This window comes from Pteronotus mesoamericanus, unplaced genomic scaffold, assembly GCF_021234165.1.
Source record: "Pteronotus mesoamericanus isolate MK-2021 breed Mesoamerican mustached bat unplaced genomic scaffold, CSHL_Meso_final contig_221, whole genome shotgun sequence".
NCBI classification, from domain to species: Eukaryota; Metazoa; Chordata; class Mammalia; order Chiroptera; family Mormoopidae; genus Pteronotus; species Pteronotus mesoamericanus.
Window position 1 is genome coordinate 6,641,283 of NW_026555092.1, and position 58,452 is coordinate 6,699,734.

At 42.4% G+C, this 58,452-nt stretch overlaps 2 protein-coding genes across 2 annotated transcripts; one reads left to right on the forward strand and one right to left on the reverse strand.

The window, feature by feature from the left end:
* Nucleotides 1-14,920: 14,920 nt before the first annotated feature.
* Nucleotides 14,921-39,228, reverse strand: DNAJC8 (DnaJ heat shock protein family (Hsp40) member C8). The gene is made up of 9 exons (XM_054571836.1): nt 39,122-39,228; nt 36,815-36,916; nt 25,790-25,846; nt 22,273-22,339; nt 21,658-21,752; nt 19,962-20,033; nt 17,451-17,542; nt 16,497-16,572; nt 14,921-15,404 (listed from the first exon to the last, which is right to left on the reverse strand). The coding sequence occupies exons 1-9, from the start codon at nt 39,197-39,199 to the stop codon at nt 15,282-15,284; spliced, it is 762 nt and encodes a 253-aa protein (XP_054427811.1). The 5' UTR covers nt 39,200-39,228; the 3' UTR covers nt 14,921-15,281.
* Nucleotides 39,229-41,800: 2,572 nt separating this feature from the next.
* ATP5IF1 (ATP synthase inhibitory factor subunit 1) lies at nt 41,801-43,842 on the forward strand. Its single transcript, XM_054571511.1, has 3 exons — nt 41,801-41,970; nt 42,062-42,150; nt 43,573-43,842. Exons 1-3 carry the CDS (start codon nt 41,884-41,886, stop codon nt 43,718-43,720), a joined length of 324 nt encoding a protein of 107 aa, XP_054427486.1. The 5' UTR covers nt 41,801-41,883; the 3' UTR covers nt 43,721-43,842.
* The last annotated feature ends 14,610 nt before the right edge of the window (nt 43,843-58,452 follow it).

A 58,452-nucleotide genomic window follows, 5' to 3' on the forward strand; every position in this document is an offset into this window, starting at 1 on the left:
AGCAAGAAACAAGCGAGCGTGCTCTCAAGAGAGAGAGAAAGAGAAACTGAGCATCAGAGTGAGGAAGAGGATGGGACAGCAGTAGCTGAGTGACCAAGAAAACGTAGTGAGAGAGGGAGTCAGGATGACATGAAAGATGGAGGGAGAAAGACAGAAAAATGTAAACTCACAGAGGGCACATGAGAGGGATGAGGACATATAAGGACAGAAATCAAGGGAGTTCAAAGACGAAAAGATGAGACAGTGAGAGCGCATTTGTCTGTCTGTGCATGGGTGTGAGAGAAAATAAGGAAAGATGGGGAGAGAAGGCGGAAAGGGAGAGACGGCTGGAATATAAAAGGGATGGGAAGGGAGGCGCTTGGCAGAGCTGCTGTGTCAGAACATGACTGACTGGGCTGGGCATCCCTGGTGACCAGAAGCAGGGAGCCCAAAGAACTCCAGCTGACAGAGCGCTAGGGCCGCGGGGAGGGGAGAGGAAGTGTCATCATAACCTGCGTCTCTAGAAGTTAGTGGGAGTGGAGTGAGGGTGAACAGACGTGGGCAACCGAAGGGAGTCTGGGAGTGCGTGTGCGTGCGCATGTGTGTGAGTGGAAGAGTCAGCTGGGTGTGTACAGGATGGGCCAGAGCTTCCTGCCTCGGTTTTTAGTTTATCCACTATTCCACTTATTTATTCAATTAGCATTTATTGAACATCCCCAGGCACTGAGCACTGTAGTGGACACTGTCTAAGGAAGCAAGTCACTCAGGCAACCCAGTGCCCTCCTACGCAGAGAGAGAAACAGGTCTTGACAAGACCAGGGTCCACGGAGAGGCAGGCGCAAAGCAGAACGCGGAGAACAGGCTGCTGACCCCCGTGCAGGGCCGAGCCTCGGCTCCGCCCCGGGAGTCTGGGCGAGCCTCCTCTGGCTAACTGGGAACGCACTGCGTTCCCTTATCAAAGCCAAAAACAAATCTCAAAGGAAAAAACACCGTCATATGTGCCTCAGTCTTAAGCACTGGAGCCAAAAACCTGTTCCCCTCTCCCCCAGCTCTGCCCCCATTATCCGCAGGCGGACACGTTCAAACCGCTTGTGCCTGCAATCCTTGCACCCTCACGTACTCGCAGTACATAGTATCACGCAAAGACGCTCTCTTATTATTACCTCCCTCCCACCACACGCACACTCAGGGGCCCTCGTCTATCACACCCTCACACCTGTCCAGAGTCACCTCCTTCCTCGGTTCATTCACCTGCAATTGCTCTGCGCTCTCCCACCCCCCACACTCTCCTCAAATCTTCTGAGGCTTCCTGTTAGGGACTTTGCAAAGACCCAGTTTGGTCATCTCCTCCTCTCCCTTAGAGGCCTTTTGAGCCTCGAGTGCCCTGAGACACAAAAGGACATGATCTGGTCATGGAATTGAACCTTTGTGCAAAATGTCCACCTGAAATCCAAGACCCTCACTCTGCTCCCCAAGCCAGAGCTCCTTTCCCAAAACTGGCCTCACCTTCTCAGCCATCCTCCAGCCACCACACTCCAGGAGGGACATCAAACCAAGGAGGGACCTCCAGGACCAACCAGCCCCCAGGTGGCCACAACCTCAAAGACACCTGACTCAGGTCCAGGACTATTGAGCTCAGCCTGTATTGCCACAGTCTCTCACATATGTTCGTGTAGCAGCTGCATAGAACTCCCTCTTCGGAGATGATCAATAAGCAGGCTAGGTAGGCAGAGATAATTATCGCTATCAACAAATGAGCAAACCGATGTTGACTCCTCCTCTCTCATACCCACGTCTATTCTGTTAGCAAACTCTGTCAGTTCTACTTTAAAATACATTCAGCTCTGTAGCTAATCAAGCCTTTAGATCTAAGCTTCAGTCTGTAGGAAACACTGGGGACAGAGGGACAAATTAAAGAACCTCGCCAAGGAGGCAATCAGTTAAACCCAGAATGTAGGAAAAGGACATTCTGCAGGACACCCAATCCAGTTCCTTCGACAGGTCAGCCACCTGGGGGAAATGGGAAGGAGATTACTCTAAATTGAAAGAGACTAAGAGACATAAAAATCAAATATAACCTGTGTATCTTGTTTGGAACCTGGGCCAAACAAATCAACTATGCCAAAATCAAGTCAAATCAAGTCAAATCTGTCAAAAAAAAAAAAAAAGACATATGTACCAGTGGGCATCCTGGAAAGAGATGGCACACTCTGATTTGGCATTTCCGGCCTCCACAACTGCCAGAGAATAAATGTGTGATGTTTTGAGCCACCAAATTTGCGGTAATTTTTACAGCAGCCATAGGAAACTAATATAGGCATAGAGGGACTTATTATACTCTCCCCTCTCTTTGTGTGTATGTTTGAAAACTTTTCTAATAAAGTTGTGTTTGTGCATGCCCAGTTCACAACACTGCCCATGAAATAACACTGCCTATGAAACAGTCCTGCCAAGGAAAGAAAAACAAAATCTGCAAGTTCAACCGCTGCTTTACAGAAATATAAAAGAGGAACAAACAAACCATAGGGTACACTCAGCAAATTCAGTAGATAGTGTATACACAGAAAAACAAGTAAATGATAAGGGAGAAAAAAGATGGCCCAAGAACCTATAGATCAAATGAGAAGCAAGAGACATAGCAACAAATTGCTACATGTGAGCCTTTTTTGGATCCTGATTCAAACAAACAAGAAGGAAGAAGGGAATGCAGGGAGGAAAGGAAGGAGAAAGGGAGAAACTTCTGAGCTAATTAGAAATTTGAACACATTGGATATTGAATCATATTAAGAAATTAATGTTAATTGTTAATGGTTTCACAGTTATGTTAAAAAGAATTTTTATCTTTTTGAAATACAAAATATTTACAGATAAAATTATATATTTGGAATTCACATCATAATATGGGCATGCCTCAATTTAAAACAATGGGCTGATAATTGTTGAAACTGGCTGCTGGCACATGGGGATCCATTATACAATTAAGTGCACTCTGGTATGTGTTTTCAATTTTTTATAATAAGAAAAGAGTTTTTTTTGTTGTTGTTTGGTTTTTAAAGTAATTCAGCTCTTGTTGTGATTTTAGAGCTCAGGATGACAATGAAAAAGGAAACTGTCCTGATGTTCTATAATGGATAATTCTGTCTTCAGGTGTCATTTTCCTGTAACAGCCATTTATTATGTAACAACATGTATGATGTTTGGTGGTGTATCATACAATGGACAAGGAAGTAAACACGATATAACCTGGAAAACTGCTAAATGACAAAAAAGAGTGATAACAATGAAGATGCTGATGTCAACAATGCACATAAAGGATTGGAGTAAATTGTGTTCATGAAATTTGAGAGTGGAAAAATGCATTATACATAAAATAATAAATTACTGTCCCAAATATTTAAGGATGTGAATGACTAAAGGAATAAATGAAATATTACAAGTAAACATTTGACTATATCAGTGGTTTTCAACAGGGGCTATTTTGCCTTCCAGGGACATTTGTCAATGTCTCAAGGCACTTTTGGTTGGCACAGCTGGCATGGGGCAGCTGGCGTCTGGTGGGGAGGGACCAGCAATGCTGCTAAACATCCTACAGTGCCCTATACAGTCCCTGCAACACAAATGTATTTGGCTCAAAATGTTAGTGCTGCTGAGGTTGAGAAACTTTGAGAGTTTTTATATAGTCAAGTTGACCTAAAAGCCTTTTTGGGATCTTATCATTAGAAAAATAGAAGATTTCTACTTAAGGAGTTGCCTTATGTTTAGATTTATAAGATATTTTAAAGAGTCCCTCACCAAAAGAACTTTTTTATTTTATTTCTTTTTATTCCTCACCCAAGGATATATTTTTTTAATTGGTTTTAGAGAGAAAGGAAGAGAGAGAAACATCAATGTGAGAGAGAAACTTCAGTTGCCTCTCATACGAGCCCCAACCAGGGATCGAACCCATAACCTAGGTATTATGTGCCCTGAGAGGGCATCGAAACTGCAACCGTTTTGGTGGACAGGATGATGCTCCAACCAACTGAGCAACCCAGCCATGGCCTTATTTTTAATTTTAAACTTTAATATGTAACTTGACTTTCAACTCCAAATGATGAAAGAGAGAGACAGTCGGACACTTGCACAATCTCCACCGCTGAGGCCCGGCTCAAGCCGCCATCATCTCTCACCCGGAGTGCGGCCCTCACTGGTCTCCTTGCTCCCACCCTTGCACCCTCTCTCAGTCTGTTCTCAGATGAGCAGTGAGTTGAGCTTCTTACACATCAAATCACATCGTTCTTCCACGCAAAACTCTCTAGTGGCTTCCATCTCACTTAGCAAAAAATCCCAAGCCCTTCGGAATTCCCTCCAAACCTGATCTCATCTCCTGCCTAGAGCTCCCCGCACTCTAGTCACACTGGCTTCTTGTTTTCTTCGACATCCCAGGTGCGCTCCTGCCTCAGGCTTTTCCCAGGTCTTGACTCAAAAGTCACCCTCTCAGTGAGGACTTTCTTAATAACTCCTTCTCCAGCATGCCCTGGGCCCCTACGCCGCTTCACTTTTCTCCGCAGCACTTACCACATCTAACATACCACATATTTTGCTGCTTTTCTTTGTTCATTATCTGTCTTCCCAACTAAACCGTTAAGTTCTTTGAGAGCAGGGATTGTTCATTTGGTTATTACTGTATCCCATTATCTCTTCTAGAACACCGCCTGGCGCATTGCAGGTGCTCCTCCAGAGAAGTTATTGAGTGAATGAATGAAGTTAGAGGAGAGGCGATGAGTCATCCAAGGTAACACAGCTGGGGTTTAGGTAATACCCTCTTATACAACCGTTGTCAAGGCTTTGTTAGCTTCTTTATGCCCCTTCAACCTATCCTTCGCTCAGAGTGATGTGGGCACTTCATTTCTGTGAGCAATCCTTTCCCCGCCTTCAGTTGAAGGATAATGTGGGAGAAAGAAAACCATAAGGAAAAGAGCATGGGTTTTAGGGTCAGAGACTTGGATTCAAATTTGGACCACCACCAACTCTCTGTGTGAACTTGGAAAAGACAATTTACTTCTTTGAGCCTCAGTTTTTTCATCTGCAAACTGGGAATAATTGTAAGTGCCTCACTCCATTGTGAAGAATATAAGAACAAAAAAAAGGTTATGAAGGTTGGAAAAGACTAACAAAACAGTCATTGTCACAGGCAATGATTGTTTACGTAGAAAACTTAAAGCAATTTCATGGACAAATTATTAGAACCAAGAAAAACTTCAACAAGATTTCTAGATATAAAATCAACATATAAAAATCAATGATGTTCCTATACATAATCAATAAACAGAAAATGTCATTTTTGAGACACAATTTAGAATAGCAAGGAAACTATCTGGGTAACTAATTTTTTGGAAGCCAAGGTCTACAATTTCCTCTTGATTCAGTAAGTTATAAAACTTGATGAAAAATAATTAAATAAGAACCACATAAATAGATAATGTAATACATTCATGCATGAGACTGTCACTATCATAAAGCTCTAAGTTCTTTCCAATTTAGTCTATGAATTCCGTGCCAGTACAATCAAAATCCTAATAGATGTTAATAAAGCTAAGGGAGCCCTGGCTGGTGCGGCTCAGTGGACTGAGTGCTGGTCTGCAAACCAAAGGGTTGCCAGTTTGATTCCCAGTCAGAGCACATGCCTGGGTTGCGGGCCAGGTCTCCAGTAGGGGGCGCTTGAGAGGCAACCACACATTGATGTTTCTCTCCCTCTCTCCCTCCCATCCCCTCTCTCTAAAAATAAATAAACAAACAAATAAATAAATAAAGTATTTAAAAAATAAATAAAGATGGGGGAATAAAAATTACATAAATAAACCACTTGAAAAAAAAAATCCCAATAGGCTCATCAAGGAAATTTAATAAGCTGATCCTAAAATTCCAAATGAAATATCAAAGATGCAAAACTAGCCAAGGCATTTTTGAAAAACAACAAGATATATGAACAGTAAGGACACATCCATCATAGGATTTTCCCTGTCATATATTGTCTTATTATAAAGTGACAGTGTAAAGACAAGGTGACATTAACAAAAGGATAACAAATAGTCCAAAGAAACTGAACCGAGATCCCAGAAATGGAGAGCACACATATGGAAACTTGATTCATATGACAGAGTTGTCATTACAGATTAATAAGAGGAGAGTAGATATTGGTGCAAATCACTGGCCACACATTAGGGAAAAAATAGTTATGAATCTAGATCCCATCCTCACACCATATTCAGAATCATATTCCAACTGGCATTGACCTAACCATGAAAAGCAAAATATAAAAAGTTTTGGAAGAAAATAGGGGAGAATATACTTATGATCTAAGGATAGGGAAATTTTTCTTAAGACATAGAAACTACAAACAACAAAGAGCAGCTGGGTAAATCTGACCACATAAAGTTTAAAACTGTATATTTCAAAAGATACTGCAAAAATAATAAAGAGGCAAGTCACAGACAAGGAGAAGATATCTGCAAGACATGTATTGAAGAATTTTCAGGTATAATATTATATAAATTCCTACAAATTAATAACCTAAAGACAAGCCCAATTTTTAAAAAATGAGTCAAAAAAGGAGTAGGCAATTCAAAGAAGAAAAAGCCTGAAGGCTAAGAAAGATAAAAATATAATCAATGTGTCAGGAAATCAGGAGTTCACATTAAAACCAGCAACCGCCAACCGGAACAAGTTAAAATCTGCCAATTCAAGAGCTGTAGAGCAAGCAGAGCAATGGAAACTCGTGAGACTGCTAAGAAGAGATTACAAGTGGCACCATCACTTTGGAAATTAATTTCAAAAAAAGTTGAAAATATGCACTCCCTTCCTCGATACAGTGACAATTTTAATATATATTTGTATGTTTCTACAGTGTAATTCTGTAAATACATTAAAATGAACATAGGCACATGTTCTACCCATAACATGGACAATAAACACAATGCTAAACTAGAAAAGCAAGTTGCAGAAGGACAAATATAGTATGATACTATTCTTAAAACTTTATGGCATTTTTACTGCCATGGACACAATACATATGTGTCAATATATAAAGATAAATTCAGGATGCAACTACCTCTGGGAAGGGGGAGAAGAGGCAGGGTTGATGAGGAACAAGGAGGCTTCTGTTATACCTGTACTACCTATTTAACTTGGCAGTAGGGACAGGTATTTGTTTTATGTGTGAGTTGGTGTGTACATGTGTGTGTAAACATTGAGTCTAGAATTAGCCAAAGCAGTCTGGAGAATGAGAAGTCAAAAAATATCCCACTTCATATATGAAGAGTTTATCAATTACAGTACTTAAGACAGGATGATATAACCCTGGCTGGTGTGGATCAGTGGATTGAGTGCTGGCCTGTGAACCAAAAGATCGCCAGTTCGATTCCCAATCGGGCACATGCCAGGATTGCAGGCCAGGTCCCCAGTAGGGGGGCGCACGAAAGGCAACCACACATTGATGTTTCTCTCCCTCTCTTTCTCCCTCCCTTCCCCTCTCTAAAAATAAATAAATAAAATATTTTAAAAAAATTTTTTTAAAGACAGGATGATATAAGCACAAGGGTAGACAAATAGTGCAAATGAACAGAAATCAAGAGTCACTAGAGGAGGGGGGTTACTGCAAAACCCAAGACCCCTATTTCGGATGGCCAGCCCAGCTACTTGACAGCCTTGAATCCTCTCTTTGTTCTCACTGTCATAACCTCAGTTTCTCTGATATTTTCTCTCTCTCTCTCTCTCTCCCCCCACCCTCCCTTTCTCAAATTTTGGGAGTCTGAATCCCAACTCTGCCACTTAACAACTGGACCACCAGAGCCTCATATCAGCCATCTGTTAGGTGGGGATGGCAGCCTCACCTCACAATGGGATTAGGTCTATAAAGAACAGTGTCTGGTAGCTAGTCTTTAGGCTCCTCTCTCCTTTTCCTCTTCTTCTCCCTCATCCTTTCCTTCCTCTGGCTGGGGCTGAGTCTCACCTGCTCTCTCTCTCCAGCCTGAGCATACTTTCTACAACACAGTGAGCGCTGCTCAGAGGAGAAGCCCCAGCTTTTAACAGGGGTCACGTGAAAGGAAGCCTCAAGGGTGTGGTCAAAGTCCACAAGGGGGAGATAAGGGGGAGAAGATCTGGGCCTCCAGGCCCCAGGGCTCAAGGGCAGGGGGCTCCCTGAGGACTTAGGACAGGAGAGGATTTTGGATGGAAGGAGCCCACAGAGGCCAAAGGAGCCCAAATAGAGGCAGCTGCCTGGGTACCTGGGCAGGGAGAGGGTATGGGAAAGCCCCAGGGTCCGGGCACTGTTCTTGAAACCCTTACGACTAGAACACCCTATAACAGTTGTTAAAAGAGATCTCTCACCCTGGCTGGTGTTGCTCAGTGGATTGAGCATCGGCCTACAAAACAAAAGGTTGCCAGTTCAATTCCAGGTCAGGGCATATGCCTGGGTTGAGTTGTGGGCCAGGTCCCTGGTTGGGGGCATGCAAAAGGCAACCAGTCAATGTTTCTCTCCCTCCCTTTCTCACTCCCTCCCCTCTCTCTAAAAAATTAATTAAGTAATTAAAAAACATACATATATATATATATATATTTTTTTTTTTTTTTAAACGTCTCCAGGGGGTCTCAGGTTTCCTCCAGAAAACGAAATTGGGTGGCTGGAGAACAAGGATCAGAGGGCGTCTTTTCACTGTGTTTTTCTTTAGATCTATTGAACTTTTAGTTTTGCACATTTGTTACCTCTAAAAAGTAAAAAAAAAAAAATTAATAAATACAAAAGAGGACTCTGGTGTCAGACTTATCTATGTCTAAATCCCATTGCTACTTCCTGCTATGGCATATTGGGCAGGCTTCTCAACCCCTCTGAGCCTATATGGAAACACAGCTATAAAATGAGGCTGAGTATCTACTTCATAAAGGTATTGTATAATTCAATAAGATACTACCTGCAAAAGCACTGAGCATGATGTCTGACCCACAGCAGGTGTGTGATAAGTGCTAACAAGCTTTTCATACGAACATCCTGTGCTCAGTCCCAGGGCATAGGAAGCAGCATGGAGTCCCTCCTATCTGCTCCAGGATGGGGCCAGGACCCCTGGCTGCGCTCCCGATGCCCTGCAGGGCTGGGGTGCAGAAGAGGGGTGAGAATCAGGAATGAGTGTTGCTAACGGGGCCCAGCCCTTGCTCCAGCTGAGCAGTAACACCCCAGGATATTGGGGACCTGTTTGGGGGTGAGGGGAGTTTCTGTGACATGTACAGATGGTTGCATGGATATGTATATGTGTTTGTGTCTATGTGGAGTAGGTTGGTTTGCAGTAAGTAGAGGGTCTTCCCTGGCTCGTGGTGTCTATCAGTACTGTGGCACATGTTGTGTGTCTATAACGATGTGTGTTTCATCCTGCATGTGTGTCAGTTGTGAGAGCTGGTATAGTATGTGTAGTGAGGGGTCATGGATTATATCAGTGGATGCCAGAGTCTGTTGTGCGTTGCGTGTTTGTGGAGGGCCATGAATTGTGTCTGTAGGCAATGAGGCTGCGCTTTGTGTGACGTGAGGGAATGCTGTATCTCTTGGGGTTGTGTATGCTAAATGTCTGTGAGTGATGGAAGAGTATGTCCTGTGTCCATGAGTGACAAAGGGCGACTGTGTATCCGTGAGCAGCTGCTGATGGCAGGGAAGCCAGACGTAACCCAGCTCCAGACCCCTCTGGAGAGGACTTGCCTCAAGCCTTCTGAGAAGCAGCTAGACGAAACAGCCAAACCTGACCCTCTCATCCGGGCCACCAGCCACTTACCTGAGAAATGGCAGGAACTGTGGTCTAGGAAGTGACAAAGAAGCTGAGGGGCTGTGGGGACCTCTGAGAGCAAGAGTCCAGGGAAGCTTCTCATGGAAATCAGGAAGCTGGGCAGGGAATGAGGCGGAGGCAGAAGGCAGGCCCAGACCTAGCTGTGTGACTCACTTTTCTCTCTGTTCCAATCCCAGTTCAGCAGGGGCAGGATAAAGAATTAGGGGAAGCTTGCCTGCTGGCTCTTCGAGATGACCAGGGCACAAGTCCAAGAAGCCAGCTGCTTGGGTGGAGCCCCATCCCCAGGGTCATCAGGAATATTCACACCTCCAGCCAGGGAGTCTCTCTCCCTGTATATCAGCTCAACCAACCACGCCGGACTGGCCCCCTCTAACGAGTACCCTCTAATGAGTAATGAGGAGGAGGGGCTGGGCCTGGGCCAGCAGAGGAGGGAGAAACTGGGTCCCACATCTGAGGGGGTGGTGGGCTGTGACCTAGGAAAATTCCCAGCCCTGTCCCCAGGAACCCAGGCTTTAATGGGTACAGTCCCATCTAAAGTGAGCCCCACGCTGATGGAAAAAGATCCAAAGCCGCTTTCAGAAGATACCCCTGTATGAGGGGACACACAGCCAGTCTTGCCCACAGGAGGTCATCATCCAGGAAGTGTGACATAGTGACATAACCTGCCCACTGGTGCCCCCAAGCAAGGGAAGAGAGAGCCCTACTTTCAGGGATGCCCAATCTGCTGGGAAACAGGAAATCTACCTCCTGAAGCTACCTCCACCTGTCGGGGAAACGCAGCCACCCCTGCCCTGAGCCCCCAGTCTGAAGGAGAAGACCAAGGCTAGCTCTGAAGAGGCCCATTGTCTGACCAAGCCAAAGGGCAATAATTCTGTCCAAAGCCTAGGCCTATACCCGGAGCTCCAACATCGGGTGTTCTGAGCTGAAAGATACTCCTTATCTCCACCTCCACCCCCTGCCCCGTGCCCCCCTCTCCCCACCCCAACAAACACACACCTGACTAGGCTTAGCAGGAAGCAAAGGTATTAGGCCACAGAGAAAAGCAAACCGGGCCATGGCATAGGTGGACATTCTCAAATACCAGCTCCAAGAATCCACTGGGCTGGGAGTTGGCTGTCGCCTCTAGTCTTCAGCTTGAGCCCTCCACTGAGCCTCTCTCAGCCTCAGGCTCCTGGGGCGGTAACAGCAACAAACACCTCCTCTCTACCTTATACCTAGTGTGATGCCTGGTGCATAATAGGAACTCAGTCAATGAAAAGCGCTTTATTCACCCAAGCCCCTGCCTTGCGTCCCAGAATTGGGGGATCAAATCCTTTCTCCACATCAGTTGGAGAATTTGTTAAAGATGAAGGTTTAAAAAAGGCAATTTCTCATATTGTACTTTGAGAGAGTCTGATCCAGCAGCGCTGGTGGTGGGGCCACCAGTTAAATGAATTTTTAACAAGCACCAAGGCAGGGGGCTCATAGAGCAGAGCAGGCTTGGAGGGACCCGAGGGGAAGCCAGGGACTGGGGAAGGAGAGTTCAGTTACCTAAGGGCTCTTTCTAGCTATGCTTACTTAGCCCCCCTCCCCGCGTTAAATTAGGGCTGCCCGCTGAGCCACAAGGTGTGGGGTGAGGATAGGGTGTCTCTGGCAGAACCCCGAGCACCACCCACCCCCTACCTCATGGAGGACTGGCTCTCCCTGCCTCATGGTCTGGCACTGGCTGAGTTAACCTGGGAGGTTGTTAAAGTTCCAACTGTTTCCCCACTACACACCCCCGACCCTGAACCCTGGATCTGAATCTTCAGGAACAGCAGAGAATGTCCTTTCAATGTTTCCCAGGTGTCATCAATACTCTGCTCTTTCACCCAATTCTTGGAACTGGGGCCACCACGCTGGGAGAGGGGAACAGGGAGAAGTACTCACTGTGCACCCAGCTGGTTTTCTGATCTCCTTTACACACAGGGCAAAAAAGCGAAGAGATGAGGAAGCTGAGGCTCAGAGAAGGTTCAAGACCTCAAACGCAGGCCCGTTGCCTCCATTCGCAAGGTTTATCCGCTTCAGAATCAATAGAATCTCACTAGAATTCACAGAACAGGTATCTTTATCCTCTGTCTACCACAGATGAGGAAGCTAGAGTCCAGAGAGGGGAAATGACTCGCCAGTATTGCAAGGAAAGAGAGTGGCAGAGCAGATTCTCAGTAAGGCCGTTCTGCACTCATTCCACAATACGTGGGATGTCCCCACTGGTGAGAAGTGCTTGATAACCTCCAGCAAGGGGGCAGATGAACCAGATATGTTAGGATGACTATGGGGGGTGGCGGATAGGGAGAGGAAATGGACAGAGGTAAATCCTGCTTCGCTGAGGTCCCACCCTCACTGGCACGCCCAGACTCATCTGCAGCCTCCCACGCACTTACTCCCACTTCCACTGGGGCTTCTAGGAAACAAGAGAAGCCAGAAGGTGAAGCCCCAGGCAGCTGCTGAGAGACCACAGCCAGGAGGGCGGGAGGTTGAGGGTGGAGAGGTTCAAGTGACTGGATTGCCAACAGCCATGACCGATGCTTTAGGTGGTTAATTCGCACTTTACACACAAGGAAGCAGAGGCTCAAGCATTCAAGTCTCCGGGCCAAATGCCAGGGTTCTAACCCTACCTGTCTGGCTCCTCCCACTTCACCTCCGCCTGCAGGAGTCCCACAGGAAGCAGCTGGGTGCCCAGGTGGACGAGGCGGGTTGATGTGCTGGCTATCTGCTCCATTATTCGCAAAAAAAACCACAGGAAGCGGAGTGCAGTGGCTCAACCAGCCCTTCAGTCTCTGGGCCCTGGCACTCCTCCAGCAAGCCTTTCCTGCCCGAAGAGCCCCTTAACCTATTCACATAGAAAGGAGCCAGAGAAGCTCCCACAGTGACAGTCCCACCCCAGAGGCATCTTGGCTAAGGCTCCCTCAATTCCAAGCCCAATGTGCACCTTTCTCCCTGGCTCAGTCTTCGCTGAAAATTTTGCTCTGAGCAGGATTGAAAATGGGCTGCTAATTTGAGTGGCTCTGCGGCTAAAATGTGCCAGAAAAGGAAATGGGAAGGCTTTGATTCTTCTGGGAAAATAGGATGTCATGCTGACACCCAAATTCCTGAACGTGACCTACTGATCTGCCTGGTCTCCTCTCAACCTGCTCCAGTTAAGACCAAGGACTTTCGGTTCCATGAATGGGCTGTGCCCTTACCTCTGAGTCTTTGCACATGCTGTTCCCTCTGACTGAAACATCTTTCCCTCAAGTCCTACCCTACCTGTGCCAGACACTCAAGTCTTCCCCAACAGTCAATCTCCCTGTCTTTCCTTGCCAAATAATCTTTTGTGGAAACAGTAGATGCTCAGCCACAGGGACAAGTCCGGCTCTGTGACCATTCTCCTTTGCAGTTTTCCCAAATTTACAGTTAGACATGACCATGTGACCATTTCTGGTCAGTGACATCTTTGGGGGAAAATCTGGCCTCCCAGATGAATTCTTTCCCTTTGGCAAATTGGCATGATGTGTGGCACTGCCAATGGAACTAAGCAACAGCGTGATGACCAGCCCTCCAGGGGGACGGAGGGGAGGCACAGGAAGAGCCTGCTTCCCTGGTGGTGCTGTTGAGCCTGTGAAAAATACCTGAAAGTACTTGCCACCAGACTTCTCCTGAAAGCAAATGTTCCCCTGTTTATGCTAGATATTCCTTGCAGCTGAACAACATTCGTAACTGAGGCACCAGCCCCTGGGTTCCAACTTTAAAAAGGTCACTTCTTCCAAGAAATGCTCCCGTCAGCAGTGGGCATGTTGTGCCTTTCATGATCTCTTTCTTGTTCGTGCACTGTGTACCCAGCAGGCTGTGAGGACGGCTGCAGGGGCCCCATGGTATCCACCACTTCACTCCTGAACCAGCAAGCCCGTCGGAGGAGTAAGCACACCCATAGCTGACTGCTGGCACGGCCTCCTTGAGGGGGAAGCCTGGGCCCAGCCCTCATGAGCTTGCAGGTAGTAGAACCATGCAAGCCACAAAACCTCTAAGGAAGAGGTGGTGCGTACACGTTTGCTGGAGTGAGGTGGGCACCACCTTGTCTGACCAGAAGAGATAGATGCTGCTTCTGACGTAAGACAGTCTGAGTTACTTCATGACGTGTATCACCCGACAAGACGGTTCCCTCTGCCTTGGTCCAGTTTTAACCACCCCCGCCCACCCTCACGCTCTCATTCATCAGGAGTTGGGATGCACTCAGCTGCACTCAGAAGGACCGTAAGACACCCAAGCTTCTGTCCCCTCCCATAGGGAAAGAAATCAAAGTTGCAGTATCTCTTGATACTACATGACATTGTGCCTTGTGATCATGCCTTTTTACTCATCTACAAAACATTGCAAAAAGTCTAATTTCAAGTCCCCCAGTTTCTCATATCTTCACATTTTAGGTGTCATCTCTATTTCTCACCATATGTCCCTCCCAAGGGCTGATCCTGTCTCTCAGAACCAGGAGGATGTTTGAGTATAAACGATAAGCTGTGTACTTTCACACATTATTTCATTTAACTCTCAATCAGTATCTTCATCAAACACAGAAAGAATACTGGCGACACTCACTGAGCACTATGGAGCTCCCTTATACATGCCATGGCTGCTCCTCCCTAAAATCTGCCACAGAAACCTATATTCCCATTTTGTAGATTAAAAAAACTAAGGTTTAGCAAATAAGTGGCAACTCCAAAGGATTTCAGGATCCTTTCTATGTGGGCCAAGCCAGGCAAGGGACCCACCTTGGAATAATACCTGAAGAAGACTACATCCATGGTTAGGGTATAAAAATTTATTACACGTACAGAGTATTATCACTAATGAATGCACACAGGCTAGGACACCATGGCGCTGGATGGAAGACAGCTAGCTCTTTGGAAAGAGAACGGGTATGGGTGGCTCGGAGCTTCATGCCACACGGACTGGGCAGTCAGACGGGAGAGCACATGCCGAACACCACGGGACGCCAGGACATCGAGCGACCGCTCTGTGTGCCCACTGCCTTCCCTGTCCGATCTGGGGCTCGGAAGGCTGCCACATCCAGAAGCAAAACGATGAAGCAAAGGGGCTTCCCAAGGTGGCTCAGGCTTGTCTCTGAAGTCACAGCAACACCATTTTAAGCAATGTGTTTAATTGGATGATTTCCACAAACTATACATGAAGTCTCTAACCATGACAATTCAGTGAAGTACAAAACATTAAGTTACAGGCGGAGGGCAGAGAAGGCAGCACCGAAGGTGGCACCTTCCAATCTTGGTTGGCCTAGGGGTGGGGGGGAGGTTTCTTTTTAAACCAAGCCCCTTATTTCAATGTACAAAAGAATTACTCTGATCGATATTAAATTGTATTGAAAACAAAATGGACTAAAAAGCAAATACTATTCTATGTTGGGGTGGAAATGGGAGGAAAGAACGAGTCCTTCAAAGCAGGAGGGGAGACAGGCGGGGGAGGTTCTGCAGCTGCGACCCCGGGTCGTCACTCACGCTGCTCCATTTTTACTTTCGGTGGTCTCAGGAAGGTCCGGTTTTTCTTCTCTTTCTTTCCCTTTGTATTTGCTTGGAAGTTTCGCCAGCTGTCCACACGACCATCTCGACTTTCCTAAGCACAGAAGAGGTGTGTGGGAAGGAAACTAGTTAATGAAGGGAGGGCCTGACCCTGCTCTGCCAGCCCCTGCCAGCCCCACCCCCGTCCCCATGCCCCATAGCCTAGCCCGGCCACCTGGAACAACCCAAGAATACAGCAGAGCAGAGCTCTCCCCCCACTTCCCTGGACATCAGAAAGTGTCATAGCACCTCTAGAAGGCAGGGTAAGCCTGTCACAGGTTGGAAGGGAACAAAACGAATGACACTCATCTCAGCAATGAGGCCACCACCTGCTGGGGACCTCTGAGCTAGATATTTAGTATGTGCTGTTTCTAATCCTCAGAAAAAGCCGGCTGTGGTGTGTGTGGTGCCACCGGCATTTCACAAATGACAACACTGAGGCTCAGAGAGCTTAAATCACTTTCTCAAAGCCATACGGCCAGCCAGTACCACAGCCTCTCTTTCCACTGCACCTGCCTTGCTCCCCGCCAAACTTGGAGAGAGGCTCCAAGCCAGCACCAGCTGCGCTGAGAAGGCCACTAGGATCTCTTCCTCTTCATCAAGGGACCTACCCGTTTTCTCTCTTTATTCACACATGCATGGTGCAGAAACAAAGTCAATCCCTACCCTGATACCGAAATGTTACAGAAGACCAAATGTTGCTCAATTTCGACTACTACTAGCTGAGCATCTGAAGGATGTAACTAGGGTGTCAAAGAGAAGTCAAGTCAAAAGCCCTAAGTCTCTCTACAGGCAGGACACCAGGTCTATAAGAACCTCAGTTTCTACTAAAAGACCTCTACCTAGCGCCCCACTCCATGTTTGCCCCCTAAATTCAGTGTGCGAGCCATTTTTCTTAAGCCTCCTTGGCAGCTTGTGCTTACCACAATCTCTCAAACACCATTCAGGGAACCTCACTGCCCTTGCGAAGGCTACAGAGCTTACAGGTGGCTGAGGCAGAACTAGACCCACTCTCGCGCTTCCCCACACATCCCATGCCCCGACTGTCGGCCCCAGGGCAGTCCTGGGGGTGCTCCGGGAACCGACTCTCTACACTGGGGAGTTTCCTTACTCTGAATAAGAATCCCTGGCTGCCTTGGAAATTTACCTCAAAGTTTTTCTGCCACTCCCTTTCCCGTTTGGCTTTTTCTTGAGCTTCAATCTCTTCTTCCCTTTGTCGCTTCCTAGGAGGAAAACCAGACCATAGTATTTATATGATATTTAAGAGATTGTGTTAACTATATAAATTAAGGCAACTCCCCACAGAAGCAAGCATATAAAGGAAATCAATTTCTTAGGGTTCTACAAAGATGGTTATCTGGAAAGGGCTCAAAGTAGCTTCATGAATGTCTCATTCTGAAACATGCAGATGAGTCTGTGGGGCAAGAGATAAATTCCCATTGCACAGATAGACAAGATCATCAAAGCTCAGTCAACCCTAATCGGAGGTTCTGGGTTCAGCCACTGACAAAACTATCTAGAGAACCCAGGCTACCTTACTTCAGTAGAATTACCATTACAGTAACAGAGGTTCTTACTCAAGAGGATCTCTGCACAAAAGCCCATCCCTCAATAAGGACATTTCATACAATCTCAACTAGCAAAACCTAGTTATTGCTAAACACCAATCAGTACCACAAAATACATAAACTAAAATGACTCCAAGATTTCTGATGAGTCAGAGAAACCATAAGGACAATAAACATTGTGTAAGTGACTACACTGTACATCCTCACCAAAGCTGCAGCTGCCAGTCACACAAAAGGTTCTGGGCTCAATAACAATGGCCTTTTTAACTGCCTATTTCACTCCAGGAAATCAGGAAGAAAACACCCAAAACTCTTGACTTTAAACTCCCTAAGGACATGTCTACTTTGTATTTCCCAAAATCACCAGAATTTGTTAACCTGGTGATTCAAAACTTTGACTATTTCAGGTAACTATTTTAGATAATCTCTTAAATGACAAACTACATTATTCCTTCATTAGGAAAATCCCCAAAGAGCAATGTTGGTTTATCTAGGTATTTAGATATGGTTTAAATGAACATATTAATATATACCTTTCATGCATCTCTTTGGCTTCTCTCTCCTTCCTTTTAATTTCCAGCTCAGCAAAGAGTTTCATGGTCTGCTTATACACTGCTTGTTTGAACTACAAAAAAGTTAAGAACAAAAGAAAATAAAATTAAGTATTTTACCGGCTTCTTGAATCAAGTACTTTCAGATGGAGCCCAAGACGAAAGCAGATTAGAACTCAGCAAGAAAAAAGGTTTTTTAAAGAGAACCACTTAATGGTGCACTCTCGGGAGATAAATAACACGTCTGCCTATGAGACATTTCCACCACTTTCACCATTCAGATGATACATAGGAAACTTGCTCTAGTGTAAATCAACAATAAGGAAAAAAACCCTACTTATTCACAACCATTTGAGATTTTGGAGGGCCGTTTCCTTCAAAGACCTTCCAAAAACAGCTTTCATTTTTTCCCCCACAAATATTTCGTAACGACTCTGTGTTAGGCACTGCAGTAGGTACTAGAGATAGGAAGCTGCTATCAAGCAGACCAGTTGTAGGCATCTACTGACTGTGGCAGGTCCCCCACCTCACTGTCTCTTCTCCCTCCATTTAAAATCCCTCACCTTAAGGCACATGGCCACCCCACATAAAAACCTATGCTTCCCATGCTTCCTTGTACAATAGCTAGGTGTGGTCACATAAGTTTTAGCCCATGGGTTATTAAGAAAAGTGATGTAGCAACTTCCTGGATGTTCTTAAAAAGAGTAGGCTTATGCCTTCTTGCCCCTTTCCTCTGTTCTGAACTCTGAGGATGGGAGCAACATCCTTACTGGCAGAATCAGAAGAGACAGTCCTTGGATGACACATGTCCCAGGGCTGCAATACCAACGGCCATCTTCCCAAAGACTTTTATACAGGTGAGAAAACAAATCGCTACCTTGTTCCAACCACCACCATTCCCAGTTTCAGCTGTATGCAGCTGAATTTATATTGTAATACACTGATAGAAACAGTTAACACATTAGATAGGAAACAGACCTTTATCTTTAAAACTTTTTCCCCACATACAAAGTATCTTACATATACAAAGAAATACAGAAAATAACCCCTCTTGCAGATTTCATAGGGCCTATATCCTAAAATCAAGAGACACTGGAGCTGAGTTAATACATGGGAAAAAAAAAGTAAAGGAGCCCCAAGATTTCTCACTTCTTTTAATATTGTTACCTGTCCACAGTGAATGCAGTGCTGACAAACTCCAATCCCTCATTAGGACAAACATCGAGGGATGTTTGTAATATTTTAATACCTTTAAAAGCTCTAAACTCTCCTGGATGAAGTTACTGGTGATTATCAATATTTTATGTTTTTTTCAAATTTTCTGTCATCAGCATTTTTCTATCAGTCTGTTCCTTTATCATCAGGAAAAAAGGCAACTAAAAGGAGTTACGGTTCGTAACAACTTAGAAGAACCAAGGAATATTTGTAAGAGGGTCTTCAGAAAAGACTAGAGAGGATTACTAAAGGAAAGAGAGAATAAGACTGAACAGAAAAAACTAAACTACTGGAACAGAGTAAATCCAAAACAGGTGACTAGTGGAAAATACTGCCTACTGGTTCGCAATGTTACCACATAGCAGATGGGACCAGTCACTGTTAGCAAAATCACTGAAGCAAGAGAAGTTGCAAGAACTTTTCCCTAGCAAGATAGCCTCTCCTCCGTAAATCTTTAAAAACAAGACAGGTATGTGGATAAGTTACATGTTGACCTACACTGAGGCAAGATTAAAATGGCTTTTAAATTTTTCAGGCTAGAGAGGCAAAAAGACACAAATATTTAAGGAGAATCTTTCTTTTAGCCAACCTCCATTAAATAACCCACTGGATTACCCAATGCGCTCCATGTCGCTGTAGATTATCATCTAGAGCACAAGGAGTGCTCTTGGCTAGAGGGCGCCTGTTGAAGAGTCACTTGTGATTGCTCCCAAAGATGTCTATGCCAGTTGCAATTAATACTATACTTGTGTGATTTAAATATCACAGGAAGTAATGAATATGGTTATAAAAATGTTTGTTGTTTCTTTTAAAACTAAGTATCCTGCTTTAGAAAAATTCAATAAACATGAGTCCCTAAAAATAACTGCTATTGAATGAGGTACAAGTGAGACATCTGGAAAAGACGAAAAGAAAAATGTTACATATCCAGAGTTTTGCTCTTGGTTTCTTTCACGAGTACCTAAGTTTTTAATGTACTTCAAAAGAAAGTAAAAATACTAAAAACTATGGATAATGCTTCATGTGTATGTTTCATAAAATAAATTCAACTACAAACTCCAGATAGCTAATCCACACGCAAAGAAAAAGGCCACAGCCCTATGTCAAAACAGAGGTGAATTTTTTTAAAGGGTGTATAAATGTACATTTGATATTTTAAGTTAAAAGAAAATGTTTATAGCAAGTACATATCATTCTTTAGCCTTCCCTCTCTTTAACCCACCAATCAGTGAACCCAAGTACATTGAGATAAGGTGGCTTTTCTCATATTTAACTCACCAGCTCTGGATCATCCTCCTCTACATTTGTTGGCTTTCCTTCCTTCTTTAATTGCTTTTTTCGTTCTTTCACCTAAAAAAAATTTTTTTCATCAAAAGTAAGCACTCATACTTGAATATCCATTAAAACCTGCATACATGATATACGTACTTTTCCATACATGTAAGAATGCATTGAAAAAAGATGAGCCTTCCCATTCCCCTCCAAAACAGCAATGCAATCAAGGACAAGTAGGAACCAGGGGTTCTCTCTCTAACCTCATCTAAAATCCAATCTACCTGAAAGGATGAAAGGGGACTAGCAAGGGAGCTGTCCCCAACTCATTAAATCCTAGGTCAGACTGAAAGAACCTTTGATAAATTCAACACACTACCCACTTATCTTTCACAGTTTGTTGTTATGTGTTTACAGTAAAAAAATATATATATAGTTGTCAGGTTTTAGAAGGCATTACAGAATGTTAAGTATTGTTTTTCTGGCATTTCTGCAACTGTGTTCTTAATCGTTTTCACTGTTAAACCCCTTTGAACCAATAATTTTCACATTGTGTCAATTGGTGTTTTTATCACTTTGGCAACCACTGAGATCCAAAGTAATCAAATATACTCATTCACACAAGAATGACATTATTCCATTAAACAATCATTCAGTGTTATACACCAGCAAAAAGCAACGTACTTCCCAAACTCAGAAAGGCCCTACTGCCACCTTGTGGTCAGAAAGACTGAGGATGGCTCCTTTACAAGCAAAATACAGATGAAGGGCATCTAACACAATGATTCAAGCACAAATTGTTGGGTACTTTCCTGATTTTTACCAGAATTGGGCCTACATATGCCATTTCCAATACATGACCAGCAGAACATAATTATGGTCATCCATCTCCTCTTTTTACTCATTGTCCTCGTCTAAACTTGGAGTCATTATTATTATTGGTTTTATTATTGGTTATATTATATAGAGTTTTGTTTTAGATTCCAAAGCTCTTCAAAGAAAAGATAACATGCATATTCACTCCCAATTGACATGTCTCTTATAAGTGGTCTCATGATTCTTGCTCCAGCAAGTAAAAAATTAAAGCAAAGACTTTTCTCACCCGAAAGCAAGCCACCTTAACGTTTCCCACCATTCAGATTTCAGTAATGCAAAAAAAGTAACACCGGCTCTGACTAAATTTATTTCACGTGAGTCCTTCCTTGTTAATACAGACATGTAACTCCTCCTATTTTTTAAAAAATTTATTCATATCCCCTTGCCAGCCTATCTCAAGCCCATGTTCCAACCCCCGAAAAAGGACAAGCATAAAAAATCAAGGGTCAAGTGTCGCCACAGCTGCTCCACTTTTCCACGCTCGAGATGGAGTAATGTGACATGCGAAGAGAGGACAAGAAAAGCCCTCTCTCCACAACACAGGACTGGTAAGGATAGAGGATGAATCGCTTCTCAGCCTTTTGGCTAAGATCAAGTAAAGGAAGGAGGTTGGAGCAGTGTCCTAGCCATTCCTCATCCTGAGCTCTAGGGGGTGAATTAAAGCTTTAGGCACACACTATTGATGACCACCAAGCAAAGTGGTGGAGACCACAGAAGCAGTCACAATTACGCCAGTAGGCGTTGCTATGTTAACATTAACCCTCCTACAAGGTGCCCAAGGCTTGCTAATACTTCCTGTAAACACAGCAGCACTATAAATACTTACAGTGTGTTCCACGTATTCTTTTCCTGCCTGAATTACATCCAGGGCCCTCTTCTTTTGTTCCTGATCCAGTAGCAACTTGTAAGCTTTGTCCACAGCTAATGCAAAACATTGAAATTAACTGTTTCTGCAAACACCCTCTGCAAGTCTGAACTATACTCAGGCAGTGTAAATGGACTCGTGCCATCTAAAAGCATTCCCTACTTTCTTAAATTATTTACTGTTGTTAAACTAATTAAAAAACATATAACTATAGCAATGACTTTCCTTGAGAGCCTGGGAAAAAAATTAAATATACACTCAAGGCTAAATACACCACATCTAAGTTTAACTCAGCGACAAAACACTGTCAATTATTTTTTTATGTTCACAGAAAAAAAAAATGATCCTATGCAATAACAGTCTTTGTTGGCACATAGAAATTTTAACAAAGTAAACTTAAGGTCTATTTCTTAAACAGCAATATTTTGCTTTGGAATGACAACTGTTCTACTGAAAACCAGCTTCTTCATGACCAGAAGACAAAACTATTACATTCTTTTCTTGCTCCAGGACAAGGAACAGCTTGTCCCTAACAATGACAATATATTATTCAGAAGCAGGTAAATTTACAAATACCTTCAAAAGCCTTTTGTGCTCTGTCAGCATCATCTTGATTTTTGTCAGGATGCACCAAGATGGATAGCTGTAAGAGAAAGGTTAGGTTTGTCAAAAAGGAACATTTATGCTTTGCTTGTACTCTTTAAACTAAAAGTTCTAAGGTACTATGGCAAAAGATGACTGTTAGCCAGAAGCATTTTTCAAAAAATTAGTAATTATCATATAAAAGGCCCAGAAATACTCTTTAACAAAATTGAAGCACCAAAAAGGAAATGCAGCCCTGGCTGGTGTGGCTCAGTGGACTGAGCGCTGGCCTGCGAATCAAAAGATTGCTGGTTCGATTCCCAGTCAGGGCACATGGCTGGATTGCAAGCCAGGTCCCAATAAGGGGTGCGTGAGAGGCAACCACACATTGATATTTCTCTTCCTCTCTTTCTCCCTCCCTTCCCCTCTGTCTAAAAATAAAAAATAAATAAAAAATAAAAAAAGGTAAATGCGCAACTGGGAAACATTTAGGGCTTTAATCACAATGTTGAAGAGTAATGCTACCATTATGAGGGTGTTAGGATCATTTGTGGGAGAGAGCAACACTGAAAACTATCAAGTTCCTCTTAGGTTCCTTACCCTGTGCAGGAAGAAGATAAAACAGGTATGAGACATCATCTCTTTCCTAAAAGAAGTTCTAATATGAAGCTGTGGTTCTCGGTTCTGGCTGTGCTCCAATTCTGTGAAGCTTTTAAAAAATACAGATGTCTACTTTCTACCCTCAGAACTTCTGAATCGGTCCCTGGCATTTGAACTTATTAAACCCCTAATAGACTGGTTATCAGATAATATTCAGGAACTAAGAGTTAATTTTGTTAGATGTGACAAGTAGTTATAAAAAAAAAGTACTTTTTTATTTTGGGGGGATTCATGCTGAAGTATCTACGGGTAAAGTATCATGGTGTCTATAATTTACTTGTCAACAATTCAGCCAAAAATGTATGGTTAATGAAGCAAACTGTTCCAAATACATGGTGAGTATATGGGTGCTGATTGCTCTATTCTTTCTATTTTAAAAATTTTATGTCAAAATAATAAACAAAAATCTCCACAGGTGATTCTTTTAGATAGCCATGGTTAAGAACCATTCCCCTACTGTCACTGACAGATAGAAACCAACTAGTTGGAACAGAGGGGCTGTGTTGACAGAGGACAGCAAGTGAGAATCTAATGCTAAATCCTCCATTATTGGAGAAAGAATCCTGGGGTCTAATTCCAACCGCAATCACCCATTAGCTATGAGACCTTGAGAAACTCACTTAACCTATTTGTCTCATCTTCCTCCTACATTAGGTACTTACATTTCATTGTGTTGTTTTAAGGATGAAACAAAACAATGCAAGTAAAGAACTTAGAATACCAACACTCACTGACAACCATTAGCATATAAAGAGGACATACTACATGTCAAGACCTATTCCTTTTAATTTTTATTTACTGATTTGAGAGAGAGAGACATCTACTTATTTTACTTACTTATGCATTCGCTGGTTGCTTCCTGTATGTGCCCTGACCGGGGATCAAACCCGCAACCTTGGCATATTAGGAATGCCGCTCTAACCAACTGAGCTATCCAGCCAGGGCCCAAAACCTATTCTAAGTGCTTTATACGCATTACCTCATTTAAATCCTCACAGAGGCAGGCACCATTATTATGTGCACTTCACAATTAGGGTAACAGCACAGAAAGGTTAAAAGTAATGTTCCCAAATTCAAACTGCTTTTAAGAGGTACAGCCAAGACTGAAACTCAAGTCATATAGCTCCAGGTCATATTAACTATTACAAATGACTAAATAAGCCCTGGCTGGTGTGGCTCAGTGGACTGAGTGCCACCCTATGAACTGAAAGGTCACCAGTTCCATTCCCAGTCAGGGCATATACCTGGGTTGTGGGCCAGGTCCCAGTTGGGAACGTGCGAGGGGCAACCTATCAATGTATCTCTCACACATTAATGTGTCTCTCCCTCTCTCCCTCCCTTCCCCTCCCTCTAAACACAAATAAAATCTTTAAAAAAATTAAATGACTAAATAAGAACTCTTACTGAGTTCTTTGTATAGCTGTATAAAAGTTGTTTTGACTATGGATTTGAATGCTTGCTCATTAAATTGGGAAAGACTGATACATACATTAGGACACTTGAAATTTTAGGGGAAAAAAAGCTGAATACGTATAAGTGAAGAGTATAACTAAGAAAGAAAAAAAACTATAAAGTTATATAATGGAAAATGATTGAGTAGGCAAAGATAAAAAACATCTTGGCTTAATAGATCCTAAGATGATTATGAGTCAGCAATGTGGGGGCTTTACTCTATTCAAGAAGCAAGTATAACACTGGATATTAACAAGTGTGTCATGCAGGAGCTGAGAATAATATTTGGCAGTGGTCAGGTTCTTTTAAGTACACAGTACATCATGACACATATAAACTAATTACTAAAATTCTGCAGCACACCAAAAAATGTATTTTGCCTATCTGACTGAAAAATTAGGTATAATTTTGATTCATTCACATTGCACAGCTATTGTTGTGTTGGCTGTTGTCATTTTTTTTTTAACAATTTAATGGAAAAGAGATTAGTGCCCATGGCTAAACAGTCATATATTGCATGTTTTAGAAATTCTTGCAGCAACCCTGGCTGGTGTGGCTCAGTGGACTGAGCACTGGCCTGCAAACCAAAGGATCACTGGTTCGATTCCCAGTCAGGGCACATGTGTGGATTGCAGCCCAGGCCCCCAGTAGGAGGCATGTGAGAGGCAACCACACACTGATGTTTCTCTCCCTGTCTTTCTCTCTCCCTTCCCCTGTATCTTAAAAAAAATAATAATAATTCTTGCAGCACATCTGCTGAAATATATAAATAATACAATTTGTAATGACAGGTTACAGGGAGTGCGATTATTCAACTCACAAAAAGAAAGACTGGGAGGTTAGTCTGTCAAAACTGGAAAGATCTTTAAAAAGGATACTATAAAACTTTGCAGCTTGAGTTATTAACATTAAAATGAACAAAAACCAGAGGCTGTGGATCTCCTTTGCTAGAGAATTTCCAGAAATCTCTCCTTATATTAAACCACTTATCTCCTACATAGCCATTTAAGTTTACAAAAAGAGAGAGAGAGAGAGAGGGGAATGAGGTGTTAAAAATAAAGAACTGTTACAAATCATTTAACATGTTCTCTCCTGGAAGCCAGGGGATTTAGGAAGTATGACTCCACATAAGCTCTACTATTCTACCCTGTACTTCTCCCTTTTAATTAAGGGGCTAGAGAGATTCCATTTGGATATAAAATTCATTCTAGTCAGAGGTAAGCTATTTTAAGATTTTATTTCACTATGAGTTTTTTTCTAATAGTTACATAGCCTTAAGTTTTAAAAAAAAGGTTAAATGCTGGCCCAAAAATCATAATGCAAGTCCCAAGAGAATCATCATATGCTTACATTTTCAAAGTGTTCAATTTCCATCCATTACAGGGAAATAGTACCATACCTGCCGAAACCTCTTTTTTATTTCTTCATCTGTCACCTCGGGATCTATCTGAAGAACCTGAAAGAATCAAAATCAAAACTGTAAAAGCAATTTAAAGAATTTGTAAATTCAAGAGGTGCCCAATAATTATACGTATTATAATCAATATCTAGAACAGTACTCAGCATTATAGAACTGCGGCAGGCACACAGTTCTAAAAAATGCCCAGGAAATATAAATGAGCAAATCAAAAATAGAATAACAGCTATACTGTTTCATGTTTGTGATTAATATAGTAGTTACTTTCTCTCTATCAGAAAAATAGTAATTTACCCTATACCCAGAGACATATTTCCAAACTGTGAGAAAAGGTTGCATTTCTCCTTCATTTATTAAGAAAAGTATCTTCCCCATATCCCCCACTTACCTGTGCAAATGTGGAGAAGGCACAGAACACAACAGGGGAAAAAACTGAGGCTGGCTACCTGATTTTCACCTCAGTTGAGAAATACCCACTTGGCTCCACTGTAGGTCTATAATTTACATGGCCCGATAGTTCTCAACCAAGAGTGAACATCAGTCTTCTGTGGAAAACTGAGATCAATGCCTGGGCCCTACCCCACCACCACCCCCGCCCCCCACCCAGGAAAGTCTGATTCCACATAGCAGAAACATCTGTACTTTTTTAGCAACACTGTCTTAAAAAGTAAATTTATTCATTCTTCTCCAAGCTTAGGTATCCTGGTATTGACATTTCTCATCAAGGATTCTAATCCCATCACCACGAATACATGCATTCATTCAAATATTTTATACAGTAGCTACCACATGCTGAATACACTGCTATACACTAGAAATGCAAAGATAAATAGACAAGGGAACATATTTTTTAATTACCATATAATAAGGACTTTTTTAGGAAGAACATAAGATATACAATTGAAGCAGGTAATTTCAGAGTATAGGGACACAACACAGCATCACCTATTATATTTAGTTGATGTTCAAGGCCCTGAAAGGGCAGAGGATGAGAAGAGTCTGCTAGAAATTCAGAAGAACAGGCTGCACTTCAGTAGGTCTGCATCAGAAATCAATATCTTAACAAGACCCGCTGGTGATTTGAATCACATTACAAGTTTGAGAAGCACTGGTAAGAAATGGTGATGGCCCAGACTGGTGTGGCTCAGTGGGCTGGGCACCATCCCACAAAGTAAAAGGTCTCAGGTCAGGGCGCACGCCTGGGTTGCAGGCCAGACCCCCAGTTGGGGGCATACGAGAGGCAACCAATCGATGTTTCTCTCCCTCTTTCTTCCTCCCTTTCCTTCCCTTAAAAAATAAATAAATAAAATCTAAAAAAAGAAAAGAAATGATGATGGGGGTTAGAAATAAGTGCTTTCAAAGTTAGAACTGAGGATCAGTGAATGAGGGGCAGAGGGACAAAAAGGAAAAAAGTGAAAATAAGTCTTGATATGAAAAATACATACCAGAAAGATTAAAACTGAAAAGTAATCCGCTAAGCTTAGTCAGATGCTTAAAGGGTCTTAGAAAAACCTGTCAACAAGTAATATCAAGATTTATAACAAGCTTTCGAAACATTCAAACAGCCCACCAACAGCAGTAGAGTTCTGGGTAGGCAATGAGGCAGAATCACCATAGCATTCAATACACTTTTGAAGGTTACGACAAGCGCACGCCCATTCTCAAATGGCAGGCATACAATCAGCAGTGAGGGAAAAAGAACTTTAAAACAAAGAATTTTCAAGAGTCAGTGCTCCTCTTCATAGCTTCCCAAGGGAGACAGGAATTGGTAAAAGTCACTCAAGAGGAAGAATACAGACATACAAGATTCACAGATGAAGGGAGATAACTGTGTGTACACAAATTTTCAGAGGAAAACTTTACCTTGTTTCTGGGGAAAAGGAATGTATTAGAGCAAACCAAAGTCCAACAAACCCCAAAAGGTGTCCAAAATGAATGAGAAAGGATGGTAAACATTCCATTTAAAAAGAAAAAAAAATTTTTTTTAAAGCCTCCATCTCTGACTAGTGTGTCTCAGTCGGTTGGGTTTCATCCAGCAAAACAAAAGGTCATATAATTTGATTCTTGGTCAGGCACATGCCTGGGTTGCAGGTTTGGTCCTCGGTTGGGGTGCGTACAAGAGGCAACTTGATCAATGTTTCTCCCCTTCTCTTTCTCCCTCCCTTCCCCTTTCTCTATAAATAAATAAATAAATAAGATCTTTTAAAAAAAAAAAAGCCTCCAATAAAACTAGCCAATAACTAATCATGCCAAATATAATTCATAAACCTTGACTGGTTCCTAAAGTTTAAAAAAATTTGCTGTAACTGAGATTTCTTTTTTGGGGGGTGTCAGAGCCATTTGCATGCGCTCTATGGTGGATAAGGTTATTGAATTAATGTTGTTTTTTCTAGATATGGTAATGGTTTGTGGTTATGTGGAAATGTGTCCTCCTTTTGAAAAGATGAACGCTCAAGTATTACACATAAAGCATCACAATGTCTGCAGCTTACTTTTAGATGATTTGACAAAAAGGAAAAGGGTATATATACTTAATTAGAATACACACACATAATATACCCCAAAAGGTATTTCTCCAAGAGTAAAGTCACATGTGCACTGATCACTGGCAATAAATATTCACTGAGTGCCTTCTAAGCTAATCCAACTAACTTTCCTATCTTTAAGAGCTGGAGGGAGCCACAAAACAGTGAAGACAACGGACCTACACCTACGGCCCAAACCTCTTTGAAGCCAGATTTATACATTCAATACGGACTTTTAGGGGACACAGGATTGCTAGATACTGTGCTCACAACTGTTTTCACAGAATTTAAGGTCTAGCAGTGTGGAAATCAACAACTAACAAGTAACTCTTACAAAACTGATAAATGCCGGGGAGTATTTGAGATCTTGTTCCCCAGCATGTTATCAGTCTGGCTAAATAAACTCTTATAAAAGTTCAAAAAACAACGCTAAAAATAAACGCCACATTACTAATATCGCTCTAAGGAAGTACGCAGGATGTTTAGATTCTTAGATTTTTCTAAACTGCTGTGTCTCAGGCTTTGGGACTACTGCAATGAAAGACCCAAAGTCTTGGAACACAAAGAGTGAAATTAATCATCACCTAGCAGCAAACATGCTTGACCATGGCATTTATGTAAGTTTTATTTCAAATAGTATAGTTCAAATAAACTATAATAGTCTCGTTCTTTGGGGCCTTCAACTTAAAAGAGGAATCCAGTCTTAACATCACACCTGAATTTTCTGACATGTTAATAATGTTCACGTTCCAGAGTCCTTTAAAATAAATACCTTATTTTCCAAGGTGCTGAACAAGTTAAACAGAAAATAAAGTCTATGGTATACTGCCTGCTGGGGCCTTAAATTAATACAAAAAAAGGGACACGAAAAGGGCAGGAATGAACAGGGGCACAGGTTCATCAAAGCTTACAGAGGAATGAGGGGAGGCCCTTAACCTAACAGTAACTGGAAAATGCATAAGGAAGATGATTACATAATGGCTGAAGATTAGAAATGTGTCCAAATAAACAGCTGTTGAGATGGCAGGCAGGGGGAAAAAAAATGCTCCCTGGAAAATGATTCCTGTAATAGAACCCCTCCGATTCCCAGACTAAGTTCTCCCTTTTCTACCTGCTGCTCAGTAAGGTGGTGTATAGGAAGACTATTCATATTTCAAGTGATAGCTGAGATGACAGCTATTACTGCATTACTTCTCCTTACTAGAAAAAGACCAGTAAGCTTACCTTTGTAGAAAAGTATGATTCATTTAGGTGCCTCAACAGTCATTGCATGAAAAACACACGTCACTGATTTCCTAAATCAGTAGAACACCTAACTCTAACTTAGAATCGAAAAGCAACTTTTATTTCGCCCATCCTATAGAGTGGCCAGCACATTTATATGAAATGAAAGAAGAAAACAGAAGCTCTAATGGAGTCCTGTCCACTCAAACAATCTCACACCTTCCTGAATTTGCCCAAATCTTTACGCATCCAAACACAATTCCTATAGTCAGACAGGAATTATGGGGTAGTGAGTTCCACTTGCAGAATCACGTTAACTAATAGGGCATCAATATTCTAGCCTTCATACTGGTCCCAATGATACGTCACTTCTCATCAATCAGATCTCCACAGAACCATTAATAATTTACCCTAACAAATAAAATAGCTAATTTGTATGATTGCTTGTCCCCTTTTCATTGTACTGTGCTCAATTAAAAAAAAAAAAGTAGGACTTAACAGAAAGAACATACCATCAAATTCTTTATTAGCTCTCAAACAAATTATCTCCCCCTATGCCTTCCTCACCAAAATCATATCAAAAGTACTCCTTTAAGCTTTCGGTCTTTCCCTTCCCTTTCTGAGCAATGCAATCCAAATACATTATATGGCACCAGCCAGAATACACATCTGCTCTACATGGGGAGTCAAGATGGCCCAGAACAGAATGTCAAAGCCCATCTAAAATAAAGGCGACAGTGACCACACAAGGTAGCCAGTCGCACAGTGCTAGAGCCCAAACCGAGTGAGAAGAGCATAGAGGGGCAGCCCAACATGGAATGCCAAAGCGGGCTGATGAGGGCATCCTAACACAGGGTGTTACACAGGAGGCCTGGCATAGGGTGCTAGAACCTAAGCAGGGTGAGACTGTCAATGTGTGAGGGTAACCCAGTGCAGGGCTGGAGAGACCAAGAGGAAAGAGGAAGGCATCTCCACTGAAGTAGAGCCTCGACATAGGGTGCTGGAGACCAAGCAGGGTAAGGGGAGTGTCCACAAGGAAAGGTAGCCTGGCACAGGGTAAATGAGTCCAAGCAAGGCCATCCCCAAAAGGAGTGGCCCCACATAAGGTGTGGAAGCTTGGCTTGTCCATGGTAAGGGGGGTGCCCATGCAGGCAGGCATCCAATGTAAAAGGGCAGCCCAATGCAAGATGCTGGAGCTCTAGCAAGGTGTAGAGAGATTTTATGTAAAGTATGGTTGGCACGGAGAGTTGGAACCTGAACAAAGAGAAGAAGGCCTCCATGCAGAAGAGTGTGGACTCAGGCCCAAGCTAAGTCAAAACCCAAGTAAGATGAAGACGGCAGAAAGGGTGCCTGTTTGGCGGGGAGGATGCTATAGCCCAAGAGGAATGAGAAGAGCCCTCAGGGGGTGGAGGGTGGGCACAAGGAACCAGAGCTATACCCCATGGAAGGGTGACCTGGCATGAGGGTTTTAAGCTCAGCTGTGGAAAGAAGGGATTTTGCAGTGAGGCAGCCTGGTATCAGCGTCGGAGTAAAGCAGGGTGAGGGCACTCACATGAGGGAAAGAATGACAACAGGAGATGAGCTGTATACAGGGGGGTCAATTAAGTAAATACACGTATATTAAAAAGTTCTCACTGGAAAAGGAACTATGAACGTGGAAAGGGGAAAAAAATCTAGAACAAACCCTGTGGTGTTGAATTAAAATTGGACGTAAATATGTATGTTCATATACATACATTCCTTCCCTCTCTTCCCCCCAGCCCCCAGAATCTAGGAGGAATGGCATCCCAATAATAGTGAGTACACCTAACACTCAAATCTTGATTCTAAATATGATTCCTCGCTAAAAGGAACCAGGACTCCTCCATGAAATAGCTAATTCCAGGCTGGGTCAGGAAAAGTACAAGAGTGCCTAGTATTCAAAGAATGATGACACATAAAAAATACAGGAGTTCACTTGAAAGGTAACCTACTGGCCAAATTTGGGACAATTTAAGCATCAAAATAAATTATATCTATTGTAAATATAACCCACTGAATAATATAGGAAACCATAAGTCCATAATGACAAATAAATGAATAAATTGAAACTTTGATTAGGAGAGGATATTTACAGAGTCTCGAAGTACCTCTCCATAAAATACTTATTAATTACAAAGGGAGAAAAAAGTAACTTCATGAATAAATCTAGTAGGCAACTCTTTTAAGTGATCAAGTTAATGTGATTAATAACGGGATATATCAAGATCAAGTACCACTTTATAGGTGGCAAAGGCAAGAATGCAGCATCACTTCTGTGATATTCCTGCCAACACTGCATAAACCGATTCTAACACGAAGAAACATCAGATAAACTCAAGCTGATAGATATGCTACAAAATAACTGGTCTGTAACCTTCAGAAATGATCACAAAAGTCAAGGAAAGACTGAGGAACTCTTCCAAACTAAAGACTAAAGAGACATGACAACTAAACACAATAGAAGATTTTGAACTGGATCCTTTTGTTATAAAGGTCATTATTGATACAATTAACAAATGTAAATAGGGTCTGAGGATTACATAATATACAACGTTTACATCCTGACGGTTACATTGTAGTTCAGTAGATAATCGCATTTGTAGGAAGAACACTAAGTATTTCAGGGTAATGGGGCAACATATTGACAACTTAGTTTCAAATAGTTCAAGACAGTCTTGATAGGTACCAGCAACCTTTCTGCAAATCTGAGATTTTAAAATAAAAAATTCTTGAAAAATTATTCTTCAAAAAACAGAAACAATGGGTGAAACTTGAAAATATCAAGCAAAGTGAAATAGGACAAATAGTGTACAATTCCACTTATATGAGGCACCTAGAAGAGGCAAATTCATAGACACAAGGCAAAACACAGGTTACTAGTGGCTGGGGATAGGAGGAATGGGAAGCTGTTTAATGGGTTTGGAGTGTATGTTTGAAATGATGAAAAAGTCCTGGAAATGGATGGTGATGATGGCTGCACAACACTGTTAAATGTACTTAATGCCACTGAACTCTACACCTTCCACTGGTTAAAATGGTTAATTTTATGTTATTTTACCACACTAACAAAAAGGTTTTTGCCCTGGCCAGATAGCTCAGTTGGTTAGAGCATCATCCCATATACCAAGGTTGCAGGCTTGATCCCTGGACAGGGCATACACAAGAATCAACGAATGAATGCATAAATAAGACGTTTCAGCCCTGTCCAGGTAGCTCAGTTGGTTAGAGCGTCATCCCAGTGTCCCAATACAACAAGGTTCTGTGTTCAATCCCTGGTCAGGGCACATATAAGAATAAACAAACAACTGCATAAGTAAGTGGAACAACAAATTGATGTTTCTCTCTCTCTCCCCTTTCCTCTAAAATCAATAAATAAAAAAATTTTCAAAACAGGTTTTTAATAAGTGCAATAGATGTTATTTTTATAAGATGTTAACAATATTCATTTCAAATTATTTATAATTATAAACAATTAGAAGCTAATTTTAAAATCCAACAATAAAGGAATTGTTTAAATAATAGTTACAGAGACTTTAGGTTGTATAAATGTATTTTATGTGACAACGCATTTTAAATTGCATGAAGTTGGGACTTCCAATCAAGATGATGGCATAGGCAGATATGGTAGGCCTCTTCCCACAACATCAAAGTTACAACTAAAACATAGAACAGGTATCACTCAGGACCGTCAGACATCAAGTTGAATGGAAGTCTGACAACTATGGAACTAAAGAAACCACATCCATCCAGACTGGTAGAGGGGCCCATAATGTGGGATGGGCTGGTCCCTCACCCACATGTGGTGGATAGAAATTTGGGAGAGGCATCTCAGGAGCAAGGAGTCCCAGCCCCACACCAGGGCCCCCAGCTCAGGGTTCCAGTGCTGAGAAGATAAGTTCCCACAACTTCTGGCTGCAAAAATCACTAGGGATTGAGTTGATGGAAGAAACTTCTGAAGCCCCAAGCAGTTGCTCTTAAAGAACCCACACCCGGACTCGCCTACTCAGCCTCACTCCCTCTGAGCTCCAACACTGTGGTAGCAGCTTGAAAGGCACCAGTGGCATATGGGGAAGAACTGAATTTTCTGGCATTAAAGCGAGCAGAGGACATTGTCCCTTTTCTAAACCCTCCCCCAACAGAGCCAGCAAGCTGGTGCCATAGTCCCCTGAGACTCCATCAATGTAACACTGTTTGATCCACTTTGCAGATCTCCAGAGACTCCACCCCACCCAACTTACAGGCTCACCCCAGCTGCTTTTCTACAGGAATGGCTGCTCCTGGCCCAGCTTCACAACTTCCTAAATCCTATCAAATAAGCAACAGCTGGCTCCAGTGAGCCCCAGGCCCAGCACTAGCCGCTGCCAGCCTAGATTCACAGCTTGGCTTTGCCTGGGAATCTCTAAGCCAAGCACAAGTTATCACCCATCTCAGATTGCTTTATAGTTCAGGCATGGTGCTCCGGGCAAAACACAGGTGGGGGCTGACCTTGGTCTGCACCACCCAGGAAACCCCAGGGCCAACACACCCAGTGGACAGCTGGAGAACACATCAGAGCACCACCATGCTGCCCTGGCACAGTTGATCCTCCACGGAGGGCGAAGATTGGCTGTCGGTGGTCAGTGGTCACAGCCAATCCTTGTAGCTCAGTGGCCTGGGTAAATCCCTCCCGGTGATCGGCCAACAGCAACCAAGGCTCAACTACAAGAGGAGGGTGTATTCAGTCCACACAAAGGGCACACCCTGAGTACCCAGCTTGAGTGATAGGGGAGGCTGTGCCACTGGACCCTACAGGACACCTACTACATTAGGCCACACTACCAAGACACAGAGTCAAAGCAGCTATACCTATTACATAGGAACAATCACAGGGAGACTTCCAAAATGAGAAGATGAAGAAATATGGCCCAAATGAAAGAACAGATCAAAATGCCAGAAAAAGAGCTGAACGAAATGGAGATAAGAAATCTCTCAGATGCAGAGTTCAAAACACTGGTTATAAGGATGCTCAAGGAACTTAGTGAAAACCTCAACAGCATAAAAAATATCCTGTCAGAAATGAAGGATACACTAAATTGAAATAAAGAACAATTCACAGGGAAACAAGAGTAGAATGGATGAAGCTAGACTCAAGTCAACGATATGGAACATAAGGAAGCAAAAAAAAAAACAATCAATCAGAACAAGAAGAAAAATGAATCCAAAAAACTGAGGGTAGTATAAGCAGCCTCTGGGACAACTTCCATCATAGGTGTACCAGGTCCAACATTCGCATCATAGGGGTGCAAAGAGAACAGAAAGAGCATGATATTAGAAATCTATTTGAAAAAATAATGAAAGAAAACTTCCCTAATTTGGTAAAGGAAAGAAACATGCACGCCAGGAAGAACGGAGAGTCCCAAACAAGATGGATGTCTGGAGGCCCACTCCAAGACACATCATTATTAAAATGTCAAAGGTTAAAGATAAAGAGAGAATCTTAAATGCAACAAAAGAAGTTAGTTACCTACAGGGGAGTTCCCATAAGATTGTCAGCTACTTTCTCAAAAGAAACATTGCAGGCAAGAAGGGATTGGCAAGAAATATTCAAAGTCATGAAAAACAGGGGCCTACAGCCAAGATTGCTATACCCAGCAAAGCTATCATTTAGAATCAAAGAGCAGATAAAGAGTTTCCCGGACAAGAAAAAACTAAAGGAGTTCACCATCATCAAACCATTATCATATGTAATGTTAAAGGGACTTATTTAAGAAAAAGATCAAAACAAGGAAAAATAAAATGGCAAAGAATACCAAAGCTATCAACAACTGAATCTAAAAAACAAACTAAGCACCCTGGCTTGGTGTGGCTCAGTAGACTGAGTACCAGCCTGCAAATCAAAGGGTTGCAGGTTCGATTCCCAGTCCAGGGCACATGCCTGGGTTGCAGGCCCAGTAGGGAGCATGCAGGAGGCAACCACACACTGATGTTTCTCTCCCTCTCTTTCTCCCTCCCTTCCCCTGTCTAAAAATAAAATCTTAAAAATAAAATAAATTTTAAAGAATAAATAGAAAACAAACTATGCAAACAAGAACAGAGACAGAATCATGGATACAAAGAGCATTTTGATGGTTGCCAGATGGCAGGGGGGTGTGGGGGAATGGGTAAAGGAGTAAGGGGACTAAGAAGTACAAATAGGTAGTTACAGAATAGCGATGGGGATGTAAAGTACAGTATGGGAAATGGAGTAACCAAAGAACTTATATGCATGACTCATGGACAAGAACAATGGTGGGGGGATTGCCTGAGGGAGTAGGGGTGCTGGGTGGAAGGGGGGGCAACAGGGAAAAAAAAATCAATACAACTGAAATATCAATAAAATATAATTTTAAAAAACTAAAATAAAATAGCATGAAGTAAGTGGCAGGAAAATGGAGACAACTGTACTTGAACAACAATTAAAAAAAGAAAAAAATAGCATGAAGTAAAAAAAGTAAAATAAATAGTATGAAGTATATACATGATCCTCCATAGTTTTTTGGTGTTTTTTTAAAAATTTTATTTATTTATTTTTAGAGAGAGGTTAATGAAGGGAGAGAGAGAGGAAGAGAAACACAGATCAGCTGCCTCTCGCAGGCCCCAACTGGGGATCTGACGTGCAACCCAGGCTGTGCTCTGACTGGGAATCAAACCAGCAACCTTTCGGTTCACAGGCCAGCACTCAATCCACTGAGCCACACCAGTCGGAGCACTCCATGTTTTTAAATAAAACTTAAAAGTTTTATTGTTTATTGCTTTATTGTATAAATTGTTTATTGAATATACACAATTAATAATTTCTCTTAGAATTATACTTGATTATTTTGTCTTGCTTTCTTTATATTTCCAATTTTAATAAGAAATATGACTTACTTTTATAATGAGGAAAAGTTCAAAGTAGTAACACTAACGAAACCCAAAAAGTGTATTTGCTTGTATACAATCTTGAGATTTTTTTTTTGTTTTGTTTTGGGGATTTTTCGTGTGTCTGTGTGTGTGTGTGTGGCAAAAAAGAAAACTTAAAAGATTAAGAAAATATTTGATAATGCAAAGATCATCTCATTTTCCTTAACATGCCACCTCTTGGATTCTGCTCACAATATAACTACCCAAGTTCAATTCCAACTATTCAATATAATACAGATTAGGTGTGTGTTCTGATGTAAGTCTGCCTGCAACTATGCAAACTATCGTGATGCCACAGCAACATCAGACAGCTCACCTCAAATGGGTTCAAATTGAAGTAGGAGGAGCCAGGACGGGTCAATCTTTCAATCTGATTTTTGGATGTCAGAACTGAATCTCTCTTCTCTATCTGTTTCACCTAAAATAAATGGGATAAAAACTTCATTTAGTTAAAAATAAATTCTGAATTGGCATCTTAACAAGTTACTCACTGACATGTTCAGCAAACATTTGTGTATCTACGTGTGCAAGCTATTTTGCTAACCACTTGGAGGAATAATTACAACAGCTACCATTTGCTGAATTTTAATAATGTGAAAACTTTACACATTTATTCCTCTCAGCAATCCTATATAGTAGATTCTATTACCCCCATTTCACAGAAAACTCAGACTTTAGAGATGTTAATGGACTTGTTCCCAATTACCCAACTTGTAAATAAGAATTTTAATCTTAACAGTTTTTGATTCCAGAGCAACCACTGACAGAATTCAAAGTCATATCCGCTACCCTCGAAGAGTTTCCACTCTAATGATAGACAATGTACTTGAGTGTATTCATATTTAATTTACTTTTTAAAGAAAAAATATAATTACACTGAAATATATATTAAAAGTAGCATTAAAAAAGTATGTAGGCGGGAGCAAATAATTCTGCCTGCCTAACTCTAGCGGAGTTAGAAAAATTCCTGTCCTGAAGACAATGTAAAGGAAAATAGTCACTGGGTAGTCCCGGGAAAATATCCTTGGTGCCACTACCAGAGATGGAGTGCCAGTTTGGTATGTTATTTACCACCATTACTCCTCTGGCTAAATGAGTTTGGAAAGATTTTCAATAACATAAAAAGCCATTCTACTCAGCATCTTCCCTCTTCCCTCTTTAAAATAGCATGCCACTTCCCCTACCCACCCACCCAATCTTCTTTCCCAGGCTTACTTCTCATAGCACTTAAATCACTACCTGACACTACATTGTACATCTTTTGTTTCCTGTTTAATCCTTCTCTATGAAATGAAGACAGGATTTTTCTCTCTGTTGTTCACTACCACGTCTGCAGCATATAAACTGTACACTAGTGTATGTCAGGTGCTCAATAAACATTGGTTGAATGATGACTGAAAGGTTCTCCTTTAGGTACTTTCTCTCATCTAAGTCAAACAGACCAGGATTGCTTTTCTCCCCCCTTCTTTTTAAACTAAGAGTTGGCAAATGAAACAAGTTCCATTATAATTGCTGAACACCTTCAAGTGAATGAGGCACTTCAAAAGGACAGACTACAAAGGATGTGCTAATTTCCATTTTTAAATGTAGTACTTTGGACAAACTACTATGTAACACACATTGTTAGAGATAGGAGAGGTAAAAGATAAATGTGATATTGTGCTTCACTCTGAGTGGCTCACAGCCTGGTGAGGAGCAACAGCACTCCTCAAATCCATGCAAACTTCAACAGCGCCACGTTCAGCCTTAAGTAGTACAAAGATGCTTCTCTGCTTATGAAACCCTTTCTTACGCGTTAACTCCATAAATCCTCATAAAAACTCGTTTTAATATTAGCTCATTTTACAGGCATGGAAACAAGATCTGAAAAATCAATGCCTTGAAAGAATTCAATCACAGCCAAGTACCATGCACGCATACAGTCCGAGGTCCTCTGTCTCCAAATGACATGCTTTTCTTTCATTTACTCACTCATTTATTTACTCAACCAACATTTACTGGGTAACCACACGTAGTAAGCGCTGGAAACGCGATAGTAAACGAGACTCAGACCAAACTGACTACTGTCCTAACATGATACGAAGCTGTTACCTGCTCTAAGACCCAGAAAAAATTATTTCACCTCCCTAAACCTCTGGTTCCTCATCTGTAAAAGAGAGATAATATCTACCTGGATGCTGCATAGCGCCTGGCATTCACGAACAGCAGAAATAACCACTAATACAATTTATTAAAGAGGACTAAGTAGAGAGCGCTTCCATTTAAAATAAAAACGGGGGCCAGAATGGCTAAGTCGCCCCCAGGAAGGCCAGCTTCGGGCAGCCCCTACCAGCCCAGACACCGCGGAGTTGGGGAACTCTGCGCGCGCCTAGGTACTTCGTTGGCCAGACTCGCCGTCTACTCGCAGACTTCAGTCTCCAGCCCCTTTTTCGTTGCTCAGGGGATCCCCTGGCAACTGTCACGGAGAGACACACACACACACCCCCAGCCCCTAGCCGCCCGGAAGGCCAGACTGGAGGAGCCGCCCAACGGTCCAGGCCAGGAGGACCACTGCTTTAGCCCGCTCGGAGAGCAGATCCAGGCGGGGCCGCCCCGGTGCCACTACTCATCCCTCGTGGTTCACCTCACTGTAGAAGGTCATAAATGCCTCCTCTGTGCTGCCTCCGCCGCCAGAAGCCCCGCTCTCGCCTGACGCCGCCATTTCCCCGGGCCAGCCACCACGTGATTCTTCTGCGCAGGCGCAGCTTCACGTGATTCTTACAGGCCAACCTCTCTAGCCCCGCCTTCTTCCTAGGACCCTTAAAGGACTCAGCGTCCAGTGGGAAACTGGAATTGAAGACTTTTTTCTTTCTTTTTATAATCCTCACCCTAGAACATGTTTCCATAGGTTTTAGAGAGAGAAGAAAGGCGGAGGGAAACATCTATAGGTTGCTTCTTGCATGTGCGCAACCAGGGATGGAACCTGCAACCTAGCAGGTCAGTGAACCACGACCACTTCGGTGCACAGGAGCAACTACCCACGCAGCACCAACCAAGGGAACCACGTGGCCAGGACTCTAGTTTTGTTTGTTGTTGTCGTTGTTGTTGTTTTTTAAATTGAGGTGAAACACAGATGACATGCAATTAACCGCTTTAAAGTGAATAACTCATCGGCATTTAGTATATTCAAATTGTTGTGCAACCACCACCTCTATCTAGTCACAGAACACTCTCATCACCCCAAAAGGATACCTGACACCAACTAAACCCTTCCTACCGTTCCCCCTACTTCCCAATCCCTGACAACCACTCTGTGTCCTGTCTCCGTTCTGCACATTTCACATGAATAAGGCCATACAATATATGACCTTTTGTGTCTGCTTCCTTTCACTGAGCATGTTTCCATGGTTCATCTAAGGTACTACATATGTAATTACTTCATTACTATTTATGGTGGTTCCATATGTATATACTACAATTTGTTTATTTATTCATCAGTTGATGGACATTTGGCTTGTTTCCATCTTTCAGCTAGTGTGATAATAGTGCTACTATGAACATGTGGTACATGTATTACTTTATCAGTTTTCAATGGGGTTGGGACGAGGAAGGTGTATACCAAATACGTAAAATGAACCTGCTGAGTCATATGGGAATTCTATATTTAACTTTTTGAGCAACTGCCAAGCTATCCTCCACAGCAGCTAAAACATTTTACATTCCCATCAGCAATGTACAAGGGTTACAATTTCTCCACATCCTCACCAACACTTGTTATTTTCTATTTTTTAAATTACAGCCATTTTAGTGCCTAGAGGGATCTTTTGCACAAACTCACTAAGACCCTCCACTGGATGCCCAGCCGAGGAGCTAATCAAAAACCAGCAGTATCAGGGTTGGGTGGGGCAGGGGAAAGTGGTGGCGGGAAAATGGAGACAAATGTATTTGAACAATTAAAAAAAAAGTTTTTTTTTTTTAAAGCCCCAGCACTATCTGAGAAGTAGAAACAGAATTTCTGAAACTGGAATGGTACTTAAAAGTGATTTAGAAACACAACAAATTATTATCACTAGGAAGTGGGCTTATAAATGATTATTTCTATACTGCTTTTGTATTTTTCCAAGTGTTTTGCAATGACCATTTGAAAATGTGCAGGCATTTTTCCCATCTAAGTCATACAAACTAGGGCTGACATTTTTCCAATTAAAAGATACTTAAGAAAAGCAGTTCTACAATTTCATAGAAAGCAAAGAATGTAGTTTTATAACCATGAATAAGATAGATAATTTGGCCTAACCCTCTCATCTAAAGGAGCAAAAAACTGGGCCCAGAGAGACAAAATGACATAGGCAAAGGCTATAAACTACTACTGTCTTGTTTACATTTGTTAGATGGCTGAAGGAAGGTCAAGGCAAAACCTTGCCTAGCCTCCTACTTATGCTCTTCACTTCATTGCACCACATTGCCAAAAGTCCAGTTATCATGCCCATTTGATTATGTATTAATTCATTTTACAAATATTAATTCAGCACCCACTTGATCAAGGCTCTGATAACTTCAAAAGGTGAAAAGTGCAAAGAGAGAGAGAACAAAACAGGGAGCTATGATAGAATGACTAAGGTCAGGGATGGTTTCTTTGAGGCAAGATTTAAACTAAAACTTGAGAGTAAAATGTCAATGCAACAAAAGGACATTGATACCTCTTAAAGAAACCATATATACTTACATATACAATGTTTCTACCCACAACCCAACTAAACCGGTGTATCCTGGACATAAATATCCGGACATAGACATCCTCTGCCCCAAGCCTAGCCTACTGCATCTTACTGACCTTTTTTATCTTATTCTTTTTTAAAAAGACTTTATTATTTATTTTTATAGACAGGGGAAAGGAGAGAGAAAGAGAAGGAGGGAAACATCAGAGACTCCCAACTGGGGACCTAGCCCGCAACCCAGACTTGTGCCTTGACAGGTAATTGAACCGGTGAAAGGCGATCTTTCCTTTCGCAGGCCTGCACTCAATCCACGGAGCCACACTAGTCAGGGAGGAGAGGCTTCCTTTCAGTGTTAATTAGGATTGGAATCGTGGGGTGGGGGTGGACTCCATGTTCCATTCTGACGGCTTCTGACCCGCTCTTGCCCCTCCCCTCCAACTTCCTCCATTATTATTTTCTAATCCTCCGGCCCCGGGGACCTTGCTAGGGGTTGGCTAACAATAGGCCCACCTCCTGCTCAGGATTCGCTGTGAACTACAGGAGCCCCGCCTTACCCATTTCCTGATTCGCTCCCCCTGGGTTCATCCCGCCTCTCCACTGAAAAGATTGGCTGCCTAATCATCAGTGTCGTTAGGGCCTACAGGGAGTCTCCACCGTCTCCGTCTGGATTTGTGTTGCACTGAAAACCATGGCAGTCACGGCGCTGGCGGCGCGGATGCGGCTCGGTGTGTGGGGCGTGAGGGCAATGCAAGCCCGAGGCTTCGGCTCCAACCAGGTATGCCCGCGGCAGTGTCCGCTGCCCCAGCCTTGAACGCAAATGCCGTTTGTCCCTCCACACCTTTACCCACGTCCTTGTCTCTCCGCAGTCAGACAATGTCTCCGGCGCGGGTTCGGTGAGAGAGGCCGGTGGGGCCTTCGGAAAAAGAGAGCAGGCTGAAGAGGAACGATACTTCCGGTGAGGCCACGGGGTCCGGAGTCCGTCCATAGATCTCGCAGAGCTTTCCAGGCCTTTTTAAAGGTCTAATCGTCCTGCCCCACCCCACAACAGAACTCCCGGATCCCGGAAACCCTTGCTCCTAATGCTCTGCTGAATAGCCCCAGGGTCCCCAATCCAACCCATTTTCACCTGTGCGTCTCCGGGACTGTTAAACCATGGCCCAGCTCTTCCAGAATCATTTACCATCCCCCACCCGTGGAGTTCTTCCCGGGTCTTGCAAAACGCCCCATAGGTTCTTTGCATTGTCTAGATGCGACTGCCCAGTACTTGCAGAGCCTCTGAGCCTGACTCTCTCGACCACCGCCCATCACCCCTTAGGCCCGTAGGCTGTGTTCTCCATCACATGCCTTAGCCATTTACTAGCCACCAATGGACGTATCCCCTGACTCTTTAAGACACTGTTCCATTCCTAGATCTCCAAAGGTCTCCAACTCGGCCAGAATGAGTGAGACAGGGGAGCTGGGTGCTCCTGGTTGGAAAATTCCTCCCTACTTCCTGGAGACTTTTGCCCAGCTCCGCCCAGCTGGGTAGATTCTCATTCTTAAAGAGTATGGAGTGGGCTGGGCCCCTATTTACATTTTTACCAACCTTGAGTTATCTTTTACTGGCTTCTGTGCACTTTGGGAAGTAGCACAGTACTAATCTCATTTATGCTTCTCCTTTGGCCTATCTTTTCATTTCTGCCCTTCGTTGCTCAGTCTTAAGAATTATCACCATGGCACCTGGCACACCAGAATGCGAAAGTACAGCCCTCAGGGACCATCAAATTGGGCCCCTACATTTTATAGTTAAGGAAAAATGAGGCCCAAATGTGGCCAAACCAACATTTGAATCGTTTCTTATTGAGACCTAAATTGGACTGCCAAATATTACCCATGCAATAGTCCCATCTTTTTTTCCCCCCTTCTTTTTGGCTTTTGTAGTGGGCCATGAATTTCTCTAGGCAAAGAAAGCCCTAGATAAATTAGGAGAGATTGCAAATATTTGTCCTTTAACTATACTCCTTTGTTGTTCTCCCCTCATTTCCCCAAAAAGGGATTATGTTCTCTTGGTATTCCTCTAATAAAGGTATTGGGAACTTTTGTTACACCTCTCTGGAGTTTTCTGCTCTAAAGAGGAACCTAAAAGGAATAGCTCTCAAATGATGAAATTTCAGGCACTAGCACCAGAAAAATGAAATCATTTTGGTCATCTAAAGATGGATACATCTTAAGATGGAGTATTCTTTCACTTAAATTGGGTTTGAAGCAGTAGAAGAGGATGACCAGCCAGACTCCTGTGGGATTGGGACTCCTTTGCCTTAGGTATTGCAGGTTATGTTTAGAAATCTCTTCGGGGTGACAGATTAGGATTAAACGCATAGCCATTGTGTATTTGTAGAGCAAAGACTAGAGAACAACTGGCAGCCTTGAAGAAACACCATGAAGATGAGATCACTCATCATAAAAAGGAGATTGAGCGTCTGCAGAAAGAAATTGAGCGGCACAAGCAGACCATCAAGAGACTAAAAGAGCATGCTGATGATTAAGTGCACACAGTTCCCCGTAGAATGGCTGCATATTGCCCACTTTTATGAAGACATAATTCTGGTAATTAATATCTATCTGTGCTGCCAACAGGTTATAATAAATTGTCATCAGTGAACTGTGTCTAATGCCTTCTACCATCTGGAGAGGGGTAGGGGTACACACTATAGGACTGCAAAAATGAATCAGAGAGAGTATCTGCAATAGGGAGCTTAAAGACAACGCACAGCATGATAAGTGCTGTGCCACATGGGGGGTTGGAGGGAGGCAGGTGTGGCATAAGGAAAGGCCCCTTTCCCTGTCTTATATGAGTCAGAGGTTCAGAGAGAGCTTCTGGAAAGGTAAACCCTAATTCAAGGTCAAGAGCAGCCTGGAAAACAGAGATGAGTAACGTCCTAAAAGATACAATTCAAGGCTCCATCAGTCCACTTTGCATTTATAAAATGGGTTAGAGAATTCTTCACATAAACTCGCTATCCTTGTTCTAATTAATTATCTTTGTGCAGATTGAGAGAACTGGAGTAAGAAATTATGCATTGCCTATGGTTACTCAGTAAATTGGAGTTGAGATTTGGCATCTAGGTTTTTTGACTCCTAATCCAAGTCTATAAATAGCAGAGAATCAGAATTATATCTTAGGTTATATATTGCTTCACCAAGTGTACTCTTGTTCAAATTAGACTTTAAGGACTTGTTTAACTAAATTACTTTTTAAAATATTTTATTTTTAGAGAGAAGGGAAGGGAGGGAGAAAGGGAGAGAAACATCGATTGGTTGCCTCTCACAGGCCCCCAATCAGAGACCCAGCCCACAACCCAGACATGTGCCCTGACTGGAAATCAAACTGGTGACCTTTCAGTTCTCAAGCCTGCACTCAACCCACTGAGCCACACCAGCCAGGGCACAAAATTATTATACAAGCTAGTTGTGTAACTAGGCAAAAAAAATGAGGCGACATTTTGGGCAATTAGCAAGACATTTTCAATTCAATGGTTCAGTAGATCATTTGCCCCACAATTATGATTAATCATTTATTGCAAGACCCTATGACCTTTGCAAAAAGGCCCTAAGGCCATTGAATGATAAAACCTTAGACAAGTCTGCTTGACCCTGGCATTGCAGACAAAACATCAGATGGCTGTTTCTAAAACATTCACTGGTGCTGCAGATGGGAAGTTTGTAGACAGTCCTGAAGTGTGGGTGCTGAGATTCAAGTGGCCAGCAGCAAAATGACAAAGTACAAGAAATGAGCATGCTAAGTCACGGTACTTTTTAAAAACAAAGTACAAAACTTGAAAAGTTTAAAAATTAGTTGAGGAATACGAAATCCCCTGTTTGTAGATGATAGTGTTTTTGTGACCTCTTATAATCAACAAATTGTTTTATTAGGAATGATATTCTTGAGTTGATTCCTTAATAGGGGTATACCATCTGCTCTTGACATTTTATTTAATTATTTTTAGAGAGAGGGGAAGAGGCAGAGAAAGAGGGAGAGAAACATCGATCAGTTGCCTCTTGCATGCCCCCCGCTGGGGCCGTGGCACACAACACAGGCATGTGCCCTGATTGGGAATGGAACCAATGACTTCAGTTTGCAGGCCAGGGCCCAATCCACTGAGCCACACCAGCCAGGACTACATTTTTATTTTTAATAAAAGTGTAATAATTATTGAGTAGAGTAAGCAAAAAGTTGAAACTTTAAAATGATGAAGCCCTGCCTAGCCAGTGTGGCTCAGTTGGTTAGAGCATCATCCTGTAGACCAGAAGGTTGTGGGTCCAATTCCTGACTGAGGCACATGCCTAGATTGCGGGTTGGTCCCTAAACAAGAGGCAACCAATCAGTGTTCTCTCTCTCCCTTCCCTTCTCTCTAAAAATCAATGAGCATGTCTTTGGGTAAGGATTAAAAAAAATTAATGAAGATGAATCATAAGCTTGAGTTTGGGTTGTTTTTTTTTTAAAGATTTTATTTTTTGAGAAAGGGAAAGGGAGGGAAACATCTATGTGGAAAAGAAACATTGATCGGTTGCCTCTTGTATGCATCCCAACCTGGGACAACCTGCAACCCAGGCATGTGCCCTGACTGGGAATTGAACTGGCAATCATTTGCTTCATGGGACAACACCCAACCAACTGAGCTACACTGGTCAGGGCAGCTTGAATTCTTAAAAAAGTAAAATGAATAATTTTTGGAGCAGCCTCATTTAAGACTATCAAGTACCCACAATCCAGCAGCATCTGGGAACCGGTTACAAATGGAAATTCTCAGGCCCCAGCACAGACCTGCTGAAGCTGACGGTGGGGCCCAGCAATCTTTTTTAACACGCTCCCCCAGGTGATTCTGATGTGCACGGACATTTGAAGACCCCTGTACTGCAAGTACAATAGTTTTTTTACAAAATATGCTGCCCTCTTGGGCATAGAACACTTTCATAAAGGCATTAAGTATAATGTTGATACATATTTAATATAATTCTTAATATGAATGCTATTTGATGATTTAAAAATTAAAGTATGTTAAGAATCAATGTTTTAGGACATAACATTTTGCAGAATTCAATTTGGAAAATACTGCACTGATTTATGGCATTAGTTAAAATTCTTTTTGTCTACAAGTAACAGAAACCAGCACTGGCTGGCTTAGGGAGGAGAAAAAGTAATTTATTAAAAGAACAGGGGCCATTATTGTCTCAGAATTGACTTGAACAAACACAACTTAGAAAAGTCAGGGACCAGAGAACTGCATGAGCAGATCTGTCTAGCTTCCTAACCGCTGATGTCAGAATCATCGGGGCCACTTTTTAAACAAGATTTCAATGGACTTTCACACCATGAAGCCACTTACCAGACATACAACAATTTATATTTATGGAGCTCTTTACAATTGTTCTGCTCATTAAATCTCATATAATTCTGGCAAATATGTCCATACCATTAGTTTATAACCAAAGTAACTGAAGCAGGGAACTATGAAGTAACTTTTTCAAGGTCACACAACCAGGCTTGTGCTGAGCAAGGACTTTACTTCAGGAACTCCTGGTCCCACAATCTCGAGTTGCAGTTCCATATAGTGGTTCAGCTGCCTATTTGCTCCCCTCCTCGATCTGAGACAGGTCAGGGGACATCTGGGTGTGGGTGGTAAAGGAAGAGGTTCCTGGCAGTAAAAGTAGACATACCAGTAGTTGGCATTGTGTTAGCTGTGACATGAGTCGCGCTGGTATGTCAATGCATGCCTATACGGTGCAAACACATTTGCAATAGAGCTTGGTTTGAGATTTTCACATCAGTAAATAAAAAACTAATTCTCAACCCTGGCTGCACATTGAAATAATTAGGGAGCTTCAAAATTAACCTGATGCCTGAGCACTGATTAAATCCAAAACTCCAAGATTGGGGGCTCAGCATGAGTATTTACAAAAAGCTCCAGGTTTTTCCAATATGTGGCTTGTGCTGGGAACCGCTGGTATAAAGGATCCTTCCAGATCTGCTGCATAAGGTGTGGGCTGCAGGTTGTTCACGGCGTAAGGACACCTAATTGAAGGGTCCTGGGAGGACTGAAATTCAGCCCACATTTTGCTCACCAAGCAGTATACTCTAGGGTGACATTTGTTATGAAAAAGAGTAACCTTTTGGCATCTAATTTCCACAAAGAGGACTCTTGGTCATTCCACTATTCTAGAATATGCATATTTCATTTTCAGACTTTAAAAAATGTATTCCTTAAAATTTATATTTAACATCTACTATATGCTGGGCACTTCATATGCACTAGGAATACAACTATGAAATAGTCACAGCTCCTGTTCTTGTGGAACCCACAGCTTATTGAGAAAGACAAGTGGCTAAACAGCAGTGTGGGAAGCGTTCTGATGGTGGTGAGTGCAGAATACTGGGGCGCGGGGGTGGTGGGGAGCCAGGTAATACTGGACAGGCACCACCCACAGCTGAGGCTTAAAGGGACCTCATGGTCAAAGAGGTGTAACAGCATCTAGGCGAGAGGGAGGGAGTAGCATTCAAGGCTGAGTGACAGCATTTGAAGAAGCATGGCTGATTGGGGAATTAACAATAGATCAACCTGTGTATCTGGAGCATGAAGGGGAATAACAAGGAGGGAGGAGTTAGTGTGGTTGGAGGGCCTACCACTCTTCCAGCAGCTGGGTTGGCCATTTGTAAGCTTAATCACTGTCCTTCCTCCTTCCTTTCCAACCTCTTTCCCTCCCTCCTTTCCCTCTTCTTTCTAGGTATAGTCCTTTAATAGAGCAGAAAACACATAAACCACTTGTACCCTATTTAAGTAATCTAACTTCAAGCACTGGAAAGGAACAAAAAGCTTGGGAGCAGCAAAGGAATAGAGAAACATGGAAAAACGTTTACCACTGCTTCACTTGGTGCCACCGGCACAACTTCACAATTAGCAGGTTCCATAGACTTCTCCTTGCTTGCCACATTTTTAAAAAGATTTTATTTATTTTAGAGAGAGGGGGAGGGAAAGAGAAAGGAAGGGAGAGAAACATCAATGCAGTTGCCTCTCATGCATGCCTCACTGAGGACCTGGCCGGCAACCCAGACATGTGCCCTGACAGAGAATCGAACCAGCGGCCCTTTGCTTCGCAGTCTGGCACTCAGCCCACTGAGCCACGCCAGCCAGGGCACCACTCTTTTTTAATTGAGGTAAAATTAACATAATATAAAATTAATCACTAACCATTGAAAGCATGAAATTCAGTGGCATTTAGTATATCAAAACATTGTGCAAGGCCCTGGCCAGGTAGCTCAGTTAGTTAGAGTGTTGTCCTGATATGGCAAGGTTGTGGGCTCACTTCTCAGGACATATACAAGAAGCAACCAATGAATGCATAAATAAGTGGAACAACAAATTGATAATTTCTCTCTCTTTCTTGCTCTTGCTTTCTCTTGTCTCTAAAATCAATAAATAAAAAACAATTTAAATCTTGTGCAAACATCACTTATCACATGTTGAGTTATTTTTGTCATCCCTCAAATTCCATAATCATTAAGCAGTCGCTCTCCTTTCCCCCAACTAGTATTCTGACTTCTGTCTCTATAGACTTGCCTTTCTGAATATTTCATATAAGTGGAGTCATATAAAATGTATCTAGTTTTCTTTCACTTAGTGTAATGTTTTCAAGTTTTATGCATGTAGCATGTTTTAGTACTTCATTCCTTGTTTATGGCAGACTAATATTTTATTGTATGGATATACAATTTTTGATTATCCATTCATTAGTTGATGGACATTTGGCTTGTTTCCACATTTTCTCCATTGTGTATAGCGCTGCTAAAAACATTCATGTACAAGTATTTGTTTGGACATCTGTTTTTAGTTCTTTTGGATACATGCCTAGGAGTAGAATTGCTGAGTCATGTGTTTATTCTATGTTTAACTTCTTGATGAATTGCCAGACTTTTTTTTTTCACAGCAGCTGCAGCATTTTGTATTCCCATCAGCAATGTATTTACAAGAGTTCCAGTTTAGTCTGCATCCTCACCAATACTTGTTGTATCTGACTTTTTGATACTGAGTCAGGATAGTACGAAGCTAGGAAAATTCCTTGGCAAATGGAATGAGGGAAACTTAGACAAATAGTTAAACAAGGCTTAGCAATTAACAGCCTGCTAATAAATCAAAAGATCCTATCTTCCCTAATCAAGGACACTAAGGAACAGGTGGTTTACACCTCTCCTCACCAACCAGAAAGTGAGTAGCTGGCATCATGCTAGTCAAGGCGGAAGGTAACAGAGACCCATTTGGTGCCATTAGTGCCAGCCAAACCCCCGAATGGAGGAAGTCAGGGGAATAAACAACAACAACAAAAACTAGAGCCAGATAAATCCAAGATAAAAGTAAAGCAGTGAAGCTGACCAGAGAATGGTCCCAAACTCCCCTCTACACTCATTCTGATGTATCATCTTATAAAAAGACAGACCTGGAAAGCTGTTGAATATTCTGTTGAGACCTTTCCCTTAGTCCTCCCCTAAAACTCGCAACTTCAGAAACAGATAAAAACCCTTAAGACAAAGGATGCCAATGACCACTGTTCCTTGAGCATGCCCCAGCTACTCCCCTTCTTTCCTCAGGTGTGTATTTTTGCTTTCTTTCTCCTAAGCTCTAAGAGTTCCCATGAGACTTGCAACCAGGGGAGCAGTATGCAGCAGCAGCTTGTCCTGGGCTAACCCCCTGAACCTGTTTCCAAGGGCCCTCCTATTGCTTCTGTAACTTGTTTCCTGAGTCCATGCAGCCCAGCATGGCATAATTTCCTTTTCTGAAGGCTCATCCCAGAGTGGCTCACTTCTGCCTCTGCAACTTCCTTTCCTGATTATACACATCCCAGCGTGGCTTGCTTCTGTTACTGTGACTTCCTTTCCTGAGTCTGAGCTGCCTATACTCACTCCTGTTGCTGTGATCTTGATTCTTTTATCTTAAGCTCTTCCTTTGTTTTATAGTCCCCAGCTTTAATAAATGTACTCTCAAAATCACCTGGACTCATGTTGTGAAATGTTTCCTGCACAAAGTCAAAAACCCATACGTTCCAGACTGTGCCAAGGCAATCCTGCCTCTGTCCCGGTCCCTTTCTGGTGACAATACTCATTATCATACTGATCGTAAAGTGGTATATTGTGTTTTTATTTTTACCCTTACCCAAGGACATGCTTTTTGATTTTAGAGAGAGGAGAAGGGAGTAGAGAGAGTCAGAGGGAGAGAAACATCAATGTGAGAAATATGGATCAGTTGCCTCTCATGTGTGCCCCAACTGGGGACCAAACCCATAACCTAGGTGTGTGCCCTGACCGAGAATCAAACCCATGACCTTTCAGTTTATGGGATGACACTCCAACCAAGTGAGTCACATTGACCAGGGCTCTTGAGGTTTTGATTTGCATTTTCTTGACAGAATGGCATTGAGCATCTTTTTATGTGCATATTGGCCATTTGCATATCTTATTTCAAGAGATATCTAAGCCCTTTGCCTATACTGAATTGGATTGTCTTTTGATGTTTTAAGAATTTTTAAAAAGATTTTGTTTATTTATTTTTAGAGAGAAGGGAAGGAGGGGAGAAAGAAAGGAAGAGAAACATTGATGTGCAAGAGATACATCGATTGGTTGCCTCTTGCACACCCCCAACTGGGGACCTTGCCTGCAACCTAGGCTTGTGACCTGACCAGGAATCTTACTGGCAGCCCTTCAATTCACAGGCCGGCACTCAATCCACTGAGCCACACCAGCCAGGTCATGTTTTAAGAATTTTTGATATGTTCTGGGCATTACATCTGTCTGCAGACCCAGCCTCTGTATTGTCCAGAAATTGCAGAATAATAATAATTATTATATATAATATCACAGATGTATGAAACTTGCTACATATATAGATATTTGGTACATATCTACACAAAGATATTTGCTACATATATAGTAAATATAAATATATGTGTGTATCTGTATACATCCAGACACACAAACATACTCATAACAAAATTAGGAGGAAATACTCATGCCAATTACAGTCCTAATTTCTATGATTGGTCACATGGTTGTAATGGGTATGTAGAACTACCTTCTTTCACTACCCACTCTCTGTTTCCTTTGCCTTCAAAGGGAAGCACTCGAGCATCCCAGCTGGTTGTGGTTCTTTACCTGGAGGAGTGACCCAAACCTTCATCCCTAAAGGGTCTGGGCCATTAGTAGTCCTACCTGAATTGAGTTGCAGTTTTACATTGACCTTAATACAAGGCATGGCAATCCTAAGAGATACCCTAAGGGATTTCCTGGATTCCAGACATGCTGTTCCTTACTTTCATTGTGGAGTAATGACCCAATTTTCCCTCGAGAGTCAAGATCAATCGCCCAAGCCAGCACAGTAATTCCCTTCTTTGCCTGTTGATTCAGACACATGAGGAGTCAAAAATGGTCAGGCAGCAGTCTTAGCTTCCATTTCAATGGAATGACTATGTTTCCCAATAGAAGCATTCCACCTTTTGGAACTAAAATCTCTAGGCCAGCAGAGCATAAATACACAAGAAAAGGAAGCAAAATTTTGCTAGTGGGTCACTAGGGATTATAGTGTGTGGTGTCATTTCCATTTCCCCTTCTTGACTCCTGCACCTGTGAATCCTGGCTATGGGAGAAACAGCACCATATATTAGAGGCTGATTCAGAGCATATACAGCCTTCTGAAGACCGATGCCCCAGCCATGCAAGGTATTGGCACCCAGCTGGCACTGTAACTGAGTCTTCAAAAGACCATTTCATTATTGTATCAAGCTAGCTGCTTCAGGATGGTGGGGAACATGGTAAGACCAGCAAATTCCATAAACATGGGCCTATTGCTGCACTTCATTTGCTGTGAAGTGAGTTCCTTGATCAGAAGCAATGCTGTGTGGAATACTGTAATGGTCCATAGTACATTTTGCAATCCACAATGGTGATTTTGACAAAAGCATTGCATGCAAGGAAGGCAAATTTGTATCCAGGGTGTCCATTCCAGTCAGAACCAAATACTGCCCCTTTTATGATGGAAGGGGTCCAATGTAATCAACCTACCACCAGGTAGTTGGCTGATCATCCTGGGGAATGGTGCCATATCAGGAGATCAGTGTTGGTCTTTATTGCTGGCAGATTGGGCACTCAGCTGTAGCCATTGCCAAGTTGGCCTTGATGAGTGGGGGTCCATCTTGCTAAGACCAGGCATAATCTCCCTTCCCGCCACGATGGCTACTTTGTTTATGAGCCCATGAACATCACTGCTGGGGATGGCTGGGAAAAGAGGTTAACTGGTATTCACATAAGAGGTCATCCTGGCCACTTGATTATGAACGTTTCCTCTGCCAAGTTCATTCACTCTTGGGTGAGTATTCACATTGGACAGAACTTCTTTCTTTTTCTTTTCTTTTTTTTTAAAGACTTTATTTACTTTTAGAGAGAAAGGAAGGGAGGGAGAAAGAGAGGGAGAGAAACATTAATCGTTCGCCTCTCCCACACACCCCGACTGGGGACTGAATTCGCAGACTCCTAGACATGTGCCCTGACCAGGAATCAAACTGGAAAGCTTTGGCATTGCAGAACGACACCCAACCAACTGAACTATACCAGTCAGGGCACAAATACTTTTTCTTTTCTTTATCCCCCCACTTAAAGATATCTTCTTGTCACCAATTTGCCAAACATTTTCCTCCCAAGTCCCTGACCATGCAGCCATATCATTGGCCACAGCCCATCTGATACATACCTATCGAATGCCTTCTATGTGTCAGGACTATGCTAGGTGCCAGGAATACAACAAAAAAACCAATAGAGACTTGTCCTCAAAGAGTTCCCATAATGTGAGGGAGGCAAAAAATAAACAAGTATATATGTTAGGTGAAAGAAAAAATAAAGCTGGGTAAAGGGACATAAAATGGCTAGAAGTGAACTATTTTATATAGCGTAATCTGAAAAGGTGGTCACTTTACAGAGTGAGCTGATAGGGAGAGGCCTAAAAAATACAATAATGTGAGCTATGAAGATAAAGAGTATTCCAAGCTGAAGTCTAATAGCAAAGGCAAAGGCCCCGAGACAAGTGGCTTAACATGGTCAAAGAACAGCAAAGTGGCCATAAAGCTGGTACACAATGAGCAAGGGGAGTGAGAAGCTGATAAGAGCCAGTATACGAGACTGCACAGGGATAGCAAAATTTCCACCTCTGGACATTCTGTTCCATTTGGTTTTATTCAAATTGGCTGACTTTGGCCTAGTCTTATCAAGAAAAATAAACACCTCAAGTTAATGAGTGAAGAACTAAATGATACCGTTAAAAATGCCTGGATAGTGAGATGAGAAACCCTGATTCTAATCTCCATTCTTACACTGCCTTACACTTTGATCTTGAGCAAGGGTGTGTTTGATCAAGAGCAGAAGGAAGTAAAGGTGAAAGGGAAGGCACAGAACGATCATGGGGCTTTGAATACCATGTCAAGGAATCTTGACCCCATCCAGGTCTTTCAAACTCAGGTTCCTACAGAAGCCAGGCAGGTAATGTAAATGAGTCAAGTGGTCTATGTGTTGTTGTTATAAGAACAAAGAACTGGAAAAGCCCAGCTACTTAGTCCTACCAATGGTCGCAGGAATGCACACCCAGTGTTAACACATCTTCATTTTTTCTAAGAAAATTCATAAATTGGGGATTTTATTTGTTAAACCCCGAAGACTGAAGAGTATATGTCAGCAGGCCAATTATGGCCTATTAGGTGACAAAACAACCTGGACAATGGGAGCCATGAAGAGTTTTATGGCCAGTAGTGACTTAGACTATTTTCAGGTGTCTCTGCTAATCTGAGCTACTTATATTTACTTCTATCTTTCTTACCTGTTTGATCCTGGGGGCCAGATTTGGGGCAGTAGTCAGCTGGTATCCCACCCCGAACATAGCACCAGACCCACTTAGGCACTGCTATAGATTGAATTGTGTCCCCCAAAATTTGTGTGTTGAAGCATTAACTCCCAGTGTCCTGGTATTTGGACATAAGGTATTTGGGAGGTAATTGGATTTAGATGAGGACATGAAAATAGAGCCCTCATCACGGGCTTAGTATCCTTATAAGAAGAGACTCCAAAGAACTTGCTTGCTAGCTCTCTGCCATGTGCGGACACAGCAAGAAGGCAGCCACTTTCAAGCCAGGAAGTGAGCTCTCACCAGAACCCGATCATGCTGGCACCCTGATCTCTGGCTTTCCAGCCTCCAGAACTGTGACAAAAGAAATTTCTGTTGTTCAGGCTACCCAGTCTGATGGCAGCTAAAGCTAAGACTGGCTTTGATAGTGCTCATAAAAACAAACTTTTAAAAAGCTTTTACAATTGCCTTGGCTGGCATGGCTCTGTGGATTGAGTACCGGCCTGCAAACCAAATAGTCGCCGGTTCTTTTCCCAGTCAGGGCACATGCTTGAGTTGCAGACTGGGCCTCCAGTTGGGGGTGTGCAAGAGGCAACCACACACACATTGATTCCTTGACATGGTATTCAAAGCCCCATGATCTCTTTCCCTCTCTTTCTCCCTCCCTTAACCTCTCTCTAAAAATAAATAAGTAAATAATTTTTTTTAAGTTTTTACAATTAGCATCAAGAGTTTTAAATATATTTGTTCATAGTCTTCAATAAATAAATTTGTGTCTAGAAATTAAACTTAAGGAAATAATCAAGGATATAATGCAGTATTTTTTTCTGTAAAACTTTTATCTCATCTTGATACATTATAATGAAAACTTTGGAAGAAAACCCTAAATTTCCAGCAATAGAGGTTAATAAGCAAATTATACCAAATGAACATTTTGTGACCATTAAATATTATATTTAAGGAATATTTAATATTATAAAAACTACCATGAAATGTAGTATTCAATTTTATTCAATTTTTCCAGCAATTGGAAACTTCCACTTTGATATCCTATCCCAAGTACAACTTTTTTGAGGGATAGGGAAATCTTAAAAAGCAGGCTACACAACTATACATTATTTATATACCATAAACATAAGTTCAAGAAAGAATAAATATATAATAGTACTATATAATACATAATAAATAAATATATGTATGTAAAGAATAAAAGCCAACATGTTATCATTGTTTCTCTCTTGGTAGTGGCATTAGGATTTTGAATTTTTGTTTTCTCTTTCTCTTTAAAAGGGTTTTTTTTAAGGTACAGCATAATACAGTTTAGCCTTTAAAAAACACAAATATTAAAGAAATGTATAGAGTCTTATAATTTCTCTATCCTCCTCCATCCCAGATGTAACCAGGTGCTAAAAATTTGCTGCAAACTGCCTATAGGTCCAAACTTCTGTTGCCTCTGTGTAATTATGTACATATACTCGTATATTTTTGAGATTATTCCATATGTATCATTGCGCAACTTTCTTTTTGTTTTAACCCAACAGAAAATCCTGCACACCTTTCCATTTTATGTAGAGCATGTAGAGCTACCTCTCTTTCTTCTTTGCTTCGTGATGTTTCACTGTGAGGACGAATCTGTTTATTTTAGTCCCCTTTGATGGGCATTTTGGTCGCTTTGTTTTATGCTTCTACAACAACAGCATAGAAGAACAACAGCATACAAGAACGACGAACAAGTGTAATACCAGCTTAAGTCTGAAAGCATGAAACGCATTTAAAAACTCAAAGGGGAAAAATATCATTTCAGGTCATTTCTTTTGTACACTTATACTTTTAAATACAGTATATCCCAAGTTTTCTGAAATAGTACCTGTCACTTAAAATTTGGAAAGGAAAAACTAAGCTATACCCAAAGGTTCATTAAAGAGAACAGGAAAAGGGGGGAAAGAAGAAATGAAAAGCAGACGCGGTGGTCCCGACCCCCTCCCGCGAAGGCGGAGTCGGGAGAAAGAAGAAGTGGGCCGCCAAGGTTCGCACCAATCAGAGCTTCGTTTGGAGACACTCCCCGCCCGGAAAGCCGTCCGGGGGTGTTAGTTTCCCTAACCAGCCTGGAAACCAGCAAGGGTCAGTTCTCCGCGCCGCTACGGGCCGCTATTGGCTGCCAGATAACCCCGCCCATCTTCCTGCTCACTGGCCTCGGCGGTTTACGTAAGAGGAGCCTGTTGCTGAGCAAAAATAAGTGGTGCAGTTTTCCCTCAAAAGAGACGTTAGCACTGCAAAGGTACGGGGAGAATTTGGGTCAAAAAAGCAAAAGTACAACCTCCGTTTACGTATTCAGTTTCTGGTGAATGCTACACTCCGTGTTCCACGCTTTTAAACATTAATGATTATAACCATCTTTCTTGAATACCCCCCATCTTCCAGCACAGATACTTTTACAACAGTAACAGTATAAATAGTAATCACAGTTTATTGAGCACTTTGTATTAAGGCTCGTTTTATCATCCTCACCACAGCCCCAGTAGAGGTAAACTCTATTGCCCCATTTTACACAGCAGGAAACTTGTTCAGAACGGTGATGTGATTTGCCCGGGTTCACACAGTCAGGAAAGCTTAGAACTGGAAACTTCCACTTTGATATCCTATCCCAAGTACAGGTTTTTTGAGGGATAGGGAAATCTCAAGTGTAGGAAGAGGTAGGTCAGGGTGGTAGCAAGGGCCAGGTGCTTTGCTCCAGGGACAGCCTCAAGGTGTTTGATCTCGCATTGTAGGGCCTCTAGAAGTGAAGACTCTAGAAGTGGAGACGGGTAAACACAGAGGGGAAAACACCAGAACAAAGGGAACTGTTCTTCCTGGAAATATGTCACTCCTGGGGCAGCCTCTTTCGATGCAAGTGGCCCTGGACTGAGGGTCTGGACCCCAAGGTTCTCGTCTCTGGTCTGTGACCAACTCTCTGGACCTCAGGCTTCCTGCCCGTAAAATGCAGTAGTAATCCAAAACAATTGGAAGTGCGTTCAGGCTGAGAGGGCTTTGGGGAGTCTGGTCCCTGTTGGCAGCAGGGGACTCTTCCAGCAACAGCAACCACGGAATCTTTACTTGGCTGTTTGCCTGGCCTCTTTTCAGGACCTTCAGTCAGCGGCAAGGGACCTCGCAATCCCATAAACTCAAAACGGTTTGGGGAGGCCCTCATCCACCCTTCTTCCCAGGCTATCCTAAGCTGTAGCATGGTCCCGCCTGTAGGGGGCGCTGAGGGCTCACTCAGCAACAAAGCCAAATTGGGATTCTTAGTGAATTATCCGAAAGCACTTAGCTGGTCAGTTTTTGTATTTGATTTATTTTTATTAAGAGGGGTGAGCTTTTTGAAACCTGGCTTCTGTCCACGTATACAATTGATGAAACCAAATTAAATACATTGCCCAACACCAGTCCTCTCCACAGTGGCTCTAGAGGGTTAGAGCTAATTTCCAATTCCTTTGTTTTACAGATGAGAAAACAGATTCTAAGGGCTGAAAAGAAAACCTCTTTGGTCACATAGCTAAAAACTAGGACTCCTGGGCAATGCTCTTAAGAGATAGCTGGCTTTGTTTCTGAGAGTCTGTGGTTGTTCTGCTCCCTGATGCACAATTCCAGGGGACAATTTTAATTTTAATTGTGTAGCTCCACAGCTCAGCACCTGTCAGCTCTGGAGGACTTTCCTCAGCACCTACCACAATGCCTGCTTAATGAGTGATTGAATGGATGGATGTGTGAATGAGCCACAGAGGGTGAGTCTGCTTTTGGCTTTATTAAACCTGTTGGAGTTGGGCTTCTTTCCTGAAAGCTCCCTCAAGGCAGGAATTTTATCCTGAGATGGTAGAGGGAGAGTGTGGTGAGAAAAATGAGAAGAGCTCAGAAAATTACATCTGGGTGATAAATCACAGCCCCAGCTATAGTCAGAGACAAAGTCATTATAGCAATGTGATCCCATAATTTGCAATTAGAAATTAATTCAGAAAGAATAAATACAAAACAGATGAGACTTCCATTAGGGTTAAAATCTGAGAGAGGGTTTGAAACTGAGGAAATCAAAAACATTTCAAATCCAATCTAGACGTATCTTCAGGTCAGCAATGTGATTGACCGATAACAAAAGATTCGGCCAATTAGTAGCCTTGGCATGGCTGATGCAAAGAGAGTATGGCAACAGAAGGTGGAGATCTTTACTGAGCCAAAAGTACTAGGCCTAGGAGAGGGGAGGAATAAACTCAGCCAGGGTCACTGGGCCATGCCCCACTGGGCTGGAAGCTTTACTGGCTGGATTTCCAGAGTCCTGGTACATGCTAGATGGTCAACAAATATTTACTGAATGAAAG

Bases quoted from the DNA above. Each gene is read 5' to 3' on its own strand.
- DNAJC8 (XM_054571836.1), bottom strand. From the start codon at position 39,199: ATGGCGGCGTCAGGCGAGAGCGGGGCTTCTGGCGGCGGAGGCAGCACA. The intron at 36,917-39,121 runs GTGAACCACGAG...CATTTATTTTAG, and splicing joins TTATGACCTTCTACAGTGAG to GTGAAACAGATAGAGAAGAG. The intron at 16,573-17,450 runs GTATATATTAAT...TTTTCCTCCTAG, and splicing joins GCCAAAGAGATGCATGAAAG to GAAGCGACAAAGGGAAGAAG.
- ATP5IF1 (XM_054571511.1), top strand. From the start codon at position 41,884: ATGGCAGTCACGGCGCTGGCGGCGCGGATGCGGCTCGGTGTGTGGGGC. The intron at 41,971-42,061 runs GTATGCCCGCGG...GTCTCTCCGCAG, and splicing joins GAGGCTTCGGCTCCAACCAG to TCAGACAATGTCTCCGGCGC. The intron at 42,151-43,572 runs GTGAGGCCACGG...GTGTATTTGTAG, and splicing joins GAAGAGGAACGATACTTCCG to AGCAAAGACTAGAGAACAAC.